Here is a 72,089-nt window from a genome sequence, read left to right on the forward strand (position 1 = left end):
ATCCAAGGCTGCTTAGAGAGGCGAGAGATGAGATTGCTGGGCCTCTGACGCAAATCTTCGTCTCTTCTTTGGACACAGGTGAGGTCCCAGAGGACTGGAGGATAGCGAATGTGGTACCGTTGTTTAAAAAGGGTAGGAGGTATAACCTGGGTAACTATAGGCCAGTGAGTTTGACATCAGTGGTAGGCAAGTTGATGGAGAGGATTCTTAGGGATAGGATGTATGAGCACTTAGAGCGTTGTGATCTGATTAAGGATACGCAGCATGGCTTTGTAAAGGGGAAGTCTTGCCTTCGGAATCTTGTAGAATTTTTTGAGGAGGTGACAAAAACGGTCGACGAAGGACGAGCCGTTGATGTCATCTGTATTGATTTCAGTAAGGCTTTTGACAAAGTCCCTCATGGTAGGTTAGTACTGAAGATTAAAGCTCATGGGATACGTGGCCAGGTATCTAGATGGGTTGAGAACTGGCTTGCAAAGAGGAGACAGAGAGTAGAAGTGGAAGGGTCCTTTTCTAGCTGGAGGTCTGTCACTAGTGGTGTGCTGCAGGACTCTGTACTGGGACCTCTTCTCTTTGCAGTATATATAAATGACTTGGAAGAGGGAGTAAGTGGTGTGATCAGCAAATTTGCAGATGACGCTAAGATGGCTGGATTTGCGGGCAGTGAGGAGCAGTGTCTGGCAATAGAGCGGGATATTGATAGGCTGGTATATTGGGCAGATATATGGCGAATGGAGTTTAATCCGGATAAATGTGAGGTGATGCATTTTGGCCGGAATAATGTAGTGGGGGGGTAGTTATATGATAAAGGGTAAGCCTATAAAGAGTATAGAAACGCAGCGAGACCTGGGGGTGCAAGTGCACAAGTCTTTGAAGGTGGCGGTACAAGTGGAGAAGATTGTGAAGAAAGCCTATGGTATGTTAGCCTTTATAGGAAGGAGTATAGATTATAAGAGCTGGGGTCTAATGTTGCAGTTGTATAGAACGTTGGTTAGGCCGCATTTAGAGTACTGCGTCCAGTTCTGGTCGCCTTACTACCGGAAGGGCGTGGAGACTCTGGAGACAGTGCAGAGGAGGTTTGCCAGGATATTGCCTGGTATGGAAAGACTGGGTTATGAGGAATGATTGAGCAAATTGGGGTTGTTTTCCTTTGAAAGACGGCGACTGAGGGGGGATGTAATAGAGGTATAAAAGATTATGAAGGGTATCGATAGAGTAAACAGAGGTAAGCTATTTCCTGTGTTAGAGACACACAGTACGAGGGGCCACGGGCTTAAGGTGAGGGGGGAGAGGTTTAACACGGATATTAGAGGGAGGTTTTTCACACAGAGGGTAGTGGGGGTATGGAATGCTCTGCCAAGTAAGGTGGTGGAGGCAGGCACGCTGGAGTTGTTTAAGAGTAACTTAGACAGACACATGAATGGGTTGGAGATGGCAGGATATGGGAGATTGCTTTAAATAAGGTTCATTAGCATTGGGACATCCCTGGTAATGAAAAAGGATGTGGTATGATACTAATGTTGATTCATAGGTTTTAAGTCGGTCCGCCTTGTTGTCCAACGAGGGGCATACACGCGATGGGTCGTACTTGGGCTGCTCTTGAATGTTCGAGAGTGGCCTAGTGCTTCATTTCGTTAGTGTGTGCTTAAGCTGGACCAGATGCTGGGCAACACGACAGCTCAGTGACTATCACTGATTGCTGTGCAGACACATGGATTTGGGCCGGTGTCTGTGGGAGTTTGCACATTCTCCCTATGCTTGCGTGGGTTTTCTCCGGGTGCTCCGGTTTCCTCCCACAACCCAAAGATGTGCTATTAGGCTGATTGGAGGTAATAAATTGTCCCTAAATTAGTTTCCCTAAAGTAATGCCACAAACAATAGATAAGGGTCATGGGTAGAGGGGGGACTGGTAATGTTAAAATGGCGGCGTGGGCTCGTTGGGCCGAAGGGCCTGTTTCCCTGGCTGTTTTTTGTTCTTCGTTCTTTGTTCTATTCATGTAACATTCAAGACTCCTCTTAAACGTTGTTATTGACTCTGTTCCTACAACCTCCAAAGACCATACATTCAAGAGCCTACCCTCTCCCCGTCCCCCGTGTAAAGAAATTAACTGTTACATTTCCTTCAAGCATTCACCATTTTGCCTTCAACTTAGGTACCCTAATAATTGTCGTTTTTCTTTACCCCTGGGAAACGACTTCGACTGCCCATTTTACCCATGGCTCTCTGAATTTTGCAAAGTTCTATCAGATACCCAATTCTCCAAAGTTCAAATGAAATCGAACAATCTCTGCCCAAACTCTCCTCACAGCTAATACCATCCAAAGCAGATAACTGGTAAATTTTTTTCTGTACCCTATCCAAATCCATCACATCCTTCCGCGTGCCAAACGGAACTGTACTCTGCGTTCCATATCTGATTAAAGTTCAAACTAGCGGCAAAATTCTTATACTCCAGACACCGACAGATAAAGGGCGGCATGACACGTATTTTCTCGGCCAAGTGCTTCTCTCCTGCTGCCACTTTCAGGAAACTGTTGGCTTGCAGTCCCGGATGAATCTGTTAATGTTTCTCAGAGTTCTGCCATTTCGAACTTCCAAAATGTACTTTGTTTAAAAGATGAATATTCACTTAGAAAGACATCAGTTAATTATGAATGTCCAGTATGGTTTTGTCAGATGGATGTCATGCCGAACAATTTTGGTCGTTTTTTTTGTGTGTGGACAAGGGAAGTTCAGTTCTTATAGTTTTGTGGATCTTTGCAAAATATTTGGCAAGTCCCGACTTGAGAGACTGATTAAAAAGGCTAAAGCCGGTGTGATTTGGGGAAACTTGGCGAGCTGGATGAGAAACTGGCTTAGGAATGGGACTCAAAGTATTATGGTATGAGGCTCTTCGATGGACGGCATTCCGGTATCCAAAGTTATAATGATCAGCGCTGGAACGTTTATAGTTTATTATATTCATAAACAACATGGATAGTTATGAGGTACGGGAGAACAATTAACACGTTTGCAGATGACACTGTGCTTTAGAGAGTGTTTATTGTTTAAAGGCTGATAATGATTGGATGGTTAGAATGGCAGAGCAGTGACAGATTGATTTCTCTCTGATAAGTGTGACAAGATTACTGTTGGAGGAGAAACAAAATGAGGGAATGGCGAATGACAGCTGGAATACTGTGTGCAATTCTGGTCACCTCACTCCCGGAAATATGTGGTAAGACTGGAGGCTGTACAGAGGACATTTCCCAGAATGCTGCCTGGGATGGAGCATTTGAACAAGTGAGTTGGCATTGCTTGTTTTTTTACTAAAAGGATTGAATTTATTTTTCTTCAGATTATTTATCTGAAAGGAAGCTCGCAGCTACAGCAGACAGTAACAGAGGGAAATGGTATGCTGGACTTAATAGCAACAGGATTTGAGTCTAACAATGGGGATGTTTCATTAACATTGTGCAGGGCGTTTTTGAGGCCATATCCTGAATTCTGTATCCTTACCTGAGGAACGATGCCCTTGATATAGAGGGAGTACGGCGAAGGTTTACCAGGCTGATTCCTGGGATGGCAGGTCTGTCATATGAGCAGATACTCCTCGGTGAAGATTGTTTTTATTTGTGGTTAGGAGAGTGAGAGGAGATTTCTAGAAACACATAACATTCCAACAGGATTGGACAGGGCAGAACCACAAAGAACGTTCTAGTTGGTTGGATGTCGAAAAACAGTTTCGTTATTTTCAGACAAAGGATAAAATTTTTAGAACTGAGTGAGCTGAAAATAAGCGCCCAGAGCCAGTGACGAGTCCATGAAATTCACTACTACAAAAGCAGTTTGGACCAACAGTTGTGTGTTTTGTATAATAAATTTGGTGTACCTCTTGGATTTCACGGACTCAATGGATATAGTAAGGAAGGTCGGGTCAGGATATTGAACTTGATGAACAGCCGTGATCAAGATGATTGGATAAGTTCAATACAGCAAATGGGCAATTCTTGCTTCTGTTTTCTGTGTAGAGCAAATAACTTGAAGGGAGGCATAGTTTAGGTGATAGAATGATCAGGGTATAGAGTGGATGAATAAAAAAAAACACCCATTCCCTTGGTTCAGGGGCCAATAATGAAGGCACATCCTTTTAGGATGAGGGGCACGATATTCAGGTGGGATTTGAGAAAAGGCAACTTCTTCACTCAAAATGTAATGTGAAATTAGAACGAACTGCCTGGGAAGGTAGGCAAGGTCAGAACATTTCCAAGCTTAAAACGTATTTGAATGGGCTTGAATTATTTTAATATTCAATAATATGGGATAAGTACAGAGAAATATATTTACTTTGCCATTAGTGATCGATATTTATGGAGCAGAAGTGGTCGCCTGAAGGCCGTTTGTTCACTGAATGAATCTACGCCCCCAGTGTGACATTTTCTGATATATTTTCCCTTTGTGATAATGCAGGAATATAGAAATCGGGAAGAGAAACAAGATCTGCACAATATTCGGTGATTAGTCCAGTGAGATTTATTGATATATTTTGTAATTCTGAAATGCAGAGATCTGTTGCAGCCACAATGAAAGGACGGCCGATTTGAAGCTGGTTGCTAAGGAAACTATTACAATTCAGATATTTCATTCAAAAAGTGCTGGATCCGCGCAGCAGTGTTGGTCATACCAACACAGATCAGAATCCGGTTCAACCTGTAACGGTGCGCAGCGTTCATATTGGCAGACCCCACCAAATATTCCGCATCCGAACCTCTCCGCTGAAACAAAACAAAAGAGGAATTTTTTGGTCTGCATTTGTGGGTAATGAAATAGACGGTAGACATGAGAACATCAGCAATCCGAGGCGGTTTTCTTACATGCAGATGAGGGCGGTTGTAATAATACAATCTTACAAAATTACCTTTCACCTTCGTGTGCTAAACGAGCTTCCTCTGAATTTATCTTCATTATTCAAAAAAATTATTGCTGGTGACACTGAGTTATACATTCCTTTCACTTTATATTTAATATTTGTTCGTTTGTACACCTGATTGGATTTATTAGTGACTTTCTTATAATAATGCACTATGATGTTAATTATGGGATAAGATTTGAAATCAAGTGTCAGTGAGGAGCAGTGAGGGAACTCCAGAACTTGAGCCCAAGAAGGAGAAGGTAAATTCACCTCGGATGAAGTGATGAGATTCGGCTGGTTATTTTTGGAGAGCAGAGTTCTCTGAAAATTTTGGGTCTGGTAACCCTTTAGGAGATAAAGATGTGAAGATCGTAGGTGTGTGTGTCGAGGTGGGGGTGGGGAGGTGGGGGGTGGGGGGGCGGGTGATGAGGAGGCGGGGGGACTATGACGGACGACAAAAAGAAAGCTAAAGAACATTATTGAATTTAAATCTAAATCATTCAAATTTCGCCACGAATAAAGCGGTGACATTTTTTGGATATTTGTGGTAGAAAGTTGTACAAAAACAAAGCATTATAATGCAGAGTAGGAACAACCGTATTTTGGCAACCATAAGATATACTGACCTGCTTCTTCAGGAGAGTAGACGTAGACGTCTTGGACAGCAATTTCCTGCACCAGCAGCAAGACACCAAATACGATGCACAGCACTTTCCCCATTTTCCAATGCGTGCAATGAGATGACTTGAGTATGGGAGTTCTTTATATTGAGAATTGTTAAATATTAAGCTGTTCGTTCACACAATGTGGGGATTGGCTCCAAGTTGCTTCTCACTGAAGAACCGCTCACAGACAAACAGTTCCTGTGATCAGAGATTAAATGTGTTCTCCGATACAGGTTACTGATCACAAACTTAAAAAAGAAAATCGGGTAAATGATTGAACCGGAGACTCACAATAAAATGCAAATAATTTAACAGGTTAACTTGTCCACTGGTTACTTTGTCACTTATTTTCGTCATTGTTGTTGTGGTTGTTTAATCTTCCGCTCTCCAACATATTGTGTGTCTGTTGTGAGGAATCGTTATGCTAAGACATCGCGATTCACTGACAAACACACTGGAAAAGATTAAATACCCGGATAGTTTGTAATAAGTGCCATTTTTGTTTGTGCTCTATTCCCTGCAACACTTTGTATGTTATTTCATTGATGGCAGTTTTAGCATTGGCAACGATTCTCTGTGGGATACTCACAGTGTGTAAAAGGCGTTATATAAATTAAAGTCGTCAGTTTTTATCATTAGTGCCCTCACATTTCTCTAATTGCTCTATTTCCCCATTCTAAACTACCCTGCCTACGTTCAGATTTTTTTTTGTTATTTCTCTACCTTCCTATTTTCCTGTGTTTCATAATATGTGTTTCCTTCTTCCCTCACCCATGTCACTACCTTACTCTGATATCACCTCTCTTTGTCCTCATCATGCAAAATTCTCTTTCAATCCAGATGTATCAATAATTCTGAATGCAGCAGTTGGTAATGTGTTGAATATTTGCCTCTGATGCCTGGTGCCCTGCCGCTACCCTGCCTGTTGAACTTCAGCTAACTGTCAGAAATGAGCCCTCTTATTTGTGATCTGTGGGATCAGCTGTCTGTGTGAAAACAACACAAACTCCACACTATTGGCTTTGGATAATCTGCATTAATGACTGATCATTTTCCAGCACCTTCAGTCGTTCCTTGATATCACGTGGACGGGTGTAAAATGGCTGAAGACTGGCATGCTGAACACATGAAACAAATGTGAAACATCAAACCAACATTTCTGCCTGTAGATTATCTGCGATGATTTAGCCTCCTCCATTATATTCACATGCGGGCCTGTCACACCATTGTGGAGCCTCCTCCCCCAGATAGTTGTTGAATTGCCAACCTGTACTCATGTTTGGGTGAGTCAGTTCTGCAAAACGTAGATCGAATCTGGTGTCAGTGGCAATGATTTGCGTTGACATTTTAGACTTCCTTCACGGTCCTGCACCTGTTGTATTCTCCGTGTTGGGCCTTCAGTAGGATGTTATTTCAAATTAGATTTCTCTGCTTTTGTTCACAACCGGCGTTGACACTCTCTTCATTGAATCATTGATGCATTGCGGCGTAGTTAATTTCACAATGAGCGATATCAGAGCAGATTGGGCTGCAAATTTTGCCTAAAATGTATCACTGATGGTTCAAAATATCTCGTGGAATCCTCGATGGATGTGTTGGTTCCATTATGGATCAATCACTTTTGACAGGTTGAACAGAGACGGTTTGAGGAATGTCAGGGGCTCAGGGAGATGGTAGGGGAAAGAGACGGAGGCTCTGGGGGTGAATTGTTTCCTCCTGCAGTGTTGGATTCCCTGTGGATCCTGATTGCAGCATTCCCAGTCTCTCTTTCTCCCTCTCACTGTAAAGCACTCAGGAAGGAGAGGGAGCCGCAATTCAAATTCCTGAGCCTGGGGGAAAGGCTTGTCCTCAGTCCCAGAGTCCTCCTTGTGTTTTTAGACAGGGCGCTGGCATTTGTGGATGTGGATAAAAAAGATTGTTCTGTTTAACTGGGGGGATGGAGGGGGATTTGTTTTTTCTACCTGTGGAATAATGCAGCCTCTGTGAATGGGCGGCTCTTCAAGGTCTAAGTCTCAGGCGCACTTTTACATTCGCTTAATTCCCCAACAGGGTTGAAGTGACTGAATTCAATGGTTCAATAAAATGTGCAGCAGCCTCTTCAGGATGGGATTGTGGATTTTCTTGCCCCGCCCCCTCTCATTTTTTTTTGATTGTGATTATTAGTTTGAAAAGTCTGACAGAAACTTAGAGAGAGAGCATTTCAATCCAGATTCTCCTTGAGATAGAAAACCAGAGCAGAAATCAGGTTATCGAGAGCCAGGAGCAGAGATGGAATATCGGACAGATAACGATCTGGGGAAGTGTGGAAGAGACGGAGAGGGAGAAACAGAGGGGGGCGGGGGAGGTGACTGATACAAGTGGGAACTTCACTGGGGCCTCCTGTGTTTACTCACTGGCCTGTCTCTGGAATAAAGCCTGTTCCTTTGGTTGAGGGGCCAATAATGAAGGCGCACTTTTAGGATGAGGGTCACGAGATTGAGATGCGATTTGAGAAAAGGCAACTTATTCACTCAAGTGTAATGTGAAATTAGGGTAAACAGCCTGGGAAGGTAGGCAAGGTCAGAACATTTCCAAGCTTAAAACGGATTTGAATGGGCTTGAATTATTTTAATTTTCAATAATATGGGATAAGTACAGAGCGATATGTTTACTTTACCATTAGTGATCGATATTTATGGAGCAGAATTAGTCGCCTGAACGCAGTTTCTTCATTGAATGAATCTCTGTCCCCAGTGTGACATTTTCTGATATATTTTCCCTTTGTGTTAATGCAGGAATATAGAAACCGGATGAGAAACCAGACCTGCACAATAATCGGTGATCAGTCCAGCGAGTTTTATTGATATATTGTATAATTCTGAAATGCAGAGATCTGTTGCAGCCACAATGAAAGGACGGCCGATTTGAAGCTGGTTGCTAAGGAAACTATTACAATTCAGATATTTCATTCAAAAAGTGCTGGATCCGCGCAGCAGTGTCGGTCATACCAACACAGATCAGAAACCAGTTGAACCCGGTCTGGTGCGCAGGGTTCATATTGGCAGACCCCACCAAACATTCCGCATCCGAACCACGCCTCTGAAACAAAACAAAAGAGGGTTTTTTGGCCTGTATTTATGAGGAATGAAATAGACGGGAGACATGAGAACATCCGCCGTCCGAGGCGGTTTTGTTACAGATGAGGGCGGATGTAAAAATACAATCTTGCAAAATGACCTTTCACCTTCATGTGCTAAACGAGCTTCCTCTGAATTTATCTTCATTATTGAGAAAAATCATTCACTTTATATTTAATATTTATTCGTTTGTACACCTGATTGGATTTATTAGCGACTTTCTTATAAAAATGCACTATGGAGTTAATTTTGTGATAAGATTTGAAATCAAGCATCAGTGAGGGAACTCCAGAACTTGAGCCAAGAAGGAGAAGGGAAGTTCACCTTGGATGAAGTGATGAGATTTGTCTGATTCTTTTTGGAGAGCTGAGACGTATGAAAATTTTGGGCCTGGTATCCGTTTAGGAGATAAAGATGTGAAGATCGTGGAGGGGGGCGGGGGGGGGGGGGGGGGGGCGGGGTTCTCTGGGGCGAGAGGGATGTCGGACGCTGGACTGAAAGAAAGCGAAAGAACATTGTTGAACTTAAAACTAAATCATTCAAATTTTGGCAGGAATAAAGCGGCGACATTTGCCAGATCTGAGAACCAAACAAGTGATGGACACTTGTGGTAGAACGTTACATAAAAAATGATACAATGCAGAGTAAGAACAACCGTATTTTGGTAACCATAAGATATACTGACTTGCTTCGTCAGGAGTGTAGACGGAGACGTCTTGGACAGCAATTTCCTGCACCAGCAGCAAGACGGCGAATACTATGCACAGCACTTTCCCCATTTTCCAATGAGTTGCAATGAGATTACTTGAGTATGGACGTTCTTTATATTGAGAGTTGTTAAACATTAAGCTGTTCACTCACATAATGTGGGGATTGGCTCCAAGTTGCTTCTCACTGAAGAACAGCTCAGAGGCAAACAGTTCCTGTGATCAGAGATTAAATTTGTTCTCTGATGCAGGTGACTGATCACAAACTTAAAAAATAAAAATCGGGTAAATGATTCAACCAGAGGCTCATAATAAAATGCAAATAATTTGTAAGGTTAACTTGTCCACTGGTTACTTTGTCACTTATTGTAATCATTGTTGCAGTGGTTGTTTAATCTTCTGCTCTCCAACATATTGTGTGTCTGTTGTGAGGAATCGTTATGCTGAGACATCGCTATTCACTGACAAACACACTAGAAAAGATTAAATACCCGGATAGTTTGGAATCAGTGTCATTTTTGTTTGTGCTAAATTCCCTGCAACACTTTGTATGTTATGTCATTGATGGCAGTTGTCGCATTGGCAATGATTCTCTGTGGGTTATTCTGAGTGTGTAAAAGGCGTTATATAAATTAAAGTCGTCAGTTTTTATCATTCGTGCCCTTACATATCTGTAATTGTTCCATTTCGGCATTCATGACTGCCCTGCCTACGTACAGTTTTTTTTATTATTTTTCTATCTCCCTATTTTCCTGTGTTCCATAATACATGTTTCCTTCTTCCCTCACCCATGTCGCTACCTTACTCTGATATCAACTCACTCTGTCTTCATCATGCAAAATTCTCTTTCAATCCAGATGTATCAATAATTCTGAATGCAGCAGTGGGTAATGTGTTGAATATTTGCCTCTGGTACCTGGTGCCCTGCCGCTACCCTGCCTGTTGAACTTTAGCTAACTGCCAGAAATAAGCCCTCTTATTTGTGATCTGTGGGATCAGCTGTCTGTGTGAAAACAACACAAACTCCACACTATTGGCTTTGGATAATCTGCATTAATGACTGGTCATTTTCCAGCACCTTCAGTCGTTCCTTGATATCACGTGGACGGGTGTAAAATGGCTGAAGACTGGCATGCTGAACCCATGAAACTAATGTGAAACATCAAACCAACATTTCTGCCTGTAGATTATCTGCGATGATTTAGCCTCCTCCATTATATTCACATGCGGGCCTGTCACACCAGTGCGGAGCCTCCTCCCCCAAATAATTGTTGAGTTGCCAACCCGTACTCATTTTGAGGTGAGTCTGTACTGCAAAACATAGATCGAATCTGCTGTCATTGGCAATGATTTGCGTTGATTATTTTAGACTTCCTTCACGGTTCTGCACCTGTTGTATTCTCCTTGTTGGGCCTTCAATAGGTTATTATTTCAAATTAGATATATCTGCTTCTGCTCACAACAGGCGTTGACACTCTCTTCATTGAATCATTGATGCATTGTCGCATAGTTAATTGCACAATGAGCGATATCAGACCACATTGGGTTGCAAATTGTCCCTGAAAGTATCACTGATGGTTCAAAATATCTCGTGGAATCCTCGATGGATGTGTTGGTTCCATTACGGATCAATCACACAGGACAGGTTGAACAGAGAAGGATTGGGAAATGTCAGGGGCTCAGTGGAGGTGTTGCGGGAAAGAGACGGAGGCTCTGGGGGTGGGGTGTGTCCTCCTGTAGTGTTGGATTCCCTGTGGATTCTGATTGCAGCATTCCCAGTCTCTTTTTCTCCCTCTCACTGTAAAGCACTCGGGCGGGAGAGAGAGCCAATATTCAAATTCCTGAGCCTGGAGGAAAGGCTTGTTCTCAGTCCCAGAGTCCTGCTTGTGGGGGAGAGAGTTCCAGGGCTTGGGGCTATGTGGTGCGTAAAAAGGGTTTTAAAATATTAGTGCAAACACACACACACACACACACACACACACACACACACACACACAAAGAGAGAGTTAACCTGACACTTATCAATTCACGTGCAGAGAAACAGAAAAATTGATCCCCAGACTTTTTATACCCTCACTGACTCATACTAACTGCCCACAACTCCCCAATCAAACCCCATCCAACCACATCTCCTGCATCTCACCTGAGCCCACCTACTTCAGGTAGGGCCCAGTCCAACACCAACCTGTCTCTGAGGGGTTGGGGGTGGGGGTGCTGTGTCTATGTGCGTTGTTGAGCACCAGGCAAATTGTTTATCCCAAGGTTCTCTCTCTCTCTCTCTGCCTCTCTCTGTCTGTCTGTCTCTCTCTCTCTTTTCACTCGGGAATGAGGGGAAAATGGATTTAAAGTAACCAGCAGCCCTGCCCAGACAGAGATGATGTGGAGATGTGGAGGTGTCGGCGTTGGACTGGGGTAAACACAGTAAGAAGTTTCACAACATCAGTTTATAAATTGAGTTTGTGTCTTTATATGCCGTGTTTGGGAACTGAAATCCATTCACCTGACCAAGGGGCAGTGGTCCGAAAGCTAGTGGCTTTTCCTACCAAATAAACCTGTTGGAATTTAACCTGGTGTTGTGCGACTTCTTACTGTCCAGACAGAGATCAGGTCTCACTGTGGATTGTATAACTTGCTCATCCAGGACTCGATCGGCTATAGGTTTTGCTGATTCTTGCAAAGTTCACGTTTTGCTTAAGTTGCCTGAACGCAAACACTTTCTTGCAAAGTTCTTTGTTGCTGCATTTATATTTCCACTTCTTATTTCCAAACCAATCTCCGTTGCTTTCTGTCTGTATGTTTGAACGTGTGTGCTCTCTGCTTAATGTTTGTTGAGTCACCACAGATCAGAGCTGCAAAAAAACGTCTAAACGGTTTTGAAATCAGAAGCACTGAATGGGGGAGGGGAGTTTCTGTCAGATAAATATTGTCAATGTGTCTTTAACCAGCAGCTCCACAGAGAGAGAGGGAGGGAGAGAGAGAGGGAGAGAGAGATGCAGAATTTAAAACTCTCAGGGAACCGTACTCAGGGAAACAGACACACATACACACAGATAGACATCAGCTCCTGTTTATTGAAACAACCAGGCTGGAGTCTGAAGCTAATCTCCCCACCCCCCCACCCACCGAAAAAAAAATGTACTTCATTCATGAAGTCTGTGAGGGTTACATTACATGACTTCCCATTCAGTGTAATCCAGTTCACTTTGTCAGAATACAGTGTGTGACCCTCTGAAGGAGTTGACACATTAGTTAGATTTCTAATCTTCATTTCCTTTCACGCATTTTCCAGTGTGTTGGGTTGCACAGATCAGATCGAACTGGGCACTGACACGACCACAGCTGACCAGCCAGAGTGAACCCTGCCTCCCCCGCCAGCCACACCCATCCTGGATCTACAGATGACAGTTCAAACCAGGGCCTGGAGCAGGTCCAGGGGAAATCCTCCCACTTACCCAGACCCTCCACACCTGGCAGCTTTCTGGACTTAATATCCTGTCAAACAGTTTGAGAAAGTAAACTGTGAGTCCATTTTGTTTCAGCACCGCCCCTGCTCCAGGCAGTTTCTGTTCATTTGTTTTTTTTTCTCCATCTCCATTCCCTTTGGCTCTGGGGGGGGGGTTCACTTTTTCTCTCATTCAAACTCTCATGTCTCCCACAGACCTTCGCTTCGTCCTTGTCCCAGCCACCCCTTTCTCCAAACCTGCTGCATTTCTAACTGTTCACCAAATGCTCTATTCAAGAGGGCTTAAAATAAAACATATATCTTTGCTTAAATTCTGATCTACAATATGGTCTAAGCGCGACCTCAATGAGCGGGATTTTAACTCCCGGAAATTGGAGTTTTGCCTCTTGAAGATTCAGAGGAAATGGGCACAGTCTCGTCATCTCTCACGTCCCAGGAAGTTCTACATCATCCTAACATTTCCCAATAGCTGCCGCTAGAAATGTTGCTGTCCAAAACTCGCCTCATCATCTCCTTACCATCCAGCAAGATCCAAACCCTGCAATATTTCCAGTGGTGAATTACAATGAAAGGATCAGAGAGAAGATGCTGTGTGTTTTAGAGAGAAATAAACAGCCGTTTGGACTGGAATATTGTTTTTAAAAAGTACAAGCACATGTGATGTGTTTAGCTGATTGTGGAATTTGTTGTAATTCTCACTCTATTTATTTTACAGTTTCAGGTCATAGTCATCAACAAATCCAAATCCAGGATGTAGTGTCTTCAGATATATGACTCTGCATTACATCAAAGGGGAGATCCCATAACTTTTCCACAAATATCACTGTGTGGAATGTCCTTCAACTCCAGGTATCCGTTTTGTAGTTTCTGAATCAGTCGCTCATTCCTTCTGTCTTTTTTTTATGAATTTGCAAATTCTTCTCAGTTTGAGTGAGTCTGCATCCTGTTCGATGAGAAAGAGAATAGAATGTATATCCGGTATTTCACTTTCCACATTAAAGCTCTTATATCGCATCACATTATGGAGCAGAGGCGGGATTACAATTCAAAATTGGGAGCTTATTATTGTCCTATCTATTCGTATTCCATTTTGTAGCAGCTTCCATTCTTATACCATTAAATAAAGATTATGAGATAAATACACTGCTTGATACCTTTCTCTTCATTCCTGGGCTCTAGCTCGCCACATAGACAACTGTATTTCCTCAACTACACAATACAGCACCATCCTTCATTCCAGCACGACCCCGAACACACAAATCCTCTGCTATTCGCACAGTGTAGCACATTTCATCCGTTTGCTGCCTCCTCCCAAATCCTGTTGTTATCCTCGCTCTTTATTACATTACAACCATTCTGCCATTGACTTACTAATTCCTGACTCTACCATCACTCTTCGCAATACATCACCCATCCGTGCTTGTTCTCCAAAACACTGCTGTTATCCATAATGGTTACCAAATTTCACCATTCTGTCTGTATCCCCCTGAAACCTGCTGTTGCCCACGCTGTTTACAACATTTTAACACTAATCCGTGTTCTCCAGAAGCCGACTGATGTTCTCACTGCTAACGGCTTTACAACAAGCAGTCAGTGTCCACAGAAATCCTGGATAGATCCCCAACATTTGCAATTCTTCACCATTCTGTCTGCGTCCTGACAAGTTTATTTAGCGATGATTACATTTGGCTGTCCGCTCCCTAATCCTACCTATATTGTCCATGATTATTGCACTTCCCAGTCTATCGATCCTCACAAATACTCCTGTTATCCTGATTCTTTGTTGCATTAAAGGAAACTGCCTGTCTTCCAGATTCCTAGCTTTATCCTCAGTCATTACAACATTTCACCATTCTGCCTGTGTCCTGCCAATTCCTGTTGTCACCTTCACTGCTATTGCCTTTCTCCCATCTCTCTGTGTCCTCACAAATTTGATGAGAATCATCATTATTTACTACATTTCAGCAATCTGTCTGGCATCCCAAACCCAGCTTTTATCCATACTGCTAACTATGTCTCACCAATCTACCTGTGTCCTCTAACATCCTGCTGGTCTCCGCAGTCTTCTACTTTTCACTCATCTCTCTGTGTCCCCCAAACACTGCTATTATCCTCACTGCTATCAACAAATCAACAATCATTCTTTAGAGCAATCTGTCCATGTCCTCTCAGTTACCTCCTCTCTGTCTCCATCTCCTGGTATCTTAGTCTTATTGCACTCAGTTCGAAGACTCACTGTCTCAATCTGCTGGTGGTGCTGCCTCAATGCACTCAGTTACCCCTCACTCTGCCCATCTGCTGGTGATGCAATCTCACTGAACTGAACTAGTCCCTGACTGTCTCCATCTACTGTTGATGCTGCCTCACTGCACTCAATTAGCCACCTCACTCCCTCCATCTCCAGCCAATGTTGGGACACTGAAACTCAACAACAATTGAACCCAGCCAGGCCTATGACGCTGTGTCTGAAAGGACAGCGAGAATGCAGCCAGGCCTGTGACACTGAATTTCACAGAGCACAGTGAGCCCTGCCAGGAATGTGATTCTATATCTCAAAGTGCAGACTGAACCTAGCAACGTCTTTGACACTGAATCCTAAAGGACAGTGTGACTCCAACCAGGCCTGTGACACAGAATCTCAAAGGACAGAGTGAACACAGTGAGGCCTGTGATAATGAATCTTAAATAACAGTTCCAACCCAGCCACGCCTGAGACACCAAATCTGAAAGGAGGGAGTGAACACAGCCAGGCCTGTGAGGTAGGATCTCAAAGGGTAGATGTGAACTCTGCCAGGCCTCAGAGCTTGAATCTTGAATAACAATTCCAACAAAGCCAGGCCTCTGACATTGAATCTGAAAGGACACAGTGAACCCAACCAGGCCTCTGACACTGAATCCCAAAGCACAGAACAAATCCAGACAGGCCTGTGACACTGTTTGTGAAAGACAGTGTGAATTAGTCAGGCCTGTGACACTGAATCTCAAATAACAGATGAACCCAGCCAGGCCTGTGAGACTCAATTTCAAAGGACACAGTGTACGCAGCCGGGTCTGTGACACTGAATATGAAAGGATGCATTGAACCCAAAAATACCTGTGACATTGAATCACAAAGGACAGATTAAACACAGCCAGGCCTGTGAAACTGAATGTCAAAGGACAGAGTGAATCCAGCCAGGCCTGTGACACTCAGACTGAAAGGATACCAAGATTGTGACACTGAATCTGAAAGGACAGAGTGACCCCAGTCAGACCTCAGGCGTTGAATCTGAAATAACAGTTCCAACCCAGCCAGGTCTCTGAATCTCAAATGACAGAGTGAACCCCGGCAGGGCTGTGACAAGGAATCTCAAAGAACTCAGTGTATCCAGCCAGGCCCGTGACACTGAATCTCAATGGACAGAGTGAATCTATGATGTGGAAATGCCAGTGTTGAAGTGGGGTGAACACAGTAAGAAGTCTCACAACACCAGGTTAAAGTCCAACCAGTTATCTGATAGTAAACCCACAAGTTTTAGGGGTTCACCCCTTTGTCAGGCCAGTGACATTGAATTTCAAATGACAGAATGAACCCAGCCAGGCCTGTGACAATGAATCTCAAAGGACACTGTAAACCCAGCCAGAGCTGTGACACTAAAACTGAAAGGAAGAGCGAACAGCGCAGGACTGTGACACTCAGTCTCAAAGGACAGAGATCTTGAATCTCAAACAACAGTTCAAATGCAGCCAGAAATGTGACACTGAATCTGAAAGAACAGAGTGACCTCAGCCAAGCCTGAGACGCTGAATCTCAAAGGACACAGTGAACGTGGTCAGGCCTGTGACACTGAATGTTAATAGGCAGAGTGAGCCAGTCAGGCATTTGAACACAACTGAAATGTCAAAATGTTCAGCAACATTCAATTCCTGGAGGCCCCGGATAATCAGGAGTATTTGTTGATGTCATTCTGTCATATGCTGCTGGTGAATTCATGAATGTACTTAAAGTTTTAGATCTCCCAAGTTCGAATGCCCAATTGCAATCTGTCAATGTTAAAGTCTAGCAGCGACTAACATGCGAGCAGAGACCTGACCACAAGGCCAGGTGTTTCCTGTCTGTTCAGCAACACAGGAAAACGCGCAGCGAATGTCCTGAGCCTGAACAGACAGTGAGCTGCTTCGGGGTGACACAGAATATAGCAGTTACTCAGCCAGTTACTCAGCTTCTCAGGAATCATTTCTTCCTGTATGGAACAAATATGTCCGTGGGCCTCCCTTCTCTAAACGCGGCCCTGTAAAGACATTCACTCAAATAACTGTCAATTTGATCATGAAAATAAAATTACATTTGTGCAGCAGATCAGAAATATTTCTGAGCGGCACAGTCCCGCCGAACTCTGTCACTCTAAACTGGGCGGAGGCAGCAAAATCGCTCAGATATGTCATGGTGCTTATAAAGTATGTTTAAAAAGTAATTATGTCCCAATAGAGAATAACAGTCTTTTAACAGAAGCATTTTATCTAAGATTTCCGTATAGAGGTGCTACATATTAAAATTATACATGAATTAGGCTTTCTGTATTTCGAGAATATTGTTCTCTGAATAGAAGACAGTAAATACTTTGGAGGTTGTTCTCAGAGCAAGGAGCAAAAGGTCTGTTTTCACTCGGGGAAAAAAAAATTCTAGATGTTACAGATTTGAACTTCTTGCTTGAGTTACTGCTGAAGTGAAATTTCTTCACTTTTCCCCTTTGAAGGTGTGAAAATCAGGTTGTGAATACAGGCTGTATTCGGACTCTGTAGGAGCCTTAAACAGCCGATTGGATTGGACTTGTCGGTGAGAACCCTCACTCACAGATTTCTTGAGGAAAGTGATTGGATCTGACATGTAATTTACGCATTTTCTCCACATCACAGCAGTCCCAGATTTAACCGGGGAATTTTAACACTTATTCTCTCCACGGCCTTCAACTGTTGCTCGGAAATTGTCCGTAAGTGGTAAAACAGAACAAAAATAATTTTACATAATCCAGTCCAGGCCAGGCCGAATATGATTTACAAACATTTACCAATTGCATTTCCTTCACTCGCCTGTGTCTGTGCTGTAAGATATGATGATTCTATGATCCGATGCTGGGTTAGTGACTCATTTCCTTATCAAAAATGTAGGCCTGATCAGCCGCACAGGGCAAGGAGGTGGATATAACTGTCATTGGTATCTTTTATCAAACCGCAATTTACATTTCACACATGGGAACATCAATTAGTCAGACGGGAGGAAATATTATTTTCTGAACAAAGAATTCATCCCTGGAGCGTTTGGTGTTTTAGAAAGTGTTGGAAGGACAGCCCGGTACCGGTGTACAAAACTCGGTGAATAGTCAAGTCTGATCGCAGTAACCGACAGTCGGGACGATGCTGCGCTCCTTCCTGACTCTAATTGCATTGCAGCTTCTCAACTGTGAGTTATTATTGATTGAAAGTATCCCGATGTCTGTTGAGAATTCACTGACATAAAATTTTAGCATGTCTATATGTGTATATATATGTTATATATATATAGAGAGAGAGATTTCGGAATAAAAATGTTGGTGACCGATGTCAAGGAAAGTTGATGATTTGAATAATAAGTGTCATCTAGAGGTAATGGGATATTAATGTGCATCAATTTACAATGAGAGGAGGCGAGTTCAGTGTCTGAACAGCTGAAGGATGAAGAAGTGCTCAGCAAATTGAAATCATACTTGCTTATGCGTTTGAATTATTGTAAAGCTCAAAGGAGTCTAGGACAGGCTTTTGGGGTTAGACTGAATTGGTTTTATTCCACCCGGCACAGTCAGTTTGGACCGGGGCCGAACACTTTTGCCGAATACTGCTCTGAGGCCACAAAGGCTCAATGGAAATTGTTTTTGATTGCCGTCTACCTGACATTGGTGTGCAGAATAAATAAATTGGAGTTGAAAATCAAAATGGACTATCAAATCTAAATCTGGAAATTTATACATTTTTTTTTCCGGCAATGTTTTGGATTCTCCGCTCCACTTAGGGAAAAGGCTCTATTATATTCAAATGAACCCTTCGTTGTTATAAGTGTGTATTGGAATTGGGAGTTTAAGTAGCAGAAGCTTCAGTTGGCGAATAATTTAGATTCCCTTTTTTTAATTATTTCCTTTCAAACATATTTAGAATGTAGAACATCTGATTAATGCATGTTTTAATTTCTCGGCCGAGACTTAAGGCAACCTGACATTTAAATACAAAATTGAATAGAAATGCTTTATTCGCACATGGACAACATATTACTGTAAAACCTCTATTCGGACTACTTGATTTGTGTTGGTACAAATTCGAGCAGTCGCTGTTAGAATCTGCTGAAAGTGAGTTTGAGTGGAAGCCAACTCACTGCGTTTTAAAATAGAGGAATTTTGGCGAGGACCATCCACACATGCTTCTCCTGATATTGTAATCTGACCTTCATGAGAGGATTAGATAGCGGGGACAGTGAGGGCCTTTTTCCTCGGATGGTGATGGCGAACACGAGGGGACATAGCTTTAAATTGAGGGGTGGTAATTATAGGACGGGTGTCAGAGGCAGGTTCTTTACTCAGAGGGTAGTGAGGGCGTGGAATGCCCTGCCTGCAGCAGTTGTGGACTCGCCAAATTTAATGGCGTTCAAATGGTCAGTGGATAGGCATATGGATACAATTGGAATAGTTTAGGTTAGAGGGTCATTGCATTGGTTCCACTGGTCGGCGCAATACCGAAGGCCCAAGGGCCTGTACTGCGCTGTGATGTTCTATGTTCTATTTCTCATTACATTTTCCGTCAGAACCCCGTGTAGAGATAAAACAAACAAATTGTTTGAAATAGGTGTTTCAGCCTCAGAGTGTTGGGCTAGTTCTGTGAATAACGCATTTTAACACATTAATATGAATTGCAATTAAGTATGGCATTAATTAGTTTCATTAATATGAAGAAAATACTTATCTTGTTATGTTGATAATGTAATTTGCTCAATTTGCATGATTTGCCTGGTCACTTTTGTTGCCCAAATGCCTCATATCTCCGACAGGAATATTACCAGAATGTTTTACATTAATATTTCTATGCAGTGATTTGTTTCAGGTTTTAATTATTTTTTATTTCTCAAGATGTATGCCAGGGTTTCATGTTCTCTGTGTCTCATGCCGTTTTCTGTGGCACTTCGAGACATGTTCTTTCACCACCTTCCACAGGCCAAGTAGTTTAGTTCCGATTTAAGTTGTTGACTTGGTTGTTGTTTAAGTTGTTCAGTTGGTTCATTTTCTCTCGGTTCCCAACGTGCCTCTTTAGTTATATTCATTAATCCGAATGTCGCTGAAAATGCTGGTTAACTGATAGAGAAGCGCCCCATTCCTGTTATCAAACACTTCACACAGTAAAGGACCGAGAGTCCGCGAAATACAGTCTGAAAAAATACTGTTTGGACTTTGCACTTGCTTGAGGGAACATGTCTTATAAAAGAAACAAATGCAATGTTGCAATGTAATAAATCCTGTGCCCAATAAACTCATCTCATTAAAATTTGACGGTTTTGTTGCGACTGAATCGCCAGTTAGCTCGCAGTTATGAAGTGAATATTCAAATCGTTGGCTTAACTTGTAGAAACTCTTTAGAATATACTTTGAGCAAAGTTGCATTTTTAGTTCATTAGTCTCCACAAAGCAGCAAATGAATAAGAAACTTAGATTTACCACGTAATCCAACTCAGTTTCGGCGGCAGATAGAATTAAAAATTCCACTGGGTCTGTTGTACAGATGGAACAGACATGAATTGAAATTCTAGCCGAACAGCGCAGTCTGGGTGAAGATCGCCGCCACTCTTAGAATGGCACAGATTGCCGAATGGAATCTCCGTGAATTAACCGCTTGCGGAATCCCAGTAAAAGTTCCAGTCACTACCAATAGAATGTGTACACAGATTTGGGATAGATATTTCTCAGTCGAGGAGCTGTATGCTCGTCCTGTGGGACAGTGAGCTGCCATATGTTAAACATATTATTTTGAGTTGGAGTAGTGGACACGGCTGTAAATATTGAAAAGTTAAATATTATATCAAAGTGGGACCAACATTGCTTTAACTGGCATATTAAGACATATATTTAATATCAGTCGCTCCAGCGAAATAATAGGGAAGTGAAAAATCCGACTTCTTCCGCAAATTGGCATCATGAGATTTTCTGATTGCTGTTTGGAGCAATGAGCTTTAGAAATCACAACAAAGCTTTCTAAACCATACACTAATATCAGCTTTGTGTATCAATCACTGCATACTTATCACCCTCTTCCCAGACACTCTCAATATCCACTGAACTTTCCGTCGCTTATAATGAGCTATGAGAACTCGTCACTCATTCTAGATTGGCAAACTCCACCGTTTCCTTGTAAAATGTTTTGAGCCATTTTGTACCGTTAGCTTCGGCCTCCAGACCCCAGGAAACTATTACCCTGTCTCGCAAAGATTGGATAAGTGTCCGCTTACATTCTAAATGTGATATCTTACAAGTGTTAATTTGGTGTGACCATACATTTGAAAATTATAGTTCCACAAGCGAATCATAATCTGTCCTTCCTGCTGCGAGCTAAAAGGTCCCAGTGTTTAACGGTGGTTTTCAACTACGAATACGATGTTATGTAATTAATTCCACTCGTAACACCGATAATTATTTATTACGTGTTAGGCCTCATAGTTTAAGTTAAAATATTATTGATAGATCGAATAGTCAGGCACGGGGCGTTGTATTTGCTGCCCTACTGTTTTATGCTAATGGAGTTTTGTGGTCTTTAAATGGGCATACATTTTACAGTACCAAACTATCCATGCCTCTGTATCTCTTTCAAAAAAATGTTAATACCCCACATTCAGCCAAGGCCTTTGCACTCATTATTATTATGCACATTCTTGTGAAGTCAGTGTCCCTGGTAACGGCAGCATTTATTGCCTGTACTCAGATGTCTTCAGGAATTGATCTCTGAGCCTTTTTTGCTGCCTGGCTGCAGTACATGATGCACTGGTGCAGGCACAGTGACATTAGGGATTGAGCTCACACGAGAATGAGGCAACCCCGATATCGTCCCAACTCAGCATGTTGACTGGCGTAGAAGGGAATGAGCAATTCAAGGAATTGCCTTAGGCCTGCACTTGTACTTTTAGGTGTGAGAAATCGCGGGTTTGGAATGAACTGGGAATGAGTTTTTGTCATTTGCTGCTGTGTATCATCTACACGGTACACAAATGATTCAGGTGATGGCTGGTATTTCCAGCAAATCAGGCTGCTGACCAGCACCTTCTATTTCATTGCTTGTTACTGTCATTAGTGATCTGTTGCAGGGGGAAAGGGGACACAGGCTTCAGGTGAGAGGGGGAAAGTTGAAGGAAGATGTGTAAAAGAAGCTCAGAAAGTAGTGCATGCCTGGAACGCGCTTCCAGAGGAGGTGATGGAAGTTGACACATTAGCAATATTTAAGAGGCATCTGGATGGTAAATGAATAAGGAGGAAATAGAAGGATACAGATGGAAATAGGACAGCATTTTTTTTTCTTGTTTGGACATCATGATGGACAGGGGATTGGAGGACCGAAGGGTCTGTTTTGGTGTTGTAATTTTCTTTATTCTGTGTTTTTGAAATGGGTCACTGATTCAGTGGGAGAACCACTGACCGCTGAAAAGTGGAGCAAAAAATAGAAAGACGGAATGGGTGAAGAGGGTCCAGAAATTCCAGTTGGAATGTTGAAATTGTGACATTTTGAGTAAATATTGAAATGTTATCCCACAATCCTGGCAGTGATTACAACATAAGTGAATGTTGTGCGATACTGTTTGTGAAGAGTTAATAAGGATGGCTACGAAATGTCTGCATTGGAAATAACTGACACACTGTACGTATTATGGACGGGGGTGCAGAGATATTCGAGTAACTTTATCATGGTTACTCTCTGGATCAAGTTATAAATTTTCAGCAATCCAACCAGAGACAGGAATCGCTGCCCTGTTGATTCTATTGTGCAAACGAGAGGCTAACGTGGATTTGGAGATTTAACTGACACAAAGTATCCCTGTTTGGGAACACGGTAACATGTGGTTAAAACATATATTCAAAAAAATAGGAATGAGGCCGGGATATTCAGTCATAATATCACGGGTGTGGTAATTTGAATAAAACTTTTTTTTTATAAGCAAGTGCTTACAAATCATAAAGTGAAGAAATGACACAGATCCTTGCTGTTGATTTTGTGATGTATGGATTTGACTTTTTCATTCATCTCGTGTTCCAGCAAAGACTAATTTTTAAAATTTCATTTCAGGCAAACCAGGAAACAGCCAGGCTGATCCATCAGGTAATCGCCCTTCAAGTTCATATTTGACATTATAGAACATAGAACATAGAACACTACCGCAGAATCAGGCCCTTCGGCCCACAAGTTGTGCTGAACATATCCATACCTGCCAGGCCATAGAAAAACCTGTAACTCGCAATCCTATTAAATCCCATATACTCTTCCAGAAGTCTTTGAAAAGGCCCCAGCGAGTTCGCCTCTACCACCACCGACGGCAACCGATTCCACTCACTCACCACCCTCTGAATGAAAAACTTACCCCTAACATCTCCTCTGCACTTGCTCCCCAGCGCCTTAAACCTGTGTCCTCTCGTAGTGACCATTTCAGCCCTGGGAAATAGCCTCCGAAAATCCATCCTATCTATTCCTCTCAACATTTTATCAACCTCTATCAGGTCACCTCTCAACCTTCCTCTATCCAGGGAGAAGAGACCTAGCTCTCTCAATCTATCTTCATAAGGCATGCCTCCCAATCCAGGCAACATCCTTGTAAATCTCCTCTGCACCCTCTCAATAGCTTCCACATCCTTCCTGTAGTGAGGTGACCAGAGCTGCGCACAGTACTCCAAGTGGGGTCTGACAAGGGTCATATAAATTTGCTGCATTACCTCCCGACTCCTACACTCAATCCCTCGATAAATGAAGGCCATTAAATAGTTTTAATTCACTAATTCATCGAACTGAATGATAATTCTCTGAGACAATTTCAGCATCTTTGCGTTCAATGTTTCGGTTCAATGTCTGCCTGTCAGTTGTGAAAGAACATATTCTTGCAATGTTTTCCTGAAAATCTTTAATTGCTGCTCCTTAATTAAGAATGACATTAAATTATGTCCCCGAGGAGCAGGGTGAGAGGCAAAGTGGTCCCGCTGCTGTTTGGAAATAATGTTCACTTCCCTAGTTACCAACTAGCACTGAAATGCAGTGTGATATTATGGCCCTTCCACCACCGGTATATTCGGGTTCCGCCGAAAATTACGACAGCGGAAGTGCTGGAGACACCCTGACTATCCAACTCAGCCGTTTGCAGTCAGGCCGCCTTTGTTCGACAGTGGTGACAGATATCGAATCCATACTGGGATTGGGATTTCACTATATTAGTCCAGGCAATATGGTGAACCGCACAACAGGTCAGTCCTGAGTTGTGTGGATTGAATCGATTAAGCACCTATCAACACTCCTGCCTGACGCAGCCCAATGATGCGTCCAACTTCCAACTGATTTGCGGGTATTTCCCAGTGTCAATCCATATTTCCGCTTCCACTTGCAATGCGTCATATTATCCAGGGGTTTGTTGAGATCAAGGGCACACTCGATACTTGACTTGATTCCTATCTGACCTGCTGCATCAGGCGGCCAATTAGTTGATTTATTTCTGTCTTTTACAGAGTCGGTGAAGCTGAGACTGGCGAATGGGCAGAGTCGGTGCACTGGGAGAGTGGAGATTTACTACAGGGGACAGTGGGGCACTGTGTTTGATCTTGACTGGGACCAGCAGGACGCCGATGTTGTGTGTGGGGAGCTGAGCTGCGGGACCGCGCTCTCTGCACCAGGCGAGGCTCACTTTGGGGAAGGATCCGGACCCATTCTGACGTTAAATGTTCAGTGCGAAGGGACCGAGACCGCCCTGCGGGAATGTCGCTCATATCAATGGGGTCACTATAGCCTTTGGCACACCCGTGATGCCAGTGTGATTTGCTCAGGTAAGAATAAAAAAAACACAAATCTGTCCAACATTTACAGCCTGCTCTCCGGGGAAAGGCGGATAAAGTATTCTGAGACTGTACACAGTGGTAAAGAGAGTGGTGAATATTTTCAATATTCTGAAAATAGAAGTGTTGTTACAATAACACGAGAATTTAAGTTCATAGTAAAGTAACAATAATCAGAGTGATTAACAATTACCACAACCGGGAATAGTCTTTTTGAGCTGAGCCCTTGCTGTTAGCTTTGTCCAGGAGAGGGTTTGTTCATTCCTGGTTCCTCACTGTTCAGTTCCGATCACCATTGAACACAATGAAGCGTTCCAGGGCCACACAGAGCAAATCCTGGGCAACTATGGGGCTTCTGGTGAACAATCGTTTATCTTCATCTGCCGGCAGCGTTTGGCTTATTCTGCGATTTTTATTTAACTCAAAATCGACTGATTCTTGATGCCTATTTTTGCTATTGGTGTCCGAAATTGCAGCCGCATGTGAAAATGTGGTTAGAACCCCAGATATATGGTCGATGGCATCCCGATCGCCCAATCCTTCCACCCTCCACCACCACCCCTCCCCAAACACAACCACACGTCTGGAGGCAGAGGCATCAGCAACCACGGTGGAAAAGGGGGAGTGAGACAGACCTGGAGAGGGGGGCGGTGGGGGGCGGGGAGGGGGAGGGGGGATTCCAACGGAGGCCTGGGCGTGCTAATGTGTCCCGATCCTGCCTGCGCAGAATCAAAACTTCGGCATGCTTTGATGAGCTGGCGATGTATGGAAGTACATTTAAGGGGAGTGTGGATCATTCCGCACTCCGTCAGAATTGGCGGCTGTCTCTGAATTAAATCCGGGTGTCTCGGTCCATGTGTTTGACATTTACTGACTATTGATTGTGGAGGCCATAGAGCGCTTATCCAGTCACTGCGGCTACTTTCAGAGCAGCAATCAGTGGCCAGATTGAAGGTGTTCCAAGAGCGGAGTGAGGATGAGAAGGGTCTGGAGGAGAGTCATGCGGACTGGAAACTTCCCTCTATTCTTCCCTCGCCACTAATTCTGCCACAGCTGTTGAATTATTCCAACATTTCCCGATTTTGTGTGAGAGGGGAATGGCTGGATATCCCCTGTCTCTCCAGGCGTCTAGTTTTAATAACTTTCATGTAAAGCCTCTTCTCAAAATATTTGATAGCATTTGGAAATTTATCTCTCTCTCACACCCTGAGCCTGATGAATACCAACTGGATCAAAGAATGCCTCCAGTAAAGAAGAAGGCATTCGGTCCATCGACCCTGTACCAAAAACAGACCCAGCCAAACAATATTCCCGGAACCCAACACATTTACCATGCTATTTTCCCTGACACTGGGGTCAATTTCGCATGGCCAACCAACCTAACCCAAACATCAATGGACTGCGGAGTAAATCGGAGCACACAGCGGAGACAACACAACATGTGCAAACTCCGTGCAGACAATGACCCAAGGCCCGAATCTGGTGCTATGAGGCAGCAGTGCTAACCACAGTGGCACTGTGCCGCCCCGTTCCTATATGTTCGCATCCGCCTTATTATTTACGGACGGAAATAGGAAACTTTTTTTTGACTTGGGCATCATGAAGAACAGGGGCTTCAAGCACAAAAGGGTCTGTTTCAGTGCTTTCCGTTACTTTGCTGTTTGTTCTTGAAATGGGTCAAAGATTCATCGGGGGAATCACTGAACGCTGAAAAGTGGAGCAAAACATAGAAAGAAGCAATGGGTGGAGAAGGTCCAGAAATTCCAGTTGGAGAATAGAAATTGTGAACACTTTGAGTAAATATTGAAATATTTTCCCACAATTCTGGCAATGAATACAAAATAAGTGGAAGCTGTGAGATATTGTTTGCGAAGAGTTAATAAGGATAGCTGAGGATTGCCTACATTGGAAATAAATGACGCACTGTCCGTATTGTTGACGGTGCTGCAGAGATATTCGAGTAACTTTATCATTGTTAGTCTGTGGATCAAGTTATAAATTTCAGCAATCCAACCAGAGACAGGAATCACTGTCCTGTTGATTATATCATGTAAGGGATGAGGAGATTTGACTGAAACAAAATATCCCTGTTTGGCTATACGGTAACATGTGGTTAAAAATATAATTTTAAAAAATGGAATGAGACCGGAATATTCACAGGTTGGTAATTTGAGTAAACCTTTTTTTTGCATCAAGTGCTTGCAAATCTTATGGAGAAAATAAAACACAGATTTTCGGTGTTGACTTTGTGATCATCTCTTGTTTCAGCAAAAAGTAATTTTCAAACTTTCATTTCAGGCAGACCAGGGAACAGCCAGGCTGATCCATCAGGTAATCGCCCTCCAAGTTCATATCTGATATTTTACTGCACTAATCCATCCACCTGAATGGTAAATCCGTGAGACAATTTCAGCATCTTTGCTTTCAATGTTACCGCTCAAATTCTGCCTGTCAGTTGTGATGGAAAATATTCCTGAAATGTTTTCCTGGAAATAGTTCATTGCTGTTCCCTCATTCACACGACAACAAATTAGGTCCCGGAGGAGCAGGGTGAGAGTCAATGTTATCCCGCTGTCGTTTAGAAACTCATTTTCACTTCCCTAGTTACCAGCCAGCGCTGAAATGCAGTGCGATGTCATGGCCCTTCCACCACCTGTATGTTAGGGTTCTGCTGACAACTCGCAGCATCTTGCCTCCCCGGGAAAGGTTGGAGACTACCTGAGTTTCCAGTTCAACTGGTTACAGCTGGGCGGCCCTCATTCGACAGTGGTGGCAGATATGGAGTCCATACTCGGATTGGGATTCCACTATATTAGTCCAGGCAGTATGGTGGGCCGCGGACCATGACAGTCCTGATTTATCTGGATTGAATCAATTAAACACCGATCGACACTCCTGCCTGATGCAGCCGAATAATGCTTCCAACTTCCAACTGATTTGTGGATGATTCCCACTGTCAATCCATATTCCCGCTTCCACTTGCATTGTGTCATGTTATGTTAGGGTTTGCTGAGATCCTGGGCACACGTGAAACTTGTTTTGATTCCTATCTGACCTGCAGCATCAGGCGGCCAATAACTGTTGGTTTGTTTCTGTGTTTTCCAGAGGCGGTGAAGCTGAGACTGGCGAATGGGCAGAGTCAGTGCGTTGGGAGAGTGGAGATTCGCTACAGGGGACAGTGGGGCACTGTGTATGATGATAACTGGGACCAGCCGGACGGCGATGTTGTGTGTGGGGAGCTGGGCTGCGGGACCGCCGTCTTTGCACCAGGCGGGGCTCACTTTGGGGAAGGATCCGGACCCATTGTGACGTCAAATGTTCAGTGCCGAGGGAACGAGACCGCCCTGCGGGAATGCCGCTCAGAACCATGGGATCTTTACTATGACTATCCGCACTCCAATGATGCCGGTGTGATTTGCTCAGGTAAACAAGGGGATAAAAAGTATGTCCATTATCATTGCCTGCTTTCCGGGAAAGGGCGGATAAAGTATTCTGAGACTGTACACAGTTGTAAAGAGAGTGGTGATTATTTTCAATATCCTGAAAATCGAAGTGTTGTTATATTAACACCAGGATTTAAGTTTATAATAAAGTAACAGCAATGAGAATGATTAACAATTACCACAACAGCGCACAGGGCAGCTGTGTCCTTGAGCTGAGCGCTTGTTGTTAGCTATGTCCAGGAGGGCAGTTGTTCGCTTCTGGCTCCTCACTGTTCAGCTCCGATCACCATTCAACAAATAATGAATCATTCCAGGGCCACACAGAGCAAATCCACATAGAACAATTAGATATCTGATGAGCAATCGTTTATCTTCATCTGTCCGCAGCGTTTGGTTTTTTCTACTGTTCTAAATGAACTCCAAATCGAATGATTTTTAATACCTGTTTTTGGTATCGGAGTACCTTGAAATGAAAATGTGGTTCGAACCCCAGAGTTTCGGTGGGAGGCATTCCCATCGCCCAACTCTTCGAGTTCCGCACCACCACTCCTCCCCCTCAATCGACATTACCACACGCCTGGAGACGTAGATAGGCCTGTCAGCCACCACGGTGCGGGAGGGGACGTGGAAGGCTTATCCAGTCACTGCGGCAACTTTCAGAGCAGCAATCAGTGGCCAGCATGAATGTGTTCCAAGAGCAGAGTGGGGATGAGGAGGGCCTGGAGGAGTCAAGCGGTCTGGAAACTTCCCTCTATTCTTCCCTCGGCACTAATTCTGCCAAAGCTGCTGAATTGTTCCCACATTTTCTGATTTTGTGAGAGAGGGGATTGGCTGGATACCCCGTCTCTCTCCAGCCGCGTCGTTTTTATAGCTGTCATGTAAATCCTCTTCTCAAAATGTTTGATACCATTTGGAAACTTATCTCCCGCTCACTCCCTGATTCTGATAAATACCAACTGGATCATTAGATCCCTACAGTACAGAAGGAGGCCATTCGGCCCATCGACTCTGCAACAACAACAGTCCCACCCCCTATTCCCGTAAACCGACACATTTACCCTGTTAATTCCTCTGATACTGTAATCAATTTACAGTGGCAATCAACCTAACCCGTACATCTTCCGACTGTGGGAGCAAACCAGAGCACCCGGGCTAAATCCAGACAAACACGGGCTAAATCCATTCAGACAGTGACCCAAGGCCAGAATTGATCCCGGGTCCCTGGTGCTGTGAGGCAGCAGTCCGAGCCACTGTGGTACCATGCCTCCACGTTCCTGCATTATGTACACTCGTGTTTTGTTTTGCCGACAGAAAGGGTCCTGCTTCAATTCCTGGCTCGGGTCACTGTCTGTGTGGAGTTTCCACATCGTCCTCGTGTCTGCGTGGGTTTCCTCCGGGTACTCCGGTTTCCTCCCACAGTCTAAAAATGTGCGGGTTAGGTTGATTGGCCATGCTACGAAATTGCCCCTTAGTGTCCAGGGATGTGTAGGTTAGAAGGATTCGTGAGATATGTAGGGATATGGGGGTAGGGCCTGGGTGGGATTGTGTTCAGTGCAAAGTCGATGGGTCGAAGGCGTCTTTCTGCACTGTAGGGTTCTATGATTTCTGTGAAATAGGACAGCATTTTTTTTTCAGTTGGGCATCATGACGGACAGTGGTTTGAAGGACCGGAGTGTCTGTTTCTGTGATGTACTTTTCTTTATTCTGTGTTTTTGAAATGGGCCAAATAGTCAGTGGGAAAATTACTGAACGCTGAAAAGTGGAACAAAACATAGAAAGATGAAATGGGTGAAGAGGGTCTCGAGATACTAGTTGGACCGTAGAAATTGTGAACATTCTGAGCAAATATTGAAATGTTATCCCACAATTCTGGCAATGAGTACAGCACAAGTGGAAGTTGAGTGATATTCTTTGTGAAAAGTTAATAAGGATAGCTGAGGATTGTCTGCATTGGAAATAAATGACGCACTGTCCGTATTGTGGACGGTGGCGCAGAGATATTCGAGTAACTTTATCATTGTTGTTCCGTGTGTTAAGCCATAATTTTAAGCAATCCAACCGGAGAGAGGAATCACCGTCCTGTTGATTCTAATATGTAAACTATCGACTCAAAGGGATTAGAGATTTGACTGACACAAAATATCCCTGTGTGGGAATACAGTAACGCGTGGTTAAACTATATATATATCCTCAGGTTATAATATCACAGGAGTGGTAATTTGGATAAAACTTTTTTTTTAACATCAAGTACTTGCAAATCATGTAGTGAAAAAAATAACACAGATCCTCGCTGTTGACTTTATGATGTATGTTTTTTTGCAGTTTCATTCATCTCAACAAAGGGAATTAAGGGTTATGCGGAGAGACCGGGAAAGTGGAACTGATCCACTTCAGATCAGCCATGATCTTATTCAATGGCGGGGTAGGCTCGAAGGTCTAGATGGCCTACTCCTGCTCCTATTTCTTATGTTCTTGTGTTCTTATCTCGTGTTCCAGCAAAGACTAATTTTCAAAATTTCATTTCAGGCAGACCAGGGAACAGCCAGGCTAATCCATCAGGTAATCGCCCTCCAAATTCATATCTGATATTTTACTGAACTAATCCATCCAACTGAATGATAAATCCCTGAGACTGTTTCAGTATCTTTGTGTTCAATGTTTCATTCAACGTCTGACTGGCAATTGTGAAGGAAAGTGTTCTTGCAATGTTATCCTGAATATCTTTGATTGCTGCTCCCTAATTCAGAACGATGTTAAGTTAGGTCCCCGAGGAGCAGAGTGAGAGGCAATGTGGTCCCGCTGCTGTTTCGAAAAAAAAACTTCCCTAGTTTCCAGCCAGCACTGAAATACAGCGCGATGTTATGGCCCTCCCACCACCGGTATATTAGGGTTCCGCCGAAAACTCGCCACCTCAGACGGTTGCAGCAGGGCGATCCTGTTCGACAGTGGTGGCAGATATCGAATCCATACTCGTTTGTGGATTCCACGATCTTTGTCCAGAAAGTACGGTGCACCGCGGACCATAACTGTCTTGAGTTGTGTGGATTGAGTCAATTAAACACCTATCAACACTCCCGCCTGACTCAGCCGAATGATGCTTCCAACTTCCAACTGATTTCCGGATGTTTCCCGCTGCCAATCCATATTCCCGCTTCCACTCGCAATACCTCATATTACCCCAGGGTTTGTTCAGATTCTGCTCACACACGATGTTTGACTTGATTCCTATCTGACCTGTTGCATCAGCTGGCCAATAACTGTTGGTTTATTTCTGTATTTTACAGTGGCGGTGAAGCTGAGACTGGCGAATGGGCAGAGTCGGTGCGCTGGGAGAGTGGAGATTCACTACAGGGGACAGTGGGGGACTGTGTATGATGATTACTGGGACCAGCGGGACGCCGATGTTGTGTGTGGGGAGCTGGGCTGCGGGACCGCGCTCTCTGCACCCCGCAGGGCTCACTTTGGGGAAGGATCCGGACCCATTGTGACGTCAGATGTTGATTGCAAAGGGACCGAGGCCGCCCTGCGGGAATGTCCCTCATATCCATGGACTCACTATCCCTTTCCGCACTCCAACGATGCCGGAGTGATTTGCTCAGGTAAAAAAAAACATTTTTTTCCATCACCTACAGGCTGCTGTCTGGGAACGGCGGATAAAGTATTCTGAGATTGTACACAGTAGTAAAGGGAGTGGTTAATCATTTCAATATTCGGAATGCTGCTACATTAACACCAGGATTTATGTTTATAATAAAGTAACAAGAATGACAGTGATTAACAATTACCACAACCGTGCACAGGCCCGCTGTGTCCTTGAGCTGAGCGCTTGCTGTTAGCTATTTTCAGGAGAGGAGTTGTTCGCTCCTGGTTCCTCACCGTTCAGTTCCTGTCACCATTCAACAAATAATGAATCATTCCAGGGCGTCACAGAGCAAATTGTTGCTGAATTAAATCCGGGTGTCTCGGTCCATGTGTTTTGACATTTACTGACTGTTGATTGCGGAGGCCATAGAGCGCATATCCAGTCACTGCGGCTACTTTCAGAGCAGCAATCAGTGGCCAGATTGAAGGTGTTCCAAGAGCGGAGTGAGGATGAGAAGGGTCTGGAGGAGAGTCATGCGGACTGGAAACTTCCCTCTATTCTTCCCTCGCCGCTAATTCTGCCACAGCTGCTGAATTGTTCCAATATTTTCTGATTTTGTGTGAGGGAGGATTGGCTGGATTTCCCCTGTCTCTCCAGGCGTATCGTTTTAATAGCTTCATGTAAATCCTCGTCCTAAAATATTTGACAATATTTGGAAACTTATCTCCCTCTCACACCCCGAATCTGATGAATACCATCTGCTCCTATATGATTTCCCCTCTTGTTACTTATTGATGTTTTTTTGTTTCCCCGGATAAGCTTACCTTTAGAGTTTATCAGGAAGATAAATCAGAAATGTTATTGGGGGAGATTCCCATTAAAATGTGCGGCAGACGACATTTTATTCAGAATAAAATGAAGGGAGATTAGTTGTTTTAACATTTAAAGCTGTTGCAGCTTCAGGCAGATTTCACACAGTGTAAACTGATAGAAGGAGATGTTGTCAAGACTCAGTAACCAGGAGCCTGGGACATTCCCACTGGAGTGTTTTCCAGAACAGGAAATCATTTCAGGGATGCAGTTATTGTTCACTCCCATTCCAGGTATGGACTAAACAGTGTTCTTGAAACTTGAAGCAGAAACTCTCCCCGTCTATATTCTCGCCGTCTAAATAGAAATGCTCAAATACTCGGAGGATTTTTGATTACGCTTTGTACCTGGTTTTAACATTTTAGTGACCTGTGCACATGGACCCTCAATAAAGCTCGAGTGCAGCTTGCTAATCACCATTTAGACATTCTGGGATCCATCGTTTCACTTCTGGTTGAAGTAATTTCTGAAAGTTCATTCTCAACACGTTTCAGCGCCGAAGAAACACATTTAGAATTAGTTTGATGTCTATCAGTTAGAACGTCCCTGGGCAAATAATTCCATCTGTTATTGATTCAGGTCCGCCTGTTGCACATTGTGATATTTCCCATCCCCAGGCGGTAGGGGGCAGTAATACACAGAACTTATGGAGATGGACCAGCAGTATTTTCAAGTTAAGGGGAGATGGATACGAGTGTTCCAGAGGAACCGCTGTCAGACTGAACACTGCTTCGAAAGAGAATAATAATAGACACCGATTGAACTTGATGAAACATCTTTTATTATCGAATTTCTTCATGCAGGAGAAGGACATTTCACCTATCGAGTCTCCCCGACAGACCATCTAATCCACGTCGCACCCCAGGTTTTAACCTCGATAAAGCCCCTGAAATATTCATCTTGAGATTTAGGGGCAACTAAGGGGAACCAAATTCAGAACCAGCCATGATAGAATATAATTAAGCGGATGTGAATATGTTTTTGAGAATAATGAGTGTATTGTGATTTCTTGTTGTTCAGCTCACAGATTCCCAAAACTCGTATCCGGGCCTTCCCCATGCTCCGGCAGATTGGAGATCCATAACGATAGAGAATCTGGTACAGTGTGTGACCGTGACTTGGATTGGAATGCCGTCAGAGTGGTCTGTGCTGAGCTGCAGTGTGGAGTGGCTGTTTCCATTAGAAACGGGGCTTATTTTGGGGAGGGCGCTGGACTTATACGGAGCGATAGATTTGAATGTAAAGGGAGTGAGACAAGCCTGACGGACTGCCCCCTTGTTCCTGTAAATCGGTCCAGGTGCACCCATAGGAACGATGTCAGTGTGATCTGTTCCGGTGAGTACAGACTTGTGAATATTAGTTTAAAAATGTTCTTAATATTTCAGCAAACGGAGAGATGACAGTTCTCTCTCTCTCTAACATGGACATGTCTAATCAGACCTTCACATTTCACTGTCATTTGTTGTAATTTTGGAACAACATTTCAAAGGATGCTCATTTTCCAAATCAGAAGTGTTTACATGTTTATTAATGTTCTGAAATGAGCAAAACATTATGATTGATTTTGTGCGCAGGCCTAACTTGGATTACTCTGAAACATTTGATATGGCATTCCCTGGAGATGCTAGGCAGTCGTGTCCTGCTTCCCAAGGCATGATCCCACTGCAAGGACAATAGCAGACGATAATTCTGTTTGCATTTAAGCAGTATAATTGAATGAGATCAGTAACAACATTGTGAGTTCATGTTTTTCATCCAGAAAAACGTGGAAAATTGTACACATCTATACTGGAGATTTCAAAGCATGGAAAACGCGTCAATAATGCGTATTATTCTCAGAATAATGCAATGGCTTTTCGAACGACACTTACTTTCTGAACTTCCTGGTGCGAGATGCTGTCTAATTTTCGAAATGCATCGACCATTTTAGGATCAGGTTATTCCACCAGAGAATATCGTCTTATAATTGCATCGTAAAGCAATGCTCAGAACGGTGTAATTCATTTCAAAACTATTATGGACCTTCCCCAATGACACTATATTATGACAATAGCACATTAGCTTTTCTATTCAGCACGGACTGTTCGCTTTCGTTTGAAGCACCTTCCTCAAATCATCACATGTTAAATTAATTAGTTCTATGTGATCCTTTGTAAACTGTGGGAAATAATTGTAGATGCAGATGTGAAGTGTGTTTTCTCCTCATAATAAAAAAAACCGTCACGCATTTCTTCTAATTTCGATAAATTATTTGGTTCTGTGTTTGTCCCTGAAACAGGAAACCATGGGCCGAGGTTGGTTGGTGGAAAGGACAGGTGCTCCGGCCGGGTGGAAGTGATGCATGGAGAACACTGGGGGACGCTCTGTGATGTTCACTTTGATTTAGAAGACGCCAGTGTGGTCTGTGAGCATCTTCAGTGTGGAGTGGTAGAGAAAATCCTGAGAGGAGCAGCCTTTGGGAAGGGAAATGGGACAATATGGAAGGAGAACTACAACTGCCGCGGGAACGAGTCCCGGCTGTGGGAATGTCCGGTTTCATCCGTGGAAGAGTTTAACTGCTCACATGGAAATGACGTCACTGTCATCTGCACGGGTGAGTCCCTAAATCAAGATAATGAAAACACATGGTGTTGCGAATATTGAGGACAGTTCTACATTTCGCCGCCCAAGTGCTAGCCCATCCTCGAGTTCGATAAACATTTATTATCCTTCTGTCTATCAATGTATTTGCTCCAGCTTCAGAGCAGTTGGCTGTTCAGCCTCCTGTCTAACTGTCCTCCGCAGGATCTCATCACATCCTTCACCTCTGCACCGGGGGAGCTGGCCTGGTGAGAGGTGTTTCAATTTGACTTAATTTGCTGCACTGTAACCACTGTTCTCTATGTCTTTCTTCGCCTAGATGAAAACTGGTCACTGAGATTGATGAATGGGGGAAGTCGGTGTGATGGGCGAGTGGAGATTTACTACAACCACAGCTGGGGCAGAGTGCAGGACAGCCTCTGGGATCTGAATGACGCTAATGTGACCTGTAGACAGCTGGGCTGCGGCGAAGCGGTAACCGCCTATAACAATTCAAAGTACGGAGAGGGTGAAGGGCCTGTGTGGGTGAATGATGTCCAGTGTGAAGGAAACGAATCGCATCTCCGGAAGTGCGGCACATTCACATTGAACCCGCATCGCAGTGACAGCATCGGCGTAGGGGTTCTGTGCTCAGGTGATTAAACTGGTCACTTTTCCAGAAACATAAAGGGAAAGATGTAATCTTGGACAATTGGGAATGTACTTCCCTTTTTCTTCGGGAAAATATAGCTGAGATATTTGACACTGACGCCAGGATGCAGAACAGAACGTCACGGGGGAAATCACATAGTTTGGAATATTATGACAATAACAATTTAATAAAAAGATTTAACGTCTTTATAAATCTCGAAGTAATTTCCATCAGTAAATTGAGACCAATAAAGACAGAATTGGCAGCGGGAAATAATATGCTGATCAGTGTGGGGTGTGTTACAACAGCACAGCGAAAGGAGAGAGGGGGTCATGTATCAGAAGGAAATTCCAATCTTGTGTCTCAGTCCCCAAAATCATGAACGTTAACTAAGTGTGAGGAAAGGCTTGCTGAGGTCACATCTGAAAGTGTCAGATATGACGGAAATCTGAACTCTCCAGTGAGTTAAATCAACCAACACTGTTTAGCGTGCTCGTCTGGCGTGGCTGGGGGAACTATTGTGAAGCGGTCGGCAGTGGTGGAGTGTAGAAGTGCCGTTGAACATGACCATGATATTTTGAAGCTTATTTATACTGATGGAAGAACAGCCAATGTAAGTCAAATAGTTTACTTATTAGTCACAAATTCGTGTTACATTAACACAGCAATGGAGATACTGTGAAATTCCTCAAATTGCCAGGGTTAGTGATGTTGTTGGTCAGCAAGTGGGAAGGGGGAGGAAATTGGGGATGGAGAGGTGTGAGAGCGGGTTTGCGCGTGCGCTCGTCGCTGCTGGTGAGTTGGAATGTGCGCGGTTCATTTAGAAACGTTTTGATTGCATTCATGTGTTTTGGGGCGGCGGCCGTCGGGGTAGGTTGGAAATCTACATTACTGACAAAACAAGAGAAAGCTGAACATTTTAGCAACAAATTAGGTGAGTTCGCAGGAAAGGTCGTTGCCTGAAAGGTCAAGTCGCTGCCAGGCTAAAGACATATTTCCTGTTTGTTCCAATGGATATGGGAGAGCAAGCGAGAAAAGTGATGAAGTATGTGTGGCAAAATGAGATAGTGAATAACAAGGTATAACATATCTGTTTAAACCATTCTGTGTGGAACAACTAATCACCGCAGTAGCACAATTATTGTAAAAGCAAAGCATGCAAGAATGAAAGGTTCAGTTCCAATCGGAAAACCGTTGGATTGTATTATTGTCAGAAATACGAATATCTAGAAGATCCGTAGTCTCTAAAATTGTAATTTTACGTCAGAAAAAGATTTTTTTTTGACCAGTGACTAATTTCTCTGTGAACAGCAGTTAAGTACAGGTTTTAATTTACTTCAGATGATGCAATTGTTTGAATTTCACAGTGAGATGAATATGCATTAGAATTATAACGTGACCCTCCCATTCTTATTCTGTTAGAACACACGCAGTTAAGGCTCTCTGGTGGTGGAAGCCGATGTGCGGGCCGTTTGGAGATTCATCACAACTGGACCTGGGGCTCAGTTTGTGACGATTCCTGGGATCTGACAGACGCTGACGTGGCTTGCAAGCAGCTGGGTTGTGGAAATGCATTGTGGATTCCTCTTCCTGCTTTGGCTGGCCCTGACTCACAGCCAATTTGGTTGAATAAGTTGAAATGCTCCGGGAATGAATCATTTCTCTGGGAATGTCCCCATGCATTGTGGGGTAACCACGACTGTAGTCATAAAGAAGATGTGAAGATCATGTGCTCTGGTAACTGTCCCACTTTCTGCACTTATAACCGAAGCTTCATACATAAGATGTGATCGGCACAACTTGTGGGCCGAAGGGCCTGTTTGTGCTGTGGTGTTCTATGTTCTATGTTAAGATGTGTTCCTAAATTACGTTAAAAAAAAACCCCACACTTTGGAAGGCTATTTGGCACAAAGACTCACTTTCTTATTCTGGACAGAACTATCACTGAAGTCTTTGTTCCATCCATTTCATTGCGTTCCCTTCTCTTTCTTTATCCCTCATTTACTTCCCATAGTCCAAGCGGGGAAATCAGTTAGGTAGTGAATCCCAGAAAAGGAGTTTGTGGACTGTGGAAGATTTGGTTTTCTGGTCCAGCTTGTGACAGTCTATGAGGGGGTAATTTTGGATTTGGTGATGTGCAATGGGACAGATTTGATCAGGGAACTTAGGGTGAAGGAACCCTTCGGGAGCAGTGACCACCACATGATAGAATTTACCCTGGAGTTTGAGAGGGTGCAGTTGGAATCTGATGTAACGCTATTACAATTAAATAAAGATAACTTCAAATCCATGAGGGAGAATTTGGTCAGAGTTGATTGGGTCTGTCACCCAAACGTTGCCATTGAAATTCAATGTTGCTTATTCTTGATTATATCATTCGATTTCAGATGTTTACAGAAAATATCATCTGGGTGTATATCATTTGTTTGACAGAACACAAAGAGGTGCGTTTGGTGAACGGAAAGCATCGCTGTGAGGGCAGAGTGGAAGTGTTCTACAATGGGACGTGGGGAACAGTGTGCTCAGAATACCTGGATGGAAAAGAAGCAGCTGTAATCTGTGAACAGGCTAATTGTGGCCCACACGTTTCCATTGACTATGGCTCTCGCCGATTTGGAGTGGGATCCGGGCCTATTTGGCTGGATGATATCCAGTGTCTTTCGGAGGAGTTGACCCTTCGGCAGTGCCAGGCAGACCCGTGGGGTCAACACAAGTGTACTCATTGGGAAGACGCAGGCATCGTTTGTTCAGGTAACACAATCAATCATTCTGCTTGCAGGTGTGATTTGAAATATTGATGTAGCTCATGGAGTCAACATGTTTGTCTTATCAACAGAGCGAAGGACACCGAAGCAAGAGCAGGAAACTGTGAACAGCTGCAAGGGAGGATCAGGTGTTTTCCCAACTTTAATAAACCAGCTATCTGATTGTATCCCTCTCTTGTGCAACATCAAGGTTAATAATTTATTTATTATCTTTAACAAATTCAGGGCAAAGTTTGCGCTTGGCTGGAGGTAACAACAGCTGCTCCGGGAGAGTGGAGATATGGTGTAATGGAGAATGGGGCACGGTGTGTGATGATTCCTGGGATATGAACGATGCCAGTGTTGTCTGCAGACAGCTGGGCTGTGGCTCTGTTCTCGAGGCCACAGGAGGGGCCGCTTTTGGGCACGGGAACGGTACTATCTGGCTGGATGAGGTGAAGTGCACCGGAAGTGAATCCTTTCTGTTTGACTGTCCTTCATCATTAGCTCAGTCTGACTGTGATCACAAGGAAGATGCCAGTGTGATTTGTTCCGGTAAGTGTCCCATTGAGTGGTGTGGTTTGGGAAAGTGTGACGTTGTTCGCCCAATTTCGCTGAAGTAAATTTATGTTTTCTGATGTCTTTCTGACCAACAATGCAAATAATTGTCTCCCTTTTACCATATCTTCATCAGGTCCGGAATTATCTCCGACTGTTCTGCCCACACCTTCAGGTATGTCTCAGTAATAAATATCAATCACTATTCCGGCTCATTTTACATTAGGATTAATAGTTGCCACACATTTGTTTTGCCTTTTTTTGTCAATTTCTACCGACAGTCTGAGTGTTTGATAATCATGTAAGTATTTAAAACATTGTGGACACTCTATCTCACAAACTTCCTTGAATCTTTCATCAAGGATATGAAGATGAAAGCACCTCCATCCCTCTGGTGATCAGCATATCACTCGGTGTCCTGTTGATCTGTGAGTTAATCGCCCTTTTGGCAGTAATGCAGAGAAGATCATCAATAAAAGGTAAGGCCCGAATCATATCCCTGAACCCACGCTGAGTCATGGATGTTGCTTCATACATCAGAGGGGCTTCTCTGCCGATTTACATAGAATGACTTGAATACGTTTCAAAACAAATTAACTCAGTATTGACCGGAAATTTATTTCGAGTCGCATGAGAAACAGTAAAATATTACATATAAATGAGCGAGTTATCTACATTCATATTCCTGCTCCATCCACCAGTGCATGGGATACGAAATTGGATTTGTTAATGCAAAAAATTGAACTCTAATGACCTGCACACTTTAGTATTAAAGGAGATGGCAGCCGATATAGTGCACTTGTTTTGTTATTTCATTGTTTCCGAGATTCTGGAAAGATATCAGTGGATTGGAAACACGCTGGTATGATACTTTTATTCAAAAAAAAGGAAAGACATAAAAAGAGGCAAACTATAGACCACTTATTTTGACCTCTATGTTGGGAAGTTGTTGCAGTCAGTCATTAAGCAGGAGGTAACTGATCAATGGAAAACAAAACGGAATTCTCCAGAGTCAGCACAATTTAATGAAGGACAACTTGTGTCTGACAAACTTGTTCAAGTTTTTTTTTTGAGGATTTAAATAGCGAGGTGGATGATGGGCATCACGTGGATGTGGCTCATCTCGATTTTTGAAGGCCTTGGACAAGAGTGTTAGAACCCAAAGGTTGGGCACAGAATATTGGCTTGGATAGAGGATTGGCTGTGTGAGAGAAAGTATAGGATAGGGATAAAAGGCTCCTTCCCTGGATAGAGAGCAAAATGTAAGAGGAGGGATGACGCAGTGTTCAGTTTTCAACAGTTTACAACTGATATAACTGACCGGTGATTCGGGCCAGAGTGAAACACTACAAGATTTGCGGATGATCCAAAGATGAGTGGGAAAGCAGGTCCTGATGAGATTATCGAGTTTACAGATGGATATTAGCAGGCTAGGACAATGGACCAGAATGTCACAAATGGAGCCGAATGTGGATGCATTTGTGGTCAAATACGTTCGCAGAGAGAAAAAATAAAAGGGTAAATGATTATTGAACTGGGAAGCATATTCAAAGTCTGTCAATGCAGAGGCATCTGGGTGTACTTGTACATGAATGAGAGAACGTTAATGTACAAATGCAGCATTTCGTAAGAACGACAATTTGAATATTGGCATTTACTGCAAAAGGACAGGAATTTAAATGCAAAGCAAATATCAGTCAGTAGATTCAAGGAAAAAAAAACAAGTATGTGTCTCAATGAAAGTTGGATCAATCTCAAATGGAGCAGGCAGTTTGTGGATTTGAGGCCAGGATAAGATCAGCCATGATCATGTAGAACTTTGGAGCGGGCTCAAATGACTGAATTGCCCAATCTCGCTCCTAAATCCCGCGTTCCAACGTGTACATTAATTATTTAGCAACTGACATTTTCTTTCCACTTACAATTGCTTGCAATTGTAAGTGAGTTTTTTTTTGCCATGTCAAGTTCCCTAACACTACCCAGCCCATTTTGAGAAGTAATGGTATGATTTTCCACAATTATCAATGCCGATACTGCATCCCAGCAAAGCTATGTCACTAATATTACAGAATCCATGCCGGAGAATAGCGTCCCGCTCTCTGAGTCAGATGTTCCATGTTCAGTCCCAAGATTTAATAGGAACAAAGTGTCAGCACTTCCTGTCAAATCCTTCCAAGGCAACAATGTCGAGTGGTGAGAACGGGAGATATTTCTGTTCGGCCATGCTTGGTATGGAATGGCGCCCCTCTGGTGACAGGTTACGGACCTGCTCCATGTTAAAACATGGCCTTGGAATCTGATGAATGTCTGCCTTTTGCACCACTAGTTTTGAACAGATCAACAAAACTACTGCAAGTGTCTGAACTCACACCGAGTTCTCTTGATTCCAATGTTATGCGTTGACTTTCACTGGTCTCTAAATGCCTCAGTGTTCCCTGTGATGGAGGCAGTGGCATCATCACTGGATTCCTGACGTAGAGAAACAAAATAAATTTTGCGGGACCCTGGTACGAATCTTACTTCTAAATAGAGTGAGATATGAAATCAATTCAAATCATGAACAGAAATATAATTCCAGAATGAAAATAATATGCTAATTACCCCGATCTTCCTCCAACAGAACCTGCCGCGGGGAGCTGGGATCCTGTTATATATCAAGCCATATATGAAGAAATAGATGATATTCCTCCCGCCAAGCTATACACTCAGTCTCGTGGTTCAGGTTTGTATGTTTTTTTTTTAACACAAGCTACATGGAAAAATACTGCTTCACGTTTACCCCTTTTAGCCATGGTCAAGAGGAGCATTAACCTAACTAACCTCATGTAGAAAGGAGACATTTTAAATGTCTTTATTTATCCTCAGAGGATTTGTGTGCTTAATAAATTACCGATACTTATTATTGATCAAGAAAATGTTTGCCTTCTGTTTAAAAATAGAAAGCAGAGTAGCTATTTCCAATTTCCAACTGCTTTGCAACTTGCACATATCAAAGTCTGATCTAAATCACAATAAGTGAAATATTTTATTGAATATGTAAATACATTCAATACTTTATTCCTGCTGGCCACATACACAGCGCCTAATAACAGGACAGATTCGTATTTGGGAAATTTCCTGGAATGCAATAGATTTCTTTTTCTAAAATTGGTAGTTTTAAAGCCAATTTTTGACAGAATCAAAGATAAAATATAAATACAACAAGCAAAAAATAATGCAAACTATTAAATGTAAAGACACATCACCAATGCAAACAAGGAACAGCAACCGGGGAAATCTGTTAGAATCAGTGGAGTAGTGAACTGCGCCCAGCGAGATATGGAATCGGGGTAAAAATGATAATGTTATTTGTTAAGATGGCAAAGGTGGACTAATATATTAGTTAATAATGGAATGTTAATGAACATAACGAAATATTCAATCAAAAGAGAAATAAAATGGCCAATTCAGAATTTACTTCAGGTATTTCCGAAGGATAGTTTTTACAAAGAGTCACACTACTAAAATGAGAGAAATATTAATCAATTGTTTGTTTCAGTTTCTCCCAGACATAAAGCTTAATTTCATGACTTCACAAGATGTGAATGGGAAAAGGGATCAAAAGGTAGAAACAACAAAAAAAAACTATACGCATTTCACTCATTGGAGCATTTTCATCCACGCGTTTTCAATGAAAGGGAAATTCTAGCAGAAGCAGAATTGCAGCTTTACACCGAATCATTAATAAAGTGTGTAATGCCAGAGTCCTGGCGGGAAGCAAACATTGATGTTGTGGTTAGGAAAGAACAATGAGAATGCCAATAAAATAAGTATCAGTTTACTGAACATTATTGGGAGGAAAGCTCATCAAATTTCGACAAAAGGACGAAAGAAATTTTCTGCATTAAAGCACTATAAAGAAGTCAGTGTCCCTTTCATGGTGGGATCTCTCACATAATCAACACCATCAATATCTCACAAAAGTCATCAGAGTAGATACCGTAAACACCATAAAAATATATATTGTTTCTCGTGCCCAAAATTCGTTTGGGGAACTGCCATCTCCTGCACTGATAAATGGGACAATGTCCTGTCAGCTCTTTTTCAGTAAATTCCAATTTTTCCTACATCACAAATGTTTCCAAATCCATGTTTCATCCCAGCACTTCAATTGAAAAAAAGCTGACACTCCGGTGCTGTGCTGAGCGAGTCGCTGCACACTTGGCAATGTACGTAGGAGACATTCACCCAATGGCCAAGATGCATTCTCCTTTGGTGATCAATGATCAGCTGACCATATTAAAGAAGACTTGAGATGGGAGGTTTGTCCGGAACAAAATATACCACTTGAACAAATTCTCAAATTGAAAACACCACCCCATTATTAAATTGTTGTTACTCACCGTGAAAGATTGAAATGCATAAAATTCTGTATTTCAATATTGCAAAGGCGCCATTTCAAATCTACTTCATTAGCTGTAGAGTATTTGAAAGCGGCTGGCAGCGAATAGCCTTTACAAGTCTTTGTTCCATGTGCGGGAGTCATGGGAAGGCAGAAAAAAAAAAATGATATTGGCTGGCTGCAATAAAGCTATCAAATTGAGGGGTAAAATGTGTTTCTATCAACGGTAGACGATGAGAATTGGTGTTCCAGATGACAGCATTTTTGTACAGAAAAGTAACATTCATAAACTTGATATAACGAACATATGATTTGAAAACGAAAATCAATATATTTAACTGATAATGATAACTTGATGAGAAAAAAAGGGAGACAATTTAGTATATTATATTGAAAACTAAATTAGATGCAATAGCTCATAAAATTGACTAAACATACAAAGCGACACAGTTAATTCAAAGCAGGCAGAAAAGTTCACCAGAAAGCAGAACAAACACAAACGTTCATTTCGAAAACAAAACAGTGGATAATGCTCGACCAACTCAGCAGATTTGCAAAGAAAACAAATCTAACAATTTGATGTCAATGACTCGTGTTCATGCCGGACCTGCTGATGCTGTCTGACATTTTCTGTTTTGTTTCCGATTTCAAGCTTTGACACAGTCTGTTATGTTTATAAAAAGTACAGAAGTGAAGTTATAAGTCAGTGGAACATTGATCTGATCCCATTTTGATTGGATTGCATGGTTCTTAACAGTTTTTTTGTAAAACGAGACAGGAATCAGGAGACCGTTGAAAACGATTTACAAATACATTAGCAGTAAGGAGGGCTGACACCTATCCGGAATGGCTGAACAGAGTTAAAATCAGAGTAAAAACGAAGGAGATCTTACTTGGCCTTTTCATGCTCTTTTCTGGTGCCTTGCAGGAGACTTCCATGAGAGGAAAATAAAACGTATTTATTAGTCACAAGTAGGTTTATATTAACACTGCATTGAAATTACTGTGAAAATCCCCAGTGTTTTCACTGCTGCTGACGGCACGGCGGCACAGTGGTTCGCACTGCTGCCTCATAGCTCCAGGATCTGGGTTCGATTCCTGGCTTGTGTCTCAGTCTGTGTAGAGTTTGCATCTTCTCTCCATGTCTGCATCGCTTCCCTTGAGGTGTCCTGGTTTTCTCCCACAGTCCAAAGATGTGTGTATTCGGTTGATTAGCCATGCGAATTTGCCTCTTCGCGTTGGTCAAAGGGATTAGTAGGTTCATATGTTTGGGAGCTGAAATAGACCCTGGGTGGGATGGTTGTCAGTGCAATCTCGATGGGCCAAATGGCCTCACTCTGCACTGTAGGTATCTAGGATTCTATGGATTTTCATCGCTGAGGATAAAAGATGCGGACAATATGGCAGGAAGAAGTGATTCTGGATCATCAAAGCCGGTCCACGGACCCAGATATAATAAGATTTGTTCTTACGTTATCCCCGGTTCTCTGATATCTCACACATTATCTATCCTAATGGACTGGACATTTCGGAGCCAGAGTAATATCCTTTTCCCAATAAGGTAGTGCTGGTTCTTCACATTAGATCACTGCAGTCAGTCTGCGGACTGTTCTCCCAAATTGGTGCCTGGATCAAATGCCAGGATATTGCCACTGAGGCGATAAAGGTTCTGTGATTTCAACTGACTTTCTGAATCTCTCTCTGTCACGATAACATTTTAATGACTCCACAAACAATTTGTCAACCAACCAATTATTTTTGTGCTTACCAGTTTCTTCAAGCATTGACTCCTTCAATCAGATTGAATATTACACCAGTCACAGTTTGGGAGACACGGATCCTGGATCAGAATATCCTGAAGTAGATTCCTCCTCTATTCAGGGTAGGTCGATGTTCACATCCTACCATTTCCTTTTGAGCCTTCTCACTCTGTAATATCTAAAATAGCTTCTGAAATCTCCCAACAGTGCCAAGTAGCTCAGACATGGCCGAATGATTTCAGTTACAGAAACTTTGAGACTGAAACAATGTTTTATCATCGTTCCAAGCAATGTAAATGACATTTTTTTAAAGAAGTTCCATGTATTTTCCCAGAAGCCTCCCTTGGTTGCGAATTGTGCACAGATTTGTGGGATCGGTGACTCATTGGGGAAGATATAAATTTGAACTAACATTAAACATAAAAACTAAACAAAGCTTCGTCCAATAATTTTCCATGCTCTAATTCACTAGCCTCCATGCCACCATAGATCAAGGTCTCTGTCCTGTAATTACTGTGGAAATAGACATTCAAGGACATGATTCTAACTGTACTTCATTACTGGCTAAGTTCAATTCAAACATTTTTCCCTCTCAGCTCCTGCTTTGACAGACTATGACGATGTAGAAACTGAAGCCATTGACCCTCAGAGTGGGCACTTGCTGCTGAACCGGAACCCTGACGGTATTTTCACTTTGACAAGTTCCAGCGATGTTCTCGGCACTCTGGCTGAGACAAACCTTTGATTGTTCCGTTTCTTAGACAGTCGCTTGGGATGAGTACATAATGAATTTTTAACAAATTGGAACATGATTCAGCCTTTCAGACTTTCCAGCCTGGTCCTCCCTTCAGTAGATTATGACTCATCAGACATTCATTCCATTTACTCTCTTACCTTTTCCCTCTAACCGTCGATTCCTTTACTGATCAATAATCTACCTATTTCAGCCTTAAATGTGCACAAGGACTCTGCCTCCACAGCTCTCTGTGGCAACGTGTTCCAAAGATTCACAACTCACGGACATACCCGCATTGATCCCATCTGATCGGTTCCTTCCACGCCAGCTAAGAATAACAAGGTTATCTAAGGCACAAACACAGGATTTTAACAGCCATTGGGCAGTGACCATTCATTTCCGAAGTTTACACATATGCATTATAATGTTAAATCGCATTTTATGAGATTTTCCAATGGGAATGCCGCAGTGTAGGGATGTGACCTGTCCCACATAGTTTCTGCTTTGTGATTTCCTGCAGTATTTTCAGTGGTGCATTACATTGAAAGTATCAGAGAGAATGTGCAGTATGCATTTGATAGAAAGAAACTGCCAGTTGAACTGGGATATGATATAAGTACTTCTGAAGTGTTGACCCGATTGTGGAAATAGTTGTAAATCTTACTCATTTTTATTTTACCGTTTCAGGTCATAGTCATCAACAAATACAGGATGTGACGTCCTCAGACATATGAATCATGGGATTTATTGAAAGGGGGCGCCACTTAACTTTTCCACAAATATCGCCATGTCGAATATGCTTTACTCCCAGATAAAATATTGTTTTTTTCTGTATCAATAGGTTATTACTTCACGTTGCGTTTCGTGAATTCTCATTTCTGTCATTGTTCCGCGTGAAAGAGTAAACGTTTTGTTCAATCAACAATGAAAAACAACCTAAAATGTATACCGAGTATGGCACTGTCTATATTAAAGCTGTTACATCGCATTGCATTGTGGAACGGAGCCGTTGTTATCATTCAAGATTTGATGCGTTTTTTTTGTCAAATGGATTTGAAGTTTATTTTGTAAAACCTTTCCTTCTTATGTCATTAAATAAAGATTAGAGCAGATAAATACATGGTTTGCTTACGTTTTCTTCATTTATTATATTATAAATCGTCACGGAGGCAGAGAGAGGACATTTACCTGGGGAGTGGGGTTTGCAAAGATTGAATGGGGATTACTGGGAGGATTAGAGGGAAGACTAGAAAGAAGGTTTTCACTCAGAAAGTGGTGGGTGTCTGGCATTCGTGTTTAAACTGGTGGTCCAGACACAAACCCCTCGGATCCGTCGATCGGCCCCCAGATCTATAGCTGAAATGTTGTAATCTGTAAAGATCGGGTTGGGGACTGGGTCACTAGAAGGTGGGATTAGAATGGAATGCCAGTTATATTTCACGTTCTGGTGCAGATGTGATGGGCTGAATGGCCTCTTTCTATGCCGTATCCTTTTCTCTGCTTTCTGTTAGCCCTATCGCTGGGCCAGGTGGAGGAACGAGCTTTATTTTAAATAAGAAACAAGAGGAAAGGTGAGGATATTGAGGCAACTCTGAGTTATTCTGATACCCATCCCCCCTCCAATAATCAAAGCGAGTGAGAAATCCCCCCGCCCGCCCCATGTTCAACCCAAATGCATTTCCCGGAGTGACAGTACGGTGACACAGTGTTTAGCGCTGCTGCCTCACAACACCAGGGACCCGAGTTCGATTCCAGCCTTGGGTCACTGTCTGTGCTGAGTTTGCACATTCTCCCCGTGTCTGACTGGGTTTCTCCTGGGTGCTCCGGTTTCCCCCCACATTCCAAAGATGTGTGGGTTAGGGGGGATCAGAGGGTAACTGTGTGAGGGTAGGGGAATCGGATAAGATGCTCTGTCGATGCAGAGTCCACGCACTGTCAGGATTTGATGGTTTTAAGTGGGGGTAGTTTGATCCCTGGGGTCAAGGTGCTGCGGTGACAATTCACTCTCTGGCTTTAAACACTCTGCAATGCAGAGACTGGAGAGGAGTGTACACCAGGGGGCAGCATTGCAGCTTCTTCCCCCCATTGAAACTGGGATTGTTGCTCCATCTGCTGCACCATCCCCACCACATCCACCGGGGACAATCTGGACAATGGGCTGCAGGGAGACCCATCGCTGGCGGCCATCTTGTATTGCTGGAAGAGTCAGCCGGCGGCCATCTTGCGTTACCAGGGGAGATGGCAGGCGGCCATCTTGCGTTGCCAGGGGAGACGGCCGGCGGCCATCTTACGTTGCCAGGGGAGACGGCAGGCGGCCATCTTGCGTTGCCAGGGCTACGGCAGGCGGCCATCTTGCGTTGCCAGGGGGACGGCAGGCGGCCATCTTGCGTTGCCAGGGGAGACAGCAGGCGGCCATCTTGGAATATTGTGTACGCTTATAGACTCCTTATTGAAGGAAATAATTAATTCTATGGGAAGGAGTTGAAAAAAAAGTGTACTGGACTAATACCTGTAATGGACTGGTTACTGCTGCAGTAAGTTTGCAGAGACCCGGTTTGCATTCACTGCAGTTTAGGAGAGTAGGAAGCCATTTGATCAAAACCTCTAAGATCCTGGAGGGTACTGAAAGGGTAGATGTGGCAAGGATATTCTTTCTTGCTGGAAATTTAGATCAGGGATCATTATTTGCATCAACGGATCGTCCATTTCCGGGACAATATTTATTTAATGTTGGACATTAAGCGATTAGTTAATGAATTTCTAATGTATGTTAAATTTCCCATTTCCTTCTATGATTCCACCCAACATTACACCAACATGTTTCTGAAGTCTTACACGAATAACCTGACAATTCCACAATTGACAGCAATTTGAAGCAATTTCACTGCTGCTTCACCTCGCACTCTCTCCTCCCACCGCTGGTGTCGGTGTGTCACTCCCTTTCTCTCGCACTCTCTCCTCCCACTGCTGGTATCGGTGTGTCACTGCCTCTCTCTCGCACTCTCTCCTCCAACCGCTGGTGTCGCTGTCACTGACCTCTTCGCTCTGTCACTCTCTCATCCCACTGGCGGTGCCTCTGTGCTCCCCCCTTCTCGCTCTGTCACTTTCTTTTCCCACCGCTGATGTTTCTCGTTCTCTCGATCTCCCACCCCAACCACGGCTGGTGTCACTGTCTCTCCATTTTTCGCCCTGTCATTCTCTCCTCCAACCGCTTGAGTCGCTGTCTCTCCCGCTCTGTTTCTGTCTTTCTAACCTCCCACCGCTGATAGCTTTGTTTGTCCCTTCCCTCGGCCACTCACTCAAACCATCGCTGGTGGCACTGAGTCTCCCCCTCTCGCTCTGTCACTCTCCTCCCACAGCTGGCGTTTCTGTTCCTCCTCCTCCTTTCACCCGCATGGTGGCGCAGTGCTGAGCGCTGCTGCGAGACAGTGCCAAGGAAACGGGTTCAATTCCTGGCTTGGGTCATTTTCTATGCGAAGTCTGCATGTACTCCCCATGTCTGTGCGGGTTTCCCCCCGGTGCTATGGTTTAGTCCCACACTCAGCATGATGTGCTAATGAAGGATTGGCCATGCTCAGTACTCACTCAGTGTACCCGAATAGGTGTCGCTGTGGCGGTTAGACGATTTATGCAGTAACTTCATTGCAGTGTCAATGTCAGCCTACTCGTGATACGAATAAATAAACTCTCTCCTCCAACCGCTGGTGCCACAGTCCCTGCAATTCCCTTTTCAACAACTTTATTGACAACGAGGCGTTGTGGGCCTGACACAGCGGAATACAGCAAGCTCACAGGCAGAAGAAAAAAAGGCCAGCGAAGTGGGCCGATATGTAAACATTTCCGTCTTAATCTGCGCTCAGTAAATGGTGTCGGAATTGTCCAGTTTGATCACTATTTCCAATATTTATGTATTTATAAAATAACGGTCTTCAGCTAATTAATGTTTCTGTTTTAATGCCATAACTACCGAAGGATGGTTAGAATTTCCGGGCGATCGGACAGGGGCTTATCCGGAGGAAATGAAAACTAACGGATTACTGGATATTAAATCTTGTGGAATTAAAATGAAAAGGAGACATGAGAATCTGAGCAGCATCTTCATACCTCCCGCCACTCAACGGTCTCCAGTGTTTAGGGTAGTGTTGGGATGCAATCGGGTTGTATTTAGTTGCTGGGGAAATGCAGTGGAGCACCGCCTCCCACCCCCACCCCCACCCACCCGACCCCGCCTCCGCCTCCATGATGATCTAGAATATAACAAATGAAGAAAACGGAAGCAAACCATGTATTTATCCGCCCTAATCTTTATTTAATTGCATAAGAAGTGAAGCTTTCACAAAATGAACGTCAAATCTATTTGACCAAAAAAAAAACTTGTATAAAATCTTGAATTATAATCACGGCTCCGTTCCACAATGCAATGCAATGTAATAACTTTAATATGGACAGTGCAATACTCGATACACTTTCCATCTTGTTTTTCATTATTAATTGAACAAAACGTTTACTCTTTCATATAAAACAAGGAAAGAAATAATAATTCACACAATACACAACATGAAATAATAACATATTGATGCAAAAACAACTGCGTACTTATGTGAGATTAAAGCATATTCGACATGGCGACATTTGTGGAAAACTTAATGGGCGTCCCCATTGATTTAAGTCACATGTCTGAAGACGTCACATCCTGAATTTTGGGATGACTGTGACCTGAAAAGGTAAAAGAAAAATGAGTGCGACACAATCAGGTCAAATCTTTACAAGTACTTGTATTATATTCCACTTCACTGTCAGTTTCTTTCTATCAAATACACACTGCACATTCTCTCTGAAACTTTCAATGTAATGTACCACTGAAAATACTGCAGGAAATCACAAAGCAGAAACCATGTGGGACAGGTTTCCCTGCACTGCGGCCCTCCCATTGGAAAATGTCATAAAATGCGGTTTAACATTATAATGTATATGTGTAAACTTCGGAAATAAATGGTCACTGCCCAATGTCCGTTTGCCACGCAAATCTCTCTTATTTTTGGCTGGAGGGCAAGGAGCCAATAAGGTTGGATTAATACGGATTTACTGTACACTTTCGGGGGCAGACACATTTTTGGTGAACTTTGGGCTTAAAGTAGGTTCCTTGTTTAATACAATTCAGATCATTCGCCACAGGAACTAAACCCAAATACCAATTATTCTATGATCGGCTGCACACCAGAGCGAGTACATTCCACACAAGAGGGCGGGAGATTGCAGTAATAATCAGAGGTGATAATCAATTCAGAAAGCAGTCACAGCATGGGACTCCATGAAGGAGATCAGAAATGACAGGGATTTCCTCACAGAATCCAGGAAATTCTAAATTTCAATCTATTTTGTTCATTATTTTAGCAATCAATTAAACATTGCACTTTTGATTGGGTGAATTTTAATCGCAGATTGGAAACAGATTTCCCCAGCCTCTCAGCTGGAGCTAGTTAATTAGAAATCAGGATTAATGCAGCTTCAGAAGCCTTGAATTTTGGGCCAAAGACGGAAGGCTCTTCAGTGTGGCCTTGTCTGGAGCTTCGAGAAACAGGGAGTCACAAGGGCTGAGTTTGAAGGAATGGTGTAGTTTAATTTAAAGATTTATTTCAATCTGAATATCAGTCTGAATCCAGATTGTTTTAAGTTAATAAGAACAAAATAAAGGCAGCACGGTGAGACAGTGGTTAGCACTGCTGCCTCACAGCATCAGGGGTTTTCAAACACGTGTTTTCAATCCCCATCTCACTGTGTGAAGTTTGCATGTTCTCTCCGTGTTTGCATGGGTTTCCCCCGGGTGCTCCGGTTCACTCCCACAATCCAATGACGTGCAGGTTGGGTTGATTGGCCATGCTAAATCTCCCCTTAGTGTTAGGCAGACGAGCAGGGAAAATATTTAGGGCCTGGCGCGGAGGTGCCACTGATGGTGGGCTGATTTCGATCCTGTTGGGGTAATGGCTTCTCATGTGATGGGAGTAACATCCCAATTCATAGCGCCATATATGGCTCCATTGCACGAGTTAGAAGCAGAAAGTGTGGGAGGGCAAAACTGATATGAGATTCAAATGTCAGGGAAATTGGAAGACATTTGTTTGGCCGCAAACGATACTCCAGGCCTGGGATGTTGCGCCCCTGGTGCTCGGGTCAAGGATCTCTCAGGGCAGTTGGGAGCTATTTAGCAGGGGGCGCTGAAGAGCCGCTTGTCATGATTTATAAGAACATAAGAACATAAGAAATAGGAGCAGGAGTAGGCCATCTGGCCCTTCGAGCCTGCCCCGCCATTCAATAAGATCATGGCTGATCTGTCGTGGCTCAGTTCCACTTTCCCGCCCTTTCCCCATAACCCTTAATCCCCTCTCTTATCAAAAACCCATCAACCCGCTTCTTAAAAATATTTAGCGAGGCAGCCTCCACCACTTCAACGGGCAGAGAATTCCAGAGATTCACCACCCTTTGAGTGAAGAAGTTCCTCCTCAACTCCGTTCTAAACCGCCCCCCCTTTATCTTGAGGCTGTGCCCCCTAGTCCTACTGTCTTTTTTGAGCGGGAAGAGTCTCTCCACCTCTATCCTATCCATCCCATTCATCATCTTATACGTCTCAATGAGATCTCCCCTCTTTCTTCTAAACTCTAACGAGTACAAGCCTAGTTTATTCAGCCTCTCCTCATAGCTCAACCCCCTCAACTCCGGTATCAGCCTAGTAAACCTCCTCTGCACTCCCTCCAAGGCCAAAATATCCTTGCGCAGGTGCGGCGCCCAAAACTGCGCACAGTACTCCAGCTGCGGCCTCACCAATGCCCTATACTGCTGCAGCAAGACCTCCCTACTTCTATATTCAATCCCCCTCGCGATGAAGGCCAGCATCCCATTCGCCTTCCTGACCACCTGCTGCACCTGCAGGCTGGGTTTTTGCGACTCATGCACAAGGACCCCGAGGTCCCTCTGCACCGTCGCCTGCTGCAGTTTTTCGCCACGTAAGTAATAGTCCTTCCTACCATTCTTCCTACCAAAGTGGACCACCTCACACTTGCCAACATATGCATCGATATTAATCAAGTGGGTTAAAAAATAGACCCAAAAAGCGGATTATGGGGGTTCGGAAGTCAGTTGAAAATTGATACCTCAAATCTGGTGATTTCAGAGTTACTAACAGCTCCTCCTATTGGGCAAAGTTAATGTTGCTGGAATATCAGCTGAGTACCTGGCTGGGAATCTGGTGCTATAGTGACGGGTTTTAGATTCCTGGGGCGTTGGGAGAGGTTCAGGGGGTGTGGGGGTGGTGGGAGGGGGGGGGGGGGGCGGTGGGGATGGGGAGATTTGGAGATCAATACAAAGTGAACGTGTTGTACCTGGCTGGGACGGGAAATGCTGTCCTGTGGTGAGTGTTTGATAGTGTGGTTAGGAAGGGATAAAACAGAATGACAAGTTGATGGGAACACAAACTGTGTGACATAGGAAAGAGAAACACGAGAAACAATAATAAAGAGAGAACAGTAAGATGCAACATCGGAGCTCGGATAATCAACGACGAGAGGCAAATATAGTCACTGCACAAATACTGATTAATAATGGCAAAAGAAACATCGCTGCCACTATGCACATTGGTATTCGGTAGAATAAGAGGTTATCTCATTGAAACATAGGATTGTTCTGGGGATCGACAGGATAAATGCTGAGAGGATGTTGTCACCCACTCCCCCCGCCCACCCACACATTAGAGATTCTAGCACCAGACTGCGCAGAATCAGAGTGAAGGGTACCAACTTGAGACTGAAATTTGAAGTGTTTTTCCCTTCTCTCAACATGTTGTGAATCTTTGGAACTCGTTGCCACAGAGAGCTGTCGAGGCAGAGTCCTTGTGCACATTTAAGGCTGTGATTGGTAAATCATTAATCAGTAAAGGAATGAAGGGACTCAGGGAAAGGCAAGAGAGTCAATATGATGGATGTCTGATTAGTCATGATCCACTGAGGGGCGGGCCACGCTCGAGGGGCTGAACGGCCTAATCCTGTTCCAATTTCTTATCAACTTATTGTGTACTGATCACGGTCGACTGTTTAAGAAAAGGAACAATCAAAGATTTATCTCACCCAGAGTGCTGAGATCACCGCTGGAACTTGTCAAAGTGAAGATACCGTCAGGGTCCCGGTTCAGCAGCAAGTGCCCACTCTGAGAGTCAATGGTTTCAGTCTCAACATCGTCATAGTCTGTCAAAGCAGGAGCTGAGAGGGAAATGTATTTGAATTGGAATTAATTAGTAATGAAGGACAATTAGAATGATCTCCTTAAATGTCTATTTCCACAGCAATTATGGAACAGATATTGATCTATTGTGGCGTGGAGACCAGTGAATTAGAGTATGGGAAATATTGGACGAAATTGTGTTTATATTTTTTTTCAATTTCAGTTCAAATTTATACCGTTCTAATGAGGCGCCGATCCCACAAACCAGAACACAACTCAGAGCCAAGACAGGCTTCTGGGGAGATACATGGTAATTCCAATTGTTCTGAATGATGATAAAACATTGTTTCAGAATCAAATTTTATATAACTGAAACCATTCTGCAATCTCTGAGTGACTTGGCACTGTCATTTCATGGTGTACACGTCATGGTGTGCACGTTTGGAGATTTCTGAAGCTATTTTAGATATTACAGAATGGAAAGTCGTGGAAGGAAATGGTAGAATGTGAACTTCGACCTACCCTGAATAGAGGAGGAATCCACTTCAGGACATTCTGATCCAGGATCCGTGTCTCCCAAACTGTGACTGGTGTAATATTCAATCTGATTGAAGGAGTCAATGCTTGAAGAAACTGGTAAACACAAAATAATTGGTTAGTTGGCAAATTTGTTACGGAGCCATTGCGATGTTATCATGGCAGAGAGTGATTCAGAAAGTCAGAGCAGAGATCACAAGTTCATCGCCTCTGTGGAAATATCCTGGCATTTGATCGTGGCACCAATTTGGGAGAACAGTCAGCAGACTGACTGCAGTGATCCAAAGTGAAGAACCAGCACTACCTTACTGGACAAAAGATGTTATTCTACAAAGAACAAAGAACAACCCAGCACGGGAAACAGGCCCCTCGGCCTAACGAGCCCGCGCCGCCGCATCACCCTACACCTATTATACCCTGCGTGTCTCCGAATGGAACCCCTAATTTAGCCAGATTCGGGGGAGAATAGTGTCAATTCTGGATCCGAAATGTCCAGTCCCTTAGGAAAGGTAATGTGTGAGACGTCAGAGAATGAGGAATATGTGTTAAAAAATAATCAATTGCATCTGGGTCAGTGGACCGGCTTTTATGATCCAGAATCACTTTTCCCTGTTCTTCTATCCCCCTGCCTTTCATTCTCAGAGATGAAAATCCATAGAATCATAGACACACGACAGTGCAGAGGGAGGCCACTTGACCCACTGAGATTGCACTGACAATAATTTCACCCAGGCTCTGTCCCCGCAGCCAAACATATGAACCAACTTATCCCTCTGACCTCCACTAAGAGGTAATTTAGCATGGCCAATCAAACACGTATGTACATCTTTGGACTATGGGAGGAAACCGGAAAATCTGAAGGAAAGTGACGCAGACATTGCTGGAAGGTGCAAACTCGACGTAGACTGTGATCCAAGCCGGGAAATGAACCCAGGTGCTGGAGGCGAACTCGCTGGGGTCTTTTAAAAAGACTTCTGGATGAGCATATGGGATTTAGTGGGATTGGGGGTTATAGATAGGTCTATGGATTGGTAGGTGTTGATGTGATGTGATCGGCGCAACTCGTGGGCCGAAGGGGCTGTTTGTGCTGTAGTGTTCTACGTTCTATGTTCTATATATGAGGCAGTATTGTGTCGCCGTGCCGTCAGCAGTAATGAAATAGGGGTACCATAAGCATAGACATGGGTCAAAGATGGAGGAGGAAAAACACATTGTTAAGATGGCGGCATGAGCTCGTTGGGCCAAAGGGCCTGTTTCCCGTGCTGTTTTGTTCTTTGAATATTTCGTTATGTAAGTTAACACTCCATTTTTCACTAATATAATAGTCCTCCTTTGCCATCTTAATAAATAACATCATTTTTTACCCCCGATTCCATATCTCATTTAACTCAGTTCACTACTCCGCCGAGTCTAACGCATTTCCCCTGTTGTTGGTCCTTGTTTGCATTGGTGATGTGTCTTTATATTTAATAGTTTGAAATTGTTTTGTTTTGTTTGTTGTATTAATATTTTATCTATGATTCTATCAAAAATGGCTTTAAAACTACCAATTTTACAAAATAAAATATTGCATTCCAGGAAATTTCCAAAATACTAACCTGTCCTGTAATTAGGCGTTGTGTATGTGGCCAGCAGCAATAAATTATTGAGTGTATTTACACATTCAATAAAATATTTTGCTTAATATGACTTACATGAGACTTTGATATGTGCAAGTTGCAAAACAGTTGGGAATTGGAAATAGCTACTCTGCTTTCTATTTTTAAACAGAAGGCAAACATTTTCTTGAACAATAATGAGTATTGGTAATTTATTAAGCACACAAATCCTCTGAAGATAAATAAAGACATTTAAAATGTCTCCTTTCTACATGAGGACAGGGAGATTAATGCTTCCTTGACCATGACTAAAAGGGGGTAAACGTGAAGCAGTGTTTTTCCATGCAGCTTGGGCTAAAACACACACAAACCTGAACCACGAGACTGAGTGTATAGCTTGGCGGCAGGAATATCATCTATTTCTTCATATATGGCTTGATATATAACAGGATCCCAGCTCCCCGCGGCAGGTTCTGTTGGAGGAAGATCGGGGCAATTAGCATATTCTTACTTTCTAGAACTATATTTCTGTTCATAATTTGTATTGATTTCATACCTCATTCTATGTAGAGGTTAAATTCGCACCAGTGTCCCGCAGTATTTACTTTGTTTCTCTGCATCATGAAACCAGTGATGATGCCACTGCCTCCATCACAGGGAACACTGGGACATTTGGAGACCAGTGAAAGTCAGCGCATAAGATGGGAATCAAGAGAACTCGGTGCGATTTTAGACACTTGCAGTAGTTTTGTTTATCTGTTCAAAACCAGTGGTGCAAAAGGCAGACATTCATCAGATTCCATGGCCATTACATGTTTTAACATGGAGCAGGTCAGTAACCTATTGCCAGAGGGGCACCACTCCATACCAACCATGGCCGAACAGAAATATCTCCCGTTCTGACCGCCTTGTTGCCTTGGAAGGATTTTACAGGAAGCGCTGACACTTTGTTCCTATAAAGTCTTGGGACTGAACATGGAGCATCTGACTCAGAGAGCGGGACGCTATTCGCCGGCATGAATCCTGTAAAATTAGTGGGATAGTTTTGCTGGGATGCAGTATTGACATTGATAATTGTGGAAAATCATACCATCACGTCTCAAAATGGGTCGAGTACTGTCAGAGAACTTGAAACAGCAAAAAAAAACTCAGTGTTGATTTGCAACCAGTTGTAAGTGGGAAGAAAATGTCACTTGCTAAATAATTAATGAACACATTGGAACACGGGAATTAGGAGCGAGATTGGGCAATTCAGCCATTTGACCCCGCTCCACTGTTCTATATCATGATGGCTGATCTTATCCTGGTCACAAATCCACAAACTGCCTGCTCCATTTGAGCTTTATCCAACTTTCATTGAGACACATACTTGTTTCTTTTCTTGAATCCACTGACTGATATTTACTTTGCATTTAAATTCCTGTCCTTTTGCAGTAAATGCCAATATTCAAATTGTCGTTCTTACGAAATGTTGCATTTGTGCATTAACGTTCTGTCATTCATGCACAAGTACACCCAGATCCCCCTGCATTCACAGACTTTGAACATGCTTCCCAGTCCAATAATCATTTACCCTTTTATTTTTTTCTCTCTGCGAGCATGTTTGACCACAAACGTATCCATATTATCTCTATCTGTGACCTTCTGGCCCTTTGTCCTCGCCTGTCAATATCCATCTGTAAACTGGATAATCTCCTGAGGACCTGCTTTCCCAATTATCTTTGGATCATCCGCAAATCTTGTTGTGTTTCACTCTGGCCCGAATCACAGGTCAGTTATATCAGTTGTAACCTGTTGAAAACTGAACACTGTGTTATCCCTCCGATTACATTTTGCTCTCTATCCAGAGAAGGAACCTTTTATCCCTATCCTATGCTTTCTCCCACTCACCCAATCCTCTATCGAAGACAATATTCTGTGCCCAACCTTTGTTATCTAACACTTGTCCATCACCCACATCGCTGTTTAAATCCTCAAAACAAAAAACTTGAGCAAGTTTGTCAGACACAAGTTGTCCATCGTTAAATCGTGCTGACTCTGGAGAATTCCGCTTTGTTTTCCATTGATCAGTTATCTCCTGCTTAATGACTTGCTGCAACAACTTCCCAACATAGAGGTCAAAATAAGTGGTCTACAGTTTGCCTTTTTTTGTGTCTCTGTCTTTTTTTGAATAAAAGTGTCATACCAGCGTGTTTCCAATCCACTGATATCTTTCCAGAATCTCGGAAACATTGAAATAACAAAACAAGCGCACTATATCTGCTGCCATCTCCTTTAATACTGAAGTGTGCAGGTCATTAGAGTTCAATTTGTTGCATTAAAAAATGCAATTCCGTATCCCATGCACTGGTGGATGGAGCAGGAATATGAATGTAGATAACTCCCTCATTTATATGTCATATTTTACTCTTTCTCATGTGACTCGAAATAAATTACTGGTCAACACTCAGTTAATTTGTTTTTGAAACGTATTCAAGTCATTCTATGTAAATCGGCAGAGAAGTCCCTCTGATGTATGAAGCAACATCCATGACTTAGCGTGGGTTCAGGGATATGATTCGGGCCTTACCTTTTATTGATGATCTTCTCTGCATTACTGCCAAAAGGGCGATGAACTCACAGATCAACAGGACACCGAGTGATATGCAGATCACCAGAGGGATGGAGGTGCTTTCATCTTCATATCCTTGATGAAAGATTCAACGAAGCTTGTGAGATAAAGTGTCCACAATGTTTTAAATACTTACATGATTATCTAACACTCAGACTGTCGGTAGAAATTGACCAAAAAAGGCAATACAAATGTCTGGCAACTATTAATCCTAGTGTAAAATGAGCCGTAATAGTGATTGATATTTATTACTGAGGCATACCTGAAGGTGTGGGCGGAACAGTCGGAGATAATTCCGGACCTGATGAAGATATGGTAAAAGGGAGACAATTATTTGCATTGTTGGTCAGAAAGACATTTGAAAACATAAATTAACTTCAGCAAAAATGGGACAAAAACGTCACACAGTCAAAAACAACACCACTCAGTGGGACACTTACCGGAACAAATCACACTGGCATCTTCCTTGTGATCACAGTCAGACTGAGCTAATGATGAAGGGCAGTGAAACAGAAAGGATTCACTTCCGGTGCACTTCACCTCATCCAGCCAGATAGTACCGGTACCCTGCCCAAAAGCGGCCCCTCCTGTGGCCTCGAGAGCAGAGCCACAGCCCAGCTGTCTGCAGACAACACTGGCATCGTTCATATCCCAGGAATCATCACACACCGTGCCCCAGGTTCCATTACACCATACCTCCACTCTCCCGGAGCAGCTGTTGCTCCCTTCAGCCAAGCGCATACTTTGTCCTGAAATTGTCAATGATAAGAAATAAATTATTAGCCTTGATGGAGCACAAGACTTAATAATTTATTTATAAACAATCAGATAGCTGTTTTACTAAAGTTCTGACTTCACCTGATACTCGCTTGCAGCTGTTCACAGTGTCCTGCTCTCGCTTCGGTGTGTCTCCCCCTGTTGATAAGACAAACATGATGACTCCATGATCTAAATCAATATTTCAAATCACACCTGTAAGCAGAATGATTGACTGTGTTACCTGAACAAACGACACCTGCATCTTCCCCATGATGACAGTTGTGTTGACCCCACGGATCTGCCTGGCACTGCCAAAGGGTCGACTCGTGTGAAAGGCATTCCATCTCATCCAGCCAAATAGGTCCGGATCCTTCTCCGAATGAGCGAGCGTCATAGTCGACGTAAACGAGTGTGCCGCAACCTAACTGTTTACAGATCACTGCTCCATCAACTCGATCCAGCTTTTCAGAGCAAACTGTTCCCCAGGTCCCATTATAGAACACTTCCACTCGGCCCTCACAGCGATGCTTTCCCTGCACCAATCGCAGCTCTTTGTGCTCTGTCAATCAATTCATAAATAGTCACGTGGTGCAATTGTCAACTCTGATTCTTACACTGTGGATTTGTCTAAATTGAGATCACAGTTTGTAATAATTATTTCATAAAGGTCACAGAAAAGAAACATAATCAAAAATAAGCAACATTGAATTTCGATCGAAACATTTGAACGCTGAACCCGATTGATTTATTTGCAAAGCTTGCAGCAATGGTGAAGGGGACAATGTTTTAGATGCTCTGTCCGTGGATTACCAGCAGAGCATCAACAAGTTCCCACAGTGAAAGCTCACGAAAGACATTGGGAAACCAGGCAATCAGGATAAAAGTGGATTAAAAGAGTTTTTGCAAAGTTTCTCGTTTCTTATGTAGCAAAACTGCCGGTGCGAGGTTTGCATCGATTGCTTCTGTGGTCCCTGATCCTTGAGAGTGACATAAGCCAGCTGGATGTTGTATTCGACAGTGAAAACAAAGAACATCTATTGCGGCAGCAAACTGGCTTGTTAGTACGAAAGAGGACTGCAAAGCGTGTATCACAATGCTAATATATGGCAAGGTACACATGGCAATGACAACTTAGTTTTCCAACTGCTCAATGGAATGGGGCGCATTTTGATGTGAAGAATAAAGGGACAGCACGTTTCTCGAGAAATAATTGATTACGTCAAACATCTTTGCAAAATAATGTAGTTATCCGGAACATTTTACACATAAACTGATGAAATTTAAGACTCGTGTTCACAATAGTCAGTGATATTAATTGGAAAACGCATTTATCTCAGGAAATGAGGTATAAAGTAACATAAGGCAACACGTCAAAAGTAGGATATAGAAATAATGTAACGGTAATGATGTCCAGAATAAATAATAGAGAGGGATTTGACATAGAAGCATTCGTAAGCGCCGTCCTTAGGTATATCAGGAACATGTCTTATATATGAAACTTCTAATGTAACTGAAGTTGGGACAGTTACCAGAGCACATGATCTTCACATCTTCTTTATGAATACAGTCGTGTTTACCCCACAATGCATGGGGACATTCCCAGAGAAATGATTCATTCCCGGAGCATTCCAGCTCATCCAACCAAATTGGCTGTGAGTTAGGTCCAGCCAAAGCAGGAAGAGGAAGCGGCAATGCATGTCCACAACCCAGCTGCTTGCAAACCACGTCAGCGTCCGTCAGATCCCAGGAATCATCACAAACTGAGCCCCAGATCCCATTGTGATAAATCTCCAGTCGCCCCGCACATCGGCTTCCACCGCCAGAGAACCTTAAATGCTTATGTTCTAATAGAAAAATAAAAGTGACAAGATTATATTTCTTAAACATATTCATCTCTTTGCTTAATTCAAACTATTGTATAATTTGCAGCTAAATTAAATCGTGTATTTTAACAGCCGTTGACAGGGACATAAATCTACTCTCTACGAAAACCCGTTTCTGTTCCGAGGTAAAATAAATGATGTGGCGTTTGCAATCGTCTACATATTCATATTTCCAACGAATATATAATCCGATCGTTTTTGGTGTGGATCTGACCCACTCATTGCTGCTTGTTTTGCTTTATTTAACTTATGCGATTAGTTGTTCCACACAGAATGTTTTAAGCAGACATTAGATTATTTGTTTCTTCTCTGACTCATTTTCCAATGCAAACTTCATCAGATGTTTCACCAGTTCACACATATATATCAGAACAAATCAGAGATGCTGTAAATATGCAAGTAGGCTGGCAGCGACTTGACCTTTCAGACAGTGACCTTTCCTGAGAACTCACACAAGTTGCTCCTAAAATGGTCATCAGTTCCTTGTTATCTCAACAATGCAGGTTTCAAATCTACCCTCATGGCCACCCCTCCAAAACACGAGAATGCAAGCAAAATGTTTCTCAATGAGCCGTCAACATTCCAACTCACCAGCAGTGACCAGCGGATGCACAAAGCCGCACTCGCACCCCCTCCCTCCCCAATCCCCTCCCTTTCTCCCTTCCTGGCCAACAACACCACCAGCCCTGATTATTTGATCTGCATTGGATTCTCTCCCGTCAGTACAAGTTAGCTTCAAAACATCATGGTCATGTTTATAGATATCTATGCTCTCCATTACTGCTCACTGTTTGATCGCTCCCCCTAGTGATTATGACATTCAGCGCCCATGAGTCGAATCCACACGCTAGCACAATGGTTAGCACTGCTGCTTCACAATGTCTGGGATCTGGATTTGATTCCTGGCTTGAGTCACTGTTTGTGTTGATTGTGTCCATTGTTTCTGTGTCTGGGCACCTCTGCCATTCCGAGAGTCCTGCATTGACCCGAGCAGGCGGCGGACTGTGGCGACTGGGAGACCTTAACTGTAACTTCATTGCAGTGTTAATGTAAATCTGAACTGTTACAAATAAATTGAAATTAACTCAGACATTTGGCTTCCCTTCCCATCTGACACTGTATGCAGCAAGTCTTTCTTCATACTTACATAAGAGTCGTTATGTTATTGACAGGGACTCAAGATTACAATCTCCTTCTTAAATGCGGCCTTCCCTTCTTTGTGCTGTTAAAACCAGCCCCAATGATCAACACATTAGTCCCCATTGCCAATAACGTCTTTAGCTGTGTTGGTCTCAATTTACTGAAGGGAATTATCTAGAGATTTATAAAGTTGTTAATTGATTTAACTCAAATGTAACTCATCATAGTCCAAACTATTACTTTTTTTTTCCCAGAGCATCTTGTCCAATATCCAATCAGGAGTGTCAAATATCTCACGAACGTGTTCCCGAAAAGAAAGTGAAGGAAATTCCCAGTTGACCAAGATTATACATGTATAGTTTCTGGAAAAGTGAACTGCTTATTCACCTGAGCACAGAACCCCCACGCCGATGCTGTCACTGTGATTCGGGTTCAGTGAAAATTTGCTGCACTTCCGGAGATGCGATTCGTTTCCTTCACACTGGACATCATTCACCCACACAGGCCCTTCACCCTCTCCGTACTTTGAATTGTTATAGGCGGTTACCGCTTCGCCGCAGCCCAGCTGTCTACAGGTCACATTAGCGTCATACAGATCCCAGAGGCTGTCCTGCACTCTGCCCCAGCTGTGGTTGTAGTAAATCTCCACTCGCCCATCACACCGACTTCCCCCATTCATCAATCTCAGTGACCAGTTTTCATCTAGGGATATAAAGACATGGAGAACAGTGGTTACAGTGCAGCAAATTATATCAAATTGATATTACCACCCTCCAGAGCATCTCCCCCGGTGCAGAGGTGAAGGATGTGATGAGAGGCTGCTGAGTACAATCAGACCGGAGGCTGAACAGCCAGCGTGGCTGCTCTGAATCTGAAGCAAATACATTGATAGAGTGATAATAAATGTTTATGGAATTCGAGGATGGGCCAACATTTGGGCGGTCAAATATAGAAATATCCTCTTTAATCCCAGCAGCACGTGTTTTCATTATCTTGATTTAGGGACTCACCCGAGCAGATGACACTGACGTCATTTCCATGTGAGCAGTTAAACTCTTCCACGGATGAAACCGGACACTCCCAGAACCAGGATTCATTTCCGTGGCAGTTGTAGTTCTCCTTCCATATTGTCCCATTTCCCTCCCCAAAGACTGCACCTTTCAGAATTTTCTCGACCACTCCACACTGAAGATGCTCACAGACCACACTGGCGTCTTCTATATCAAAGTGAACATCACAGAGCGTCCCCCAGTGCTCTCCATGCGGCACTTCCACCCGGCCGGAGCACCTGTCCTTTCCACCAACCAATCTCGGCCCATGATTTTCTGTTTCAGGAATAAGCAAAGACCCAAATAATTTACACATCGGAATTTGCAGAACACACGCCAGTTTATTTTTGTAAACGGGAAAACACACTTCATACTTGCATTCATAATCATTGCCCAATAATCATAAAAAATCACATCGAACTAATTAATACAATTTGTTATGGTTTTAGGAAGGTGCTTCAACTCAAACAGAGCAGTCCATGCTGAAGAGAAAAGCTAATGTGTCATTGACAGAATATACTGTTCTTGGGCCAGATCCAGTGTATATTTTAAACAAAATGCACTGTGTTTAAGCATTGCATTATGATGCGATTATTAAAAAATCTTCTGGAGCAATAAGCTGACCATAAAATGGTAGGTGTACCTCCAAAATCAGACAGAATCTCGGACCGGCTAATTCAGGGAATAAACGTCTTTCGAAAAATTACTGTATTATTCTGGAGTTTTTGTCCACCATTCACACGTTATCCATGCTTTGAAATCTCCTCTAGACATTAGTACATTGTTTTTTTCCACCTGAACAGCTGGATGTAAATCGTACCCGTGCAATGCCTTTACTGAGCTCATTCAAGTCTGCACTCACCGGAACAGATCACACTGACGTCGTTCCTGTGGGTGCACTCGGACCGATTTACAGGAGCAAGGGGACAGTCGATCAGGCTTGTCTCGCTGCCATCACATTCAAATCTATCGTTCCATATAAATCCTGCGCCCTCCCCAAAATAAGCGCCACTTCTAATGGAAACGGCCACTCCACACTGCAGCTCAGCACAGATCACTGTGGCGGTATTCCAATCCAAGTCACGGTCACACACTGTACCAGATTCTATATCGTTATGGATCTCCAATCTGCCGGAGCATGGGGAAGGCCCGGATACTAGTTTTGGAAATCTGTGGGCTGAACAACAACAAATCACAAAACACTAATTATTATCAAAAGGTATTTACACGCGTTTAATTAAATTGTATCATAATTGGTTCTGAATGTTGTTCCCCTTAGTTGCCTCCTTATCTAAAAGTGGAATTGTCGAGTCAAAAACGTGGGATACGACCTGGATTAAATCCTCTCTCGGTGATACTCAACGGGCTGAATGCCCTTCTTCTGCAATAAGAAATTCTATAACTAAAGATATTTCATCAAGTTCAATAGGTGTCAACTGTTACTCTCTCCAGAAGCCGAATTCATTCTTACAGCGAGCCGCCTGGAACACTCTTCCCCCATCCAACGAGGGGCATACACGCGATGGGTCGTACTGGGGCTGCTCTTGGTTGTTCGAGATTGGCCTAGTGCTTCATGTCGTTCGTGTGTGCCTAAACTGGACCAGACACTGGGCAAGGCGACAGCTCAGTGACTATCGCTGATTGCTGTGCAGACACATGGATTTGGGCCGGTGTCTGTGGGAGTTTGCGCATTCTCCCCGTGCTTGCGTGGGATTTCTCCGGGTGCTCCGGTTTCCTCCCACACCCCAAAGATGTGCTGTTAGGCTGATTGGCAGGAATAAATTGTCCCTAAATTAGTTTCCCTCAATCTGGATGGCCATAAAACATTAGACAAGGGTCGTGGGTGGAGAGGGGGACTGGCGGTGTTGAGATGGCAGCGCGGGCTCGTTGGGCCGAAGGACCTGTTTCCCGGGCTGTTTTTGTTCTTTGTTCTTTGTATCCCCCGTTGAATTGAACCAACTGCTGGTTTATCTGAATAAACTCTGAGTACAACTGCCCCCTACCGCCCGTTGATGGGAAATATCACGAAGTGCAACAAGCGGACCTGAATCAATATATCGAATTATTCACCCAGGGACGTTCCAACTGATCGGCATCAAACAAAATTCTATATTTGTTTTTTGGCGCTGAAACGTGTTGGGAATGAACGTTCTGAAAGGACTTCAACCAGAAATGAAACAGTGGATCCCGGAATGTCTAAACGGTGATTAGCAAACTACACTCCAGCTTTATTCAGCGTCTATGAGCACAGGTCACAAAATGTGAAGCCAGATGCAAAGCATAATCAAAAACCCTCCTGGAATTTTAGCATTTCTATTTTGAGGCTAGAATATAAAGCGGGAGAGTTTCTGCTTCAAGTTTCAGTAACTTTGCTCAGTCTGTAGCTGGAATGCGACAAACAATTTAGGGAACGGCAACCCTGTAAGGATCCCCTGTTCTGGAAAACAGTCCAGTGAGAGTGTCCCAGGCTACTGGTTACTGAGTCTAGACAACATCTCCCTCTATCAGTTTACACTGAGTGAAATCTGTCTGAAACTACAGCAGCTTTAAATATTAAAACAACTAATCTCCATTCATTTTATTCTGGAGAAAGTATCGACTCCCGCACATTTGTTTAAAATACAATCTCCTGAACAAATTGATCCAGCACAATTTATTCAAATACAACGGAACACTCCACCAAAAACATTTCTGATTTCTCTCCCTGACAGACTCCGTCCGAAAAAAAACAAGAACACAAGGGGGAAAATCAGATAAAAACAGTTGGAATTCGTCAGGTTCAGGGAGTGAGAAGGAGATAAGTTTCCAAATAGTATCACACATTTGGAGAAGAGGATTTACATGACAGTTATTAAAACGACACGCCTGGAGAGACAAGGGATATCCAGCCAGTCCCCTCTCACATAAAATCAGATAATGTTGGAACAATTCAGCAGCTGTGGCAGAATTAGTGGCGAGGGAAGAATAGAGGGAAGTTTCCAGTCCGCATGAGTCTCCTCCAGACCCTTCCCATCCTCACTCCGCTCTTGGAACGCCTTCAATCTGCCCACTGATTGCTGCTCTGAAAGTAGCCGCAGTGACTGGATAAGCGCTCTATGGCCTCCGCTATCAATAGTCAGTAAATGTCAAACACATGGACCGAGACACCCGGATTTAATTCAGAGACAGCCGCCAATTCTGACAGAGAGCAGAGTGGTCCGGACGCCGCTTAAATGTACCCCTGTACACTGGCAGCCCATCAAAGCATGCCTTTTGACTCTGCACAGGCAATGCCGGGATAGATTAGTCCGCCCGGGACCCTTTCTCGCTCTCCTCCCAGGTCCGTCCGCTCCCCTCCCCCACCGTGGTTGCTGACAGGTCCGTCTGTGTCTCCAGGCGTGTGGTTGTGTCGGTGACACATTGGGGCAGTGGTGGCGGTGGAGATTTCGAAGGGTCGGGGTATCGGGATGCCTCCGACCGTATCTCTGGGGTTCGAACCACATTTACATTTGAGGGTACAATTTCTGTTTTTTTAAGAAAAAAAAATGTCATTTAGAATCGGCCGATTTGAATTTAAGTTAAAATTGCAAAATAAAGCAACAAATGAAGATAAAAGATTGCTCAGCAGAAGCCCGATTGTTATCCAGGATTTGCTCTGTGTGGCCCTGGAATGATTCATTATTTGTTCAATGGTGATCGGAACTGAATAGTGAGGAACCAGGAGCGAACAACTCTTCTCCTGAACACAGCTAACAGCAAACGCTCAGCTCAGGGACACAGGGGGCCTGTGGACGGTTGTGGTAATTGTTAATCACTCTCATTGCTGTTACTTTATTATAAACTTAAATTCTGGTGTTAATGTTATAACAATTCCATTTTCAGAATATTGGAATTATTCACCACTCTCTTTACCGTCTCAGAATACTTTATCCGCCCTTTCCCGAACAGCAGGCTGTAGATGATGGACAGATTTTTTTTCTTACCTGAGCAAATGACGCCGGCATCATCGGAGTGCGAAACGCCAGAGTAAGGACGATAGTCGCCCCATGGATATGAGCGACATTCCCGCAGGGCGGTCTCGTTCCCTTCGCACTCAACCTCTGAAGTCACAATGGGTCCGGATCCTTCCCCAAAGTGAGCCCCGCGGGGTGCAGAGAGCGCGGTCCCGCAGCCCAGCTCCCCACACACAACATCGGCGTCCCGCAGGTCCCAGCCAATACCAAGCACAGTCCCCCAGTCTCCCCCGTAGTGAATCTCCACTCTCCCACCGCACCGACTCTGCCCATTCGCCAGTCTCAGCTTCACCGCCTCTGTAAAATTCATAAATAAACAAACAATTATTGGCCACCTGATGAAACAGGTCAGATTGGGATCAAGTCAAACATCGAGTGTGTCCAGGATCTCAACAAACCCTGGGATAATAGAAAACATTGCAAGTGGAAGCTGGAATATGGATTAACACTGGGAAACATTCGCAAATCAGTTGGAAGTTAGGAACAGAAGAATAAACGAAATAGGAGCAGGAGGAGGCCATTTAGCCCTTCGATCCTGCCCCGCCATTTAATAAGATCATGGCTGATCTGAAGTGGATCAGTTCCACTTTCCCGCTTTCTCCCCATAACCCTTAATTCCCCTGTCTATCAGAAACCTACCTACCCGTGACTTAAATATATTCAGCGAGGTCGCCTTCACCACTTCAACGGGCAGAGAATTCTAGAGATTCACCAGCCTTTGAGTGAAGAAGTTCCTCCTCAACTCAGATCTATCCTGCCCCCCGCCCCTCCACCCCCCACCCCCGCCTTATCTTGAGGCTGTGTCCTCTAATTCTGCTATCCTTTCTAAGCGGGAAGAATGCGTCTACCTTTACCTCTATCTTATACGTCTCTATAAGATCCGCCCTCATCCTTCTAAAGTCCAACGAGTACATACCCAGTCTATTTAGTCTCTCTTCATGGGCCAACCCCCTCATCTGCGGGATCAGCCCAGTGAACCTCCTTTGCACTCCCTCCAAGGCCAATATATCCTTGCGCAAGTGCGGCGACCAAAACTGCACGCATTACTCCAGCTGCGGCTTCACCAGTGCCTTGTACAGTTGCAGCAAGACCTCCCTCCTTTTATATTCTATCCCCTCGCTCTCAAGGCCAAGTTGGAAACATCATTCGCATGCGTCAAACAGGAGTGACTTTATGATAAACATAAATCTTGGTGATAACAACACTTCTATTGTCAGAATATTGAAAATTTTCTCCACTCTCTTACAGACTGTGTAGAGTCTCAGAATGTTTTATCCGCCCTTTCCCGGAGAGTAGGCTGTAGGTGATAGACAAATTCTGTTTTATTTGATCAAATGACCCGAAAGCGATAGCGACGCCATCACTCTCATTGCTGTTACTTTATTATAAACTTAAATTCTGGTGTTAATGTAACACCACTTCCATTTTCCGAACATTGAAATTATTCACCACTCTCTTTACCGTCTCAGAATATTTTATCCGCCCTTTGACGGAGAGCAGGCTGTAGATGATGGTCAGTTATTTTTTTACCTGAGCAAATAACGCCGACATCATAGGAGTGCGAATAGTCAGAGTAAGGATCGTGGCGATAGTCTTCCCATGGTTCTGAGCGACATTCCCGCAGGGCGGTCTCGGTTCCTTCGCACGCAACTTCTGACGTCACAATGGGTCCGGATCCTTTCCCAAAGTGAGCCCCGCCTGGTGCAGAGAGCGCGGTCCCGCAGCCCAGCTCCCCACACACAACATCGGCGTCCCGCTGGTCCCAGTCACTATCATCCACAGTGCCCCACTGTCCCCTGTAGTGAATCTCCACTCTCCCAGCGCACCGACTCTGCCCATTCGCCAGTCTCAGCTTCACCGCCTCTGTAAATTCATAAATAAGCAAACAATTATTGGCCACCTGATGAAACAGGTCAGATATGAATCAAATCAAACATCGACTATGAGCAGGATCTCAGCAAACCCTGGGATAATAGAAGAGATTACAAGTGGAAGCTGGAATATGGATTGACACTGGGAAACATTCGAAAATCAGTTGGAAGTCGAAAGCATCATTCGCATGCGTAAGACAGGAGTGACGATAGTGTTTAATTGATTCAATCCACACAACTCAGGACTGTCATTGTCCGCGGTCCACCACACTGTCTGGACTAATATAGTGGAATTCCAATCCTAGTATGGATTCGATATCTGTCACCACTGTCGAACTAGGGCTGCCCTACTGTAACCGGCTGAATTGGACAGTCAGGTAGTCTCCAACCCTTTCCGGGGCTGTGAGATGCGGCGAGATTTCGGCGGAAAACTAATATACCAGTGGTGGAAGGGCCAGGACATCGCACTGCAAATCAGCGCTGGCTGGTAACCGGGGAAGTTAAAATTTCTTTCTAAACAGCAGCGGGACCACTTTGCATCTCACCCTATCCCCCCGGGACCTAATGCAATGTTGTACTGAATTAAAGAGCAGCAATTAAAGATTTTCAGGGGAAAAAAAATCATTGCAAGAACATTTTCCTTCATAACTGACAGGCAGACATTGAACCGAACACTGAACGCTAAGATACTGAAATTGTCTCGGGGATTTATCATTTAGTTGGATGGATTAGTGCAGTGAAATATCAGATATGAATTTGGAGGGCGATTACCTGATGGATCAGCCTGGCTGTTCCCTGGTCTGCCTGAAATGAAATTTTGAAAATTAGTGTTTGCTGGAACACGAGATGAATGAAACTGCCAAAACCATACATCACAAAGTCAACACGGAGGATCTGTGTTATTCTTTCGCTGTATGATTTGCAAGCACTTGATGTTAAAAGGTTTTATTCAAACTGGAATATTATGTAATATTATGTAATGTTATGGCCACTGAATTAAGCAATTGTAACTGTGCCTCCAAACAGGGATATTTTGTGTCAGTCAAATCTTCTAATCACTTTTAGTCCCTAGTTCACACAACAGAATCAACAGAGCAGTGATTCCTGTCTCTGGTGGATTACTGAAATGTATAACTTGATCCACAGAGTAACAATGGTAAAGTTACTCGAATATCTCTGCACCACCGTCCACAATACGGACAGTGCGTCATTTATTTCCAATGCAGACAATCCTCAACTATCCTGATTAACACTTCACAAACAAAATCGCACAAATTCCACTTATGTTGTACTCATTGCGAATATTCTGGGATATCATTTCGATATTTACTCAAAATGTTCACAATATCTATAATCCAACTGAAATCTCTGGATCCTCGTCACCCATTGCTTATTTCTATCGTTTGCTCCACTTTTCAGCGTCAGTAACTCTCCCACAGAATCGTTTACCCATTTCAGAAACACAGAACAAAGAAAAGTACAGCCAAAAAAACAGATCCTTTGGCCTTTGAAGCTTCTCTCCATCGTGATGCCCAAGTCAGAAGAAAAAAAAAATCGCATGCTGCCCTGTTTCCGTCCGTATCCTTCTAGTTCCACAGAATCATAGAAAACTACAGCTCAGAAACAGGCCATTTGGTTCCTCTTGCTTGTGGCGAGCCATTTTTTGCCTAATGCCACTGACCTGCACTTGGACCATACCTCTCCACACCCCTCTCATCCATGAACCCACCCAAGTTTTTCTAAAATGTTAAAAGTACCCCGCATTTACCACTTTATCCGGCAGCTCATTCCACACTCCCACCACTCTCTGCGTGAAGAACGCGCTCCCCCCAGCAAAAAAAAATCTTTAAACTTTTCTCCTTTCACCCGTAATCCATGCCTTCTGTTTTTTTTCCTCCCCTGCTCTCAGTGGAAAAAATCCTGCTTGCATTCATTCTATTTATACCCATCAAAATCTTATACACTTCGATCAAATCTCCCCGCATTTTTCTACGCTCCAGGGAACAAAGTCCTAACCTATTCAATCTCTCTCTGTAACTAAGCTTCTCAAGTCCCGGCAACATCCTTGTGAACCTTCTCTGCACTTTTTCAACCTTATTTACGACCTTCCTGTAGCGAGGTGACCAAAACTGTACACAATACTCTGAATTCGGCCTCACCAATGCCTTCTACAACCGTAGCATAACACTGCAACTTTTATCCTCGATACTCCGATTTATAAAGGTCAATGTACCAGAAGCA

At 43.4% G+C, this 72,089-nt stretch overlaps 3 protein-coding genes and 1 long non-coding RNA gene across 4 annotated transcripts; 3 read left to right on the plus strand and 1 right to left on the minus strand.

Annotated features, from left to right (window-relative positions):
- The first annotated feature begins 18,094 nt into the window (after positions 1-18,094).
- LOC145361156 (uncharacterized) lies at positions 18,095-28,045 on the plus strand. The gene is made up of 3 exons (XR_013889810.1): positions 18,095-18,283; positions 27,210-27,242; positions 28,017-28,045. It is a non-coding gene; the product is annotated as an uncharacterized LOC145361156 (long non-coding RNA).
- Positions 28,046-29,034: 989 nt separating this feature from the next.
- LOC145361226 (scavenger receptor cysteine-rich type 1 protein M130-like) lies at positions 29,035-36,029 on the plus strand. The gene is made up of 5 exons (XM_080216864.1): positions 29,035-29,089; positions 31,639-31,953; positions 33,828-34,142; positions 35,086-35,400; positions 35,707-36,029. Exons 1-5 carry the CDS (start codon positions 29,035-29,037, stop codon positions 36,027-36,029), a joined length of 1,323 nt encoding a protein of 440 aa, XP_080072990.1.
- Positions 36,030-39,109: 3,080 nt separating this feature from the next.
- LOC145361227 (antigen WC1.1-like) lies at positions 39,110-46,206 on the plus strand. The gene is made up of 6 exons (XM_080216865.1): positions 39,110-39,317; positions 39,457-39,495; positions 39,683-39,799; positions 41,941-42,042; positions 45,473-45,583; positions 46,058-46,206. The coding sequence occupies exons 1-6, from the start codon at positions 39,110-39,112 to the stop codon at positions 46,204-46,206; spliced, it is 726 nt and encodes a 241-aa protein (XP_080072991.1).
- Positions 46,207-50,576: 4,370 nt separating this feature from the next.
- LOC145361228 (scavenger receptor cysteine-rich domain-containing protein DMBT1-like) lies at positions 50,577-63,425 on the minus strand. Its single transcript, XM_080216866.1, has 9 exons — positions 63,389-63,425; positions 61,443-61,757; positions 60,155-60,472; positions 59,417-59,455; positions 59,113-59,229; positions 56,915-57,016; positions 54,931-55,041; positions 54,315-54,446; positions 50,577-50,913 (listed from the first exon to the last, which is right to left on the minus strand). The coding sequence occupies exons 1-9, from the start codon at positions 63,423-63,425 to the stop codon at positions 50,867-50,869; spliced, it is 1,218 nt and encodes a 405-aa protein (XP_080072992.1). The 3' UTR covers positions 50,577-50,866.
- Positions 63,426-72,089: the final 8,664 nt, after the last annotated feature.

The sequence above is a fragment of the Carcharhinus amblyrhynchos genome, chromosome 34 (assembly GCF_965287045.1).
Source record: "Carcharhinus amblyrhynchos chromosome 34, sCarAmb.v2.hapA, whole genome shotgun sequence".
NCBI lineage: Eukaryota > Metazoa > Chordata > Chondrichthyes > Carcharhiniformes > Carcharhinidae > Carcharhinus > Carcharhinus amblyrhynchos.

Excerpts from the sequence above, each read along its gene's own strand:
- LOC145361228 (XM_080216866.1), bottom strand. The coding sequence starts at position 63,425 with ATGTCCAGTGTGAAGGAAACGAATCGCATCTCCGGAA. Across the intron at positions 59,456-60,154 it reads TGCAGGTGTCGTTTGTTCAG|GTCCGGAATTATCTCCGACT; the intron begins GTAACACAGTCA and ends TATCTTCATCAG. Across the intron at positions 57,017-59,112 it reads GAGAAGATCATCAATAAAAG|AACCTGCCGCGGGGAGCTGG; the intron begins GTAAGGCCCGAA and ends TTCCTCCAACAG.
- LOC145361226 (XM_080216864.1), top strand. The coding sequence starts at position 29,035 with ATGAATGTGTTCCAAGAGCAGAGTGGGGATGAGGAGGGCCTGGAGGAG. Across the intron at positions 29,090-31,638 it reads GGGCCTGGAGGAGTCAAGCG|TGGCGGTGAAGCTGAGACTG; the intron begins GTCTGGAAACTT and ends TGTATTTTACAG. Across the intron at positions 35,401-35,706 it reads CGTCACTGTCATCTGCACGG|ATGAAAACTGGTCACTGAGA; the intron begins GTGAGTCCCTAA and ends TTCTTCGCCTAG.
- LOC145361227 (XM_080216865.1), top strand. The coding sequence starts at position 39,110 with ATGAACGATGCCAGTGTTGTCTGCAGACAGCTGGGCTGTGGCTCTGTT. Across the intron at positions 39,496-39,682 it reads TGTTCTGCCCACACCTTCAG|GATATGAAGATGAAAGCACC; the intron begins GTATGTCTCAGT and ends TCTTTCATCAAG. Across the intron at positions 42,043-45,472 it reads CACTCAGTCTCGTGGTTCAG|TTTCTTCAAGCATTGACTCC; the intron begins GTTTGTATGTTT and ends TGTGCTTACCAG.